This window comes from Oncorhynchus gorbuscha, linkage group LG14 (assembly GCF_021184085.1).
Source record: "Oncorhynchus gorbuscha isolate QuinsamMale2020 ecotype Even-year linkage group LG14, OgorEven_v1.0, whole genome shotgun sequence".
NCBI classification, from domain to species: Eukaryota; Metazoa; Chordata; class Actinopteri; order Salmoniformes; family Salmonidae; genus Oncorhynchus; species Oncorhynchus gorbuscha.
In genome coordinates, this window is record NC_060186.1 from 24,763,685 (window position 1) to 24,820,935 (window position 57,251).

Consider the following 57,251-nt stretch of genomic DNA (forward strand, 5'->3'; position numbering starts at 1 on the left):
ACTATGCTCTTGCACTTGTCCACAATCTCTGTCTTAAAATAGTAACCAATCATTACTTTCAATACAATACCATGATATATCAATTGATTATTCAAATGACATTGTAACCTAATTACTTATTTGTTCCTCTTTTGAGTCTAGCCTACGGTGTTTTATTTCATTTTAATGACGGTAGAGGGCCCTAGTGTCTTCCGCTTCCAGCTGCATCAGATGCAACGGTATGCAGCGCGCCAATATGCTATCAAACACAGAAGTTCAGCAGCTCCACTCCGTGTATTGCAGCTGACCCTCGTTTGGCGATACCTTGGCAGTGCGGGTGGTTGACCACAGTTCAGTCTGCTTGGATCAGAGGACAAGTAGATGTGTCCACCTTGCGCTCCTAAGACTCTTCAGGAACGCTGGGTCCGAATCTGTTGGATTCGAGTCAAGACATCGCCTCTCCTTGTCACAAGCTGTAGAAACATTGATTAACGTTTGTTCCTCCATCGCAGCTGTTTTCAGAACAAGGATTGTTTTACATTGACCAGTCGTTTGGTGAGTCAATCTTTTATTATGAGATTAAGATTTCTTGTTTCAGAATGGAATGACATTGGTCTCCAAAAGTAACCTAACCGAAGTCACTTGGTTGTTCATATGGCTACATTAAACGAGAGCTAAAACTGTCAAAACGACTTTAAGTCAGCGTACTTTTAGTTTCATATCTATTTCTCATTTTTTTAAAAAGTAATTATGCAATCTCCCGTTCTATTTCCACATACGCGTTGGTTCCACGTCAGTAGCATGTCAATGTCAACTGTAGACTAATGATGTGACACATCTCCTACCTACCTGTGGCCGACAACTATGATATGTTTTCTGCGGCTCATATTGGATAGGAACAAATAATTCAAGCACAATCTGTCACATGCAGCCTAGTGGTTAAAGTGTTGGGCAAATAACCAACCGAAAGGTCGCTGGTTCGAATGCCCGAGCTGACAAAGTGAAAATCTGTCGCTGTGCTCTTGAGCAATAGGCGCAGTGATTCAACTTAGGGTTATGTGACAATAAAACATCTATACACTAAAGAAATGGCCAAACGCATAAACAATGGATCAAATTCAGCCCATTATATTTTCACATTCAAAGAGAACGGTGTTTCTATTATATCTGTAGGCCAATTAAAATGCTCATGGAAAGACATTACTTGAAGCTATACTTTGTTTGTTCATAATATAAAACATGAGCAATGGAGTAAACTTCGTTTTTTTGTTTGGTAATAATAAGGGAAGACTGTTGTAGTAAGCCCAAAAAGGAATGTTTAAGTCATATTCTTCCAAAAACAATGGGCATGTCATTAATTGAAACAACTAGAAATGTTACATACTGTGGCTTTTAATGTAGAAGATGGTCTAATATGTCAGTCACCCCCATTCCCTGTGCAAGCCAAGCAGTGAGAATTATCACATTACTGCTGCTCATTTCGCATTCATGTCATCTATGACTTGAGCTGGCTGTGTGGAGTGTTGTGTAACAGATCTGATGTTCTCAGAGTACACACACACACACACACACACACACACACACACACACACACACACACACACACACACACACACACACACACACACACACACACACACACACACACACACACACACACACACACACACACACACACACCCTCAGACCAGGGTTCGCACAGGATTGGCGAGGGGACTGCCGAGAGGCAACCACTGCTTAATACCATAAGCTCAATGTGACAGAATGAAATAATGGAATTTTACATTGTGAGATCTTTCAATGTGATCTTTCAATGTGATGTGCCCTTCAACTTACCACCTGGAAAGATTGGAATGTTATTGTATTATATTATCCAGGCAGGGTGCAGCCTACTGAAATACACACAATTAGTGTTGAACCTTTTCAACAGCTTCTTCAACAAGTGAACATTGAAAATACATCTTTGCTAATGTCATTTGCCACATGGACTCTGATAAAACAGTGCACACATCAGGCAGGTTTTTAGTGTCCCTTTGAAAAAGCGGTGGTTTTTGGAGGTCTTTCTTTAGCGTGTGGTGCACTATGGCTCAAAGCACTGACTCAGGTCTCCACCCAGGGTTTGGAGGCATTCCGCCTGTAATTCCATCTACTGAAGTAACTACGACACCACCCACATTCACTGCTGACTCAACACTAAATGACATAAATGGCACTGGGGACTGGGCATGGGCACAGAGCTCTGGCTTTGGCGTGGAAAGAAAAATAAATGTGCTTATTTGGAGTGTTTAGACAAGGTCCCGAGTGTACAGCCCTCAGGTGAAACGCCAGCGCGTTGTATTTTCCTTGTCCTCGCTTTTAACAGGCTTTGATGGTATTTTCTTAAGCAATGAATCTTAAAGTTGTGTAGAGTATAGATTTACAGAGAGGCAATGCACCTATCGCCCATATATCTCCCCTCCCCTCCCCTCTCTCTCTCACACACATCACCATACAGTATGCTCAGATCTCACTATCGCCCCAAGGCTCTTTGCGGCAGGATTCGTTATTATTTTTAAAACTCCAGATGTGTTTAATTTGTCACCAAGTCTGCCCCGGCCTCATTCTCCCCTGACCACTTAGCAGCCACTTAACGCAATCCATCACAGGACTTATTGCGCCTATTCATCTGGCCTCCCCTTTATTACAGATAGTGTGGGCCAAGGGAAGTGGCAATGACGTTAGCAGGATGTGTGTGTGTGTGTGTGTGTGTGTGTGTGTGTGTGTGTGTGTGTGTGTGTGTGTGTGTGTGTGTGTGTGTGTGTGTGTGTGTGTGTGTGTGTGTGTGTGTGTGTGTGTGTGTGTGTGTGTCCCGCCTTGGTTCTACTTGACTTTACTTCTACTAGGTGGGTGCTCGGAAGAGCTGTAGCCTCACGGATGGGGAATATTGTTTAAATGTTGTTGCAACGTTGTGATACATGTGTCTCCAAAGCGAGACAGCCGTTGAAGCCAGACGGATAGACCGGGGTGTTCCAGTCTAGAACCTTCAGCTTCCCTTGGCAGGAGAGAAACGTTGTGAGATAGATGATGCTAATGTCTCACTCTGGAAAGAGAGAGAGAGAGACGGAGCTTGGCACTGCAGCCCCTGGTGCAGCAGCATAAGGCTGTATAAACCCAGAGTGGTGGTGTGGCCTCAGAAAGAGGTCTCCTGGGTCTCTCTGTTTATTGGGTCTGGATGGGGAAATGGGGGGATAGATGATGGGAGGGGAGCGATGGAGAGGATGACCTCAGCGATGTTGACTGAGACACTCGTTTGCCACTCAAGCCCCTTGGGGAGGCTAGGACAGGGCACAGACGGTGCACAATCATACCATATAAGGGCTCAATTTGAGAGGGAAGGCTAGGAGAGTGCTGTGTGACTGTACACAACAAGACAGTGAGGGGTGAGTGTTATTGAGGGATGGCTGTCGATGGCACCAGTGCCAGGGTCTAAGAGAGATTGTGATAATGGATAATGGGAGGTAATTCACCGCACTTCGTGATCTCAGCCAACCTGGTGTGAAATAAACTGTCTGTGTCTCAAATGACACTACTCTAGTCAAAAGTGGTTCTCTATGTATGGAATAGGGTTCCATTTGGAACGCAGACAATTTCCCTCAGTATATATGGTGTACTGAGCAGCACCCATTTTCTAAATGAGTGGGACAAAACGCAATTGGAGCTGCCAGCCCAGGACGTAGACATACATTTGTACGGTGTTAATTAAACAGTGTTCATTTCGTAGGTGAAGAGAAAATGTGCAGTCGTTTCCCGTCATTCCTTATAAAAAGGTGACGCATAGTACATCTATGCGTGATGTTTGGAGTTTTATTTCTGTCAGTTATCTTTAGCGTCAGCAGCAACACAGATCGGCTGGTTTCTAGCTAAACAGATTAGTGCTGAATTGACTGTTATTTAGAGCACGGAGTCATTGGCTTTATATCTGAATGAATAATTTCAGAAGACTGCCCTCCCACATATGCGCGCACTCTCTTTCTCTCTCTCTCTTTCTCTCTCTCTCTTTCTCTCTCTCTCTCTTTCTCTCTCTCTCTCTCTCTCTCTCTCTCTCTCTCTCTCTCTCTCTCTCTCTCTCTCTCTCGCTCTCGCTCTCTTTCTCTCTCTCTCTCTCTCTCTCTGTCTCCCAGATATTAATGCACCTGCTAACAGTCTGCCACGCAAAAAAGGAGTATGTGACACATATCAGTGGTGATGCTGTTGCTCGCGGTAACGCTCCTGCAGATGGGCCTCATCCATCCTTCAGTTGGCGTGAGCGTGTGTGTGTGTGTGTGTGTGTCAGGGCTAAGCCATTGATAAACAGGAGCCACAGCACCCTGACACATCCACAGCTTCACCGAGAGGTTCACATTGCCTCTCCCTCCCCAGTGATATGGAGCTCCTTTTATATAATAAGAGATTATCAGAATGATGAACTGCCTGTCAGCACGAGGATGGCCAGAAAGACCTGCAGCCACCTGTTCCCCTGAGCCAAAATGGCTTGCAGCGCATTGAGGGTCTTTAAATTAGCACAGCCATTTGACAGCCTCAAAGTACATTACACCTGATTTCTCATTACGAAGAGAACTACAGAGAATATAACACATACACCCATTATACATTTATTTCCTGCATTAGACATTAACATGCTTTTCTCGGATCCAGAGACCTCATCCCACATAAACCGGACAACCTCGAATCGCGTGCCTTTTCCATTTTTACGACTCACTGCCTTTGGGAATTGTATATTAAAGGCTTCTCGTCTGTCATTTCACATAGCTTCAGATCCCAGCAGGAAATAAACTACCGCTCCAAAGTTTTAGAACACCTACTCATCCAAGGTTTTTTTTTTCTTTTTACTATTTTCTACATTGTAGAATAATAGTGAAGACATCAACTATGAAATAACACATATGGAATCATGTAGTGGTTTCTTTGCAGCAATTCAACCACGAAGGCCTGATTCAGTCAGTCTCCTCTAAATGGTTGATGTTGAGATGTGTCTGTTACTTTAACTTTGTGAAGCATTTATTTGGGCTGCAATTTCTGAGGCTGGTAACTATTGACCTTATCCTCTGCAGCAGAGGTAACTGTGGCTCTTCCATTCCTGTGGCGGTCCGAATGAGAGCCAGTTTCATCATAGCGCTTGATGATTTTTGCGACTGCACTTGAAGAAACGTTAAAAGTTCTTGGAATGTTCAGTATTGACTGACCTTCATGTCTTAAAGTAATGATGGACTGTCGTTTCCCTTTGCTTATTTGAGCTGTTCTTGCCATAATATGGACATGGTCTTTTACCAAACAGGGCTATCTTCTGTATACCCCCTACTTTGTCACATCACAACTGATTGGCTCAAACGAATTAAGAAGGAAAGAAATTCCACAAATTAACTTTCAAGAAGGCACACCTGTTAATTGAAATTCCAGGTGACTACCTCATGAAGCTGGTTGAGAAAATGCCAAGAGTGTGCAAAGCTGTCATCAAGGCAATGGGTGGCTATTTGAAGAATCTCAAATATAAAATATATATATATTTTTTTGTTTAACACTTTTTTTGGTTACTGCATGATTCCATATGTGTTATTTCATAGTTGTGATGTCTTCACTGTTATTCTACAATGTAGAAAAGAAAAGCCCTTGAATGCTGTTCTAAAACCTTTGACCGGTAGTGTACATCTAAGTTGATTTGTGACAAGCTGTTTCATATTAAAGCCTTAAAGCCATATTTGATGGTTTGCTTTCCCAGACATCCCAGCTCCCGTTTCTTGAACTGAGGATGGGTCGCTGATCCCGGAACCCCCTGTGCAATCTATCAGCTCTGTGATTGGTCCGTTCTGGTTCCAGTCACTACCTGCTGCCATGGCGAAGAGCCCTGAGGTGAAGCTGGCCGTTTTCGGAAGAGCAGGAGTGGGTAAATCAGGTAGGAGGACCGCTATCTGTCTGCTTGCCCTGCCTCCCTGCCTGCCCGTTCGCTGTACAATACAGTATGTGTATGTGCCTAATGCCTATCTGTTGGACTGTCTACACGATTTTCTGTCTGTTTCTCTCTGTCTGTCTTCTGGCTGTCTGTCTTTCCATGTTTGTGTCTTTCTCTTTGTTCATCTATTGGAGTGCATCAGTGAGCTTTGGCTTATGGGCTTATTTTTTGTTAGAAGAGCAGTATTTGTTTTAGTTCCCATGTTTCACTGATGTTTACACTAGAAACAATCTACTAAAATAACCGATGATTGTTGTTCTGGTCTGAAAGTACCCTTACTTTACCCAAGCCAATTCAACACATTCTGAATCACCGTTGCAAACTGCCTTAACGCTCCTGTATAGACTAATGCACATGGCAAACGGGGCCCCATATTTAGTATGCTGTTTAGGACGATATCTGCAGTAGCTAACAAGATAATGAAGAGCATATGTCTCTTGCACGGCACAAATGAAGACCGATTGCTCTCCATGGCGTTTGAAAAGTATTTCTTTGAATGTTATCCATGTTTAATCATCCCATTATGTAACACTGCAGTCTGTGAAGGTCAAATCAGGGACTGTTTTCCATGATAACCCATATAGTATTGTAAGTATTGCACACTGTACAGGCAGGCAACAGGATGTACTTCGCAATGGACACGTGTTATTAACCACTAATAGGTCATGTGGAATAAGGAGTACCACTTCTATAAAAGGGAAGTATGAGTTTTACAGCCCAGCCCTGTACATTGCAAGACTTTACACACATCATCCAACTATGACAGCCAAATTCAACTGGCGGCGTGCGGTCGTGGTCCGGACCCAGAGAAGGGTCAATACGGGCCGAACAACATCTCATTTAGTTATATAAAAGTAAATACATCATTTTTAGACCGCTTTCAAAAATCAACCGGGTGCCGCGGCCTCTCTAACTCAGCAACCTATTTTTCTCTCTCGACGCAACACTCACCTCTACTAGTGCCCCGTCTATTCCAATCGCGAGGTTATATGCAAATACATGAGGCTATGGAACCTCGGGACAAGCAGGCAGACAGAAACAGAAGGATTTGACAGCGGTTTAACTGTTAATAACGCAAATAGGAGCTTAGTTACAAGTATCTTTAGTAATATGGCTTTTTATTTTTTTAAATACAAATTTTCGCCGAAAACAGTATTTCCAAAGACGTGTAGACGAAACGTAATTCTTCCCACAACCAGCACAAAACCAATGTGCCCGATATGCAGTGAGTCCGCAGCCCTCGTGAAAAGTGCCAATGTTGCATAGTAAGATCGATCCAGAGTATACCATAACCACGGAGGTGAGAACAGACAAGGTCAACCAACTCAAAGTCCTTGTCAATTCCCTGACAGCCCAACTACATTTATTGGGAGTGTTCCCTGAGGATAGCCTGGGTTTTTGGTAAAACACAACAACAACAAATTCTGACGCTCATTTTGGTTAAAGAATGCATGCGTGAAGTTGCTGACACCTGGCTTGAAGCTGAAACAAAAAGATGAGCAGAAAAGGAGAAAAGATCAAACAGATCCCCACCGACATTTTAGCTGAAGATTTATTAACTTCATACCTTGGATGAGGCCATTCAGAATGCATCATGCGTTTCATTAGCTGTGGATGAATCAAAAGATAACACGGATAATGCCCAGCTTCTGGTGTTGGTCAGACACACACACACACACACACACACACACACACACACACACACACACACACACACACACACACACACACACACACACACACACACACACACACACACACACACACACACACACACACACACACACACACACACACACACACACACACACACACACACACACACACACACACACACGGAGAGGATACCCCATAAGGGATGCTGACAAAAAGGGGGAGAGATCTGAAGGTCAGTGGTCTCCATCAGCACAGACGGAGCTCCCGCCTTGATAGGAAAAGAGAGGGGACTGGTTGCACGTTTGAAAAAGGACCACCCTAAACCTGACATCATACCACTGCATCACCCATCAATCTGTGCTGTGTGCCAGTCTGGGAAAAGAGTATTCTGAGGTCATGACAACTTATGATGAAACTTTTGAGAGCAACATCATCCCGATAACACCGCCTGCTACGAGGCTTTCTAACAGAGGCCAATGCCAGATTTGCACAACAATATCATATTGCTCAGCAAAGGCAGGGTTTTGGAATGCTTTTGGGCCATTCGGGAGGAAATCAAAGCCTTTCTTATCAGCGCAAAAGAGTGATAAGGCAACCCAGTTTCCTGAGTTTTTGGAAGATGAGGAAAAGATGGAAACAGTTGCATTTTGGACAGACATCACATCACACCTTAATCGACCATGTTAAGCTGCAGGGACAGAACAACACAGTGTGTGATATGATAACAGCAGTCCGGGATTTCCGGAAGAAATTGGAGCTTTGATGACTCACTGTTGGAAGAGAACTGCTGCTGCTCATCCAGAACCCCTTCCTGGTCACAAATGTGACAACGTTGTCAGATAAGCAAAACAGATCAGATGTTGCAAAACGACAAAATGGAGTTGATTGCGCTGCAATAAAATGTGTCTTTGAAGGAGCAGGCTGGTGGTTGTGACCCTGTTACTTTCTGGGGAAAGCTGATGTCCATTTTCTCAGGAATCTGGCACTGCACATCCTGACCATGTTTGGCTCCACATACAGCTGTGAATCTCCACAATGAACTTTATTTCTTTTAAACAAATACCACACCGGGCTCACCGATGAACACCTGCAACGTTATCTAAGTTGCTCGCACACCATTTGTGCCAAAGTTCAAAGCATTGGCAGGAAACAGAAAGCACAATTTATCTCATTGATGCAAGAGCAAGGCCCAGAGTGGCTTACACATGAATGTTGCATGGCCCACAGTGACTTTCTGATCACTCAGATGATTATCTTCAGTTCTCCAGAAAACGGGCAGTGTGTTTCATGTCAGTATTATTTAATCATTCAAGGCCCAATGTACAATGGTTCACAGTGCTTAGACAACTGTGCAACCACTTTTGTTCTTCAGCAATGATGCGCGTGTTTACATTCAAAATAAAGAAGTTGTAATTCATTTTATCGTCTCATGTAATATATTTAATGCACATTTTATATAGCAACATGTTTCGTAACGCTTTACATGACTCTGTTTGTTACTACGCTGTACCACAGCGCCAATAAAGAGCGATATCCATCCGGACCTTTGCCACCGAGGGAAATTTGTGTCACTGGACCTCCTGAAGTAGTCGTTGAGTAGCCCTGCCCTGTGACGTTCTTGTTGCCATTGCTAACCTGACGAATTAGACATGTGCATAAGAGATTTACATCTGATCATGGCTCGCAGAAACAAATGTTTCAAAACCACATGACTCACAACACAATACATGAGAGCGACGTACTGCTCTCCAGCACAGAGTGTACTGATAAAAGTCTGAGGAAATGGGGGCGAGGAGACATTTAGGCTAGCAGCTTTGTGGTGTATCAGGCACCAGTTTGTAAAACATTTTCATTTGAAGACTCGATCCAAACCTGAAAGAAGAGGTCAGACGGATCAGTGTGGTTCTCAGAAGTCCAGCCGTTGCAACTCTCAAACTGACGTCTTTGACCAAACAGTTTGCGGACGACAGCTTTGAATTGGTGACAGCCGCCTCCAACGTCAATTACAAGAGAAAGTCACCGCCTTTCTGAAAGGAATATGACGAAACATTGGCACTTGGCCAAAGCTAAGTGCTTTTGCTAATTTTCTGTACAATTCTACAGATTCCGATGTCAAATATACGTGTTATGTTTTTCAACCATATCGGCTTACTTACATTCAGAAAGACAGGGGTTATCAGTGGATAAGGAGACAGGGGTTATCAGTGGATAAGGAGAGAGTTTGAGTCAGAGAGAAGGTGGGTGTGATTGCTTTCTGAGAATTTATCGGTAGCCAGGTTAACCTGACAGAACCACTGCGGTGTTTTCCGGAAGCTAAAGACCCGGAGCTTAATTGCAAATTGACACTTGCATTAAGGATTTTAGGGTTAGAGTAGAACGTGCAGTAGGCCATTACTCTACCTTTTTATTTTTCATTTATTTATTTAACCTTTATTTAACTGGGCAAGTCAGTTAAGAACCAATTCTTATTTACAACGTTGGCCTACCCCGGCCAGACCCTAACACGGACGACGCTGGGCCAATTGTGCGCCACCCTATGGGACACCCAATCACGGCCGGTTGTGATACAGCCTAGTTACCAATGAAATTAGGGCAATAGAAATTGATGTTTTGTCATACCCGTGGTATACGGTCTGATATACCACAGCCGTCAGCCAATCAGCATTCAGTGCTCAAACCACTCAGTTAATAATACATGTAAATATGATAAATATTACCACACTTGCAAGGGGATGATTCATCTTGTCTCTTCAATAAGTAACATAGATTCTCGATGTGGTACATAACATCAGATTACTCAAACCTCGTTCAGGGCTCACAAATATTGCTGTTTATGATGACGATAATCAGGATGACATACACAGTTACACACATCCCACAGACTATATGGATATTTATTTTTTAAGCCGCAGTGCTTGTTGACACAATGCCCACTTAACCCGGAAGCCAGCCGCACCAATGTGTCAGAGGAAACACTGTGCGCCAGGCGACCATGTGAGCGTGCACTGCCCCCAGCCCACCACAGGAGTCGCTAGTGCGCGATGGGACAAGGGCATCCCTGCCGGCCAAACCAAATCCTAACCCGGTCGACGCTGGGCCAATTATGCGCCGCCCCATGGGTCTCCCGGTCGCGGCCGGCTGCGACAGAGCCTGGACTTGAACCCAGAATCTCTTGTGGCACAGCTAGCACTGTGATTTAGTGCATCACTCGAGAGGCCTTCATAAAAGGTACTTTATTAGAGTTATTGCAGTATGAGTTGGCACAAAAACATCCTGGCTTCAGTGCAAACTTATCGCCCCCTTCCTCAAAAGGAATCTCCTTACATTGGAGTGCACAGTACACCTTCTGCCTCTGTTTCCAATAGATTCATGTTTTCCGTGGTGACTTTCAGACTGTCAGCATCACCTCATTTTCCTTCTTGGTCTCCTGGAGACAGGATGATATTAATGGGCACTATTTCTGTAAGAGAATGGGAGCGTGACTGCATATTAAAGATACACATGCACAATCACTGGATTGTTGGCCAGCAGAAAACATTTACTATGATAAACAGAAGATTGGTTGGTTCAGGAAAGGGAAGTTTCTTGGCTTGAGGAGGACGGTGTGTGTGAGACTTGGCTGGTTTGGATTGGTTGGTAAGACCCGGGTTTAAGTATTGTCTATCCCTGATTGGTTGGTTCAGGGAATGGCAAGGGACATTTCTTGGCTTGAGAACTCTGTGTGTTCGTGAGACTTAGTTTTGATTGGTTGGAAAGATGTCTTGACTTCCTTAGACACACATAGACCAAGGTCTAATAAAGCAACAGAGTATATTGACAGACTGTGTGGATGGAGTCTGTTCCAGGGCTTCTCAGACTTTGGCATATTGACTCATTGGAGAGATGCTGGAGTCTGGAGATGCTATTTGTCAAACACACACACACTGGCAATCACACAAACTGTGACACACACACACACACGGCAGCGTGGTGTATTTTTTGGGGGAGTCCAAATAAAGTGGAAACAAGGTTTATTGAGTGCGAAATGTGGCCCCATAAAAGGGCCCGTCGGCTAGCTCCCCGAACATCCTGCCTCTCTCTCCCTCTGCTCCCTCCATCCCTGCCTAATGGAGAAGAAGAGATAACAATAATAACGTCTCCTGCTCGCTGCTCTCCTCTTCTCCTCTCAGCCCAGAAATATTGCTGTTTATGGTTTCCAACCCAACACCTCAAGGAGACCATGAATCAGCTTAATGCAAGTGTCTTGTATAAGAGATATATGTAAACAGTCTTTCACACCGAAAGGGCAAGGATGAGGAGTTGAGCCTTTGGAAAACAAAGAAACGGGCAGGTATTGCTGCCCCGAAGATGAACGTTCACCATAATTTAGGTGCTTATATTATAGACCACACAGTCAGTCTGTTGCTCAGCACTGAGTGTGTATTATTTTGTTGTAGTCAGGTTGTTTTTATGACATTCTGGGAACAGGACCCCCCACAGGTCTTCATGACATGCCCTTCTATCACACATACATACAGTACCAGTCAAAAGTTTGGACACACTTCAAGGTTTTTTCTTAATTTTTGACTATTTTATACATTGTAGAATAATAGTGAAGACATCAAAACTATGAAATAACACATATGAAATCATGTAATAATTATTATATTCAGCCCAAGGGCACAACGGCCACTTTGGCTGCAAAAGGACTGGATTTTTTTTTAGGGGGCATTATGGCCACACGAGGGATGCCGCCGGGAAATTTGAGGCCTGGTGAGAGTATTATCATGGGTTTAGTTGTCAAATTGTGAATGAGAGACTGATGAAGTGTGTGCAGCCTGCGCAAGAAACAAAGCAGAGCTCATTCCTTTCATGCAACTTTTTTCAAATCATCATTAGAGTCTCGTCATGCAGCCTTAGAATGTCATAAAAATCTAAACATATAGCCCGACATTTGTATAACAACTAAACTTGCATAACAACTAAACTTGCAACACAGAATAGCTGCATGTACACACTCCCTCTGAAACCATTTGGAGAAAATATCCTTTCTATTTTATTCAGCTATGTTCAATTGTATTCTTCAAACTATAAAATAACATAAAATAATGCCACAGAATTCTAAGCTAATCTTGTCTGCTAAATTAACTAGTGTAGCCCACAGCCATATGGCATAGCCAGATCAGGGACAACTCAGAGTAGGCTGAAATAGACTAAATTTTCTTTGTATCATGTTTCTTTAGACATGTCTAAAATAAATCATGGATTTATTGTGATGGTGTAGGCTATATTCAATAGATTTATTAGATTACTGGTTGCAGCACCGACTGGTATGGCAACTGCTCGGCCTCCGATCACATGGCACTACAGAGGGTAGTGCGAACGGCCCAGTACATCACTGGGGCCAAGCTTCCTGCCATCCAGGACCTCTATACCAGGCTGTGTCAGAAAATTGTCAAAGACTCAAGACACCCTAGTCATAGACTGTTCTCTCTGCTACCGCACGGCTCTCGCCCTACCGACTTCTTCAAGCGACACCGGAGTGCCAAGTCTAGGCCCAAGAGGCTTCTAAATAGCTTCTACCCCAAAGCCATAAGACTCCTGGACATCTAGTCAAATGGCTACCCAGAATATTCACATTGCCCCTCCCCTTCCCCCCTCTCTCCACACCACTGCCACTCTCTGTTGTCATCGATTCATAGTCACTTTAATTAACTCTCCCTACATGTACATACTACCTCAACTAACCGGTGCCCCCACACATTGACTCTGTACCGGCACCCCCCGTATATATTGTTATTTCTTACTGCTCCTCTTTAATTATGTGTTACTTTTATCTCTTATTCTTATCCATATTATTTGAAACTGCACTGTCGGTTAGGGGCTTGTAAGTAAGCATTTCACTATAAGGTAATGCCTGTTGTAATTCTGCGCATGTGACTAATAAAATTTGATTGGATTTTGATTTGACTCTTTAAAATGTAGATGTTCCTACGGTCTGCATCAGTGGAAGCCAGGAGATGCTAAATGTGTTTATGTTAGTTAATTAATGGTCAATTACCATGAGACCGGCAGTGATTTGCTTGACAATCTCTGGCTGACAAAATGTAATGACGGCCACAGCCCTACCAATAGCTCTTTGGTATGCACTGAACAGCCCTGTGCAAGAACCTACAAGAAAGTGTGGACCGGTTTGCATGCTGTTTGGAATACCCTCATTATATTTAGGATGGCACAGTGGCCCTGTGGGTATAAGCTGTGATTCATCATGGACATTATTCCACTGCACAGGTGCACTAATTACCAATCATTGCTGGAATTTCCATTCCTGAGATGAGAACCTCGGAGAGGCTTACAGGTGTCTCTTAGAAAGACAGGCGTGATTAGAAGTTTCGGGCATACTTCTAAAATCGAGAGGCGAGCCAAGTTCCTTCAAGGTTTTCAGTGATATGTACCCCATACGTGTTGGCACAGCTACAGTGCAATTTTTTAAATATATATTTTTTTAACCTTTATTTAACTAGGCAAGTCAGTTAAGAACAAATTCTTATTTTCAATGATGGCCTAGGAACAGTGGGTTAACTGCCTGTTCAGGGGCAGAACGACAGATTTGTACCTTGTCAGCTCGAGGGTTTGAACTTGCAACCTACCGGTTACTAGTCCAACGCTCTAACCACTAGGCTACGCTGCCGCCCGAAATGCTGATCCATGTAATGTGTTTATGCGACTTGTGCATCCAGTATGTTATCTAGGCATTTAGATTTAGGGGCTAAAAGAGATCAGAGGGTGGTTATGGGAAATGTGGGAAGTTGGTAAGCTGGTCTGTTTATTAAATTGTGTGTTTTCCAGAACCCTGAAAAACAAAGCAAATGAATGCATTATTTATGTTTGTTTTTAAATGTCCAACCATCGCTTCATCATTTGGTCAAGTGGTCTTTATCTCACTTGGAAAACCCCCTAAACCCTACACAGTTCATACAAACACAGAGTGCCCTAAGTACTGTAAGTAAATTGTATCTCAAGGAGTGTTGTTGCTAAAGGATTGAGATTTACAGTAGTCCTACAAATGTGATACACCGATTGACTCCACAGGTAACTTGAGTTCAGACAGACAATGCTACATAAGCTTTTAGAATGTGAAAAACATTTCATAGGAAGTTCTGGTATTTCGGACCCACTCACACCTCTCCTGTTCTGTTGATTTACAGCCATAGCGATTTGTAGCATAGACACATAACAGGGAGTAAATATTATACAGTAGCCTATTTTCCAGACTGAGGGAGTAATATTCAGGTTACATGCTGTAAGGCTAGATATACTTTGCAGGCGAATGAAGATGTTATTCGCATGCTATGGCTTTTTAAGGCCCTCCATGAATAACGTAAGACATTGCATTGTCAGTTATTAATTATGTAGCTACTTGTTTAGCTTCGCAGGTGTCGTGAGGGCTTGCAAATGGCCTTCCTGCTGGCGAGAGCTCAAAAGAAATGTATGTCTAAATCTTAGGAAACAGCATCCTGCTATTCCTTTGGTAAGCAAGTAAAACCAAAAGACTGTACTGTATGACTCGAACACAGACCGCCAGTGCCTCTTCTGTCACCTATTTCTCCTCGTTAAGTAAAGGGACTGAGCCGAGCCAGCTAACATTACCATCCGTCATTGGTCCTGGTAAGAGATTGATTTGGCGAGAGAAAATGGGCCAAAGAAAAGAAGCGTAAATGAGGAGTGATGGGAAATGATTTCGGGTTAGACAGGCGAAATGAGGGTAGTCAGCCTGTTGGGCGTTGTTTCTATACAGTGCTGGAGTGTTAAGAAACTGAGAGGGGAAAGATACAATAAGTGTGGCCAGGTGATACAGATGTGCGCGTGTGCGTGTGCGTGTGCGTGTGCGTGTGTGTGTAGGTGTGTCTGCCTGCTTAGGAAGATCTGATCACAACGTGTATTTTAATCGTCTACACCTGTCCAAAAAATGTGAGCACAATCAGAATGTGGACAAGATCAGGACTAATGGTTAGTAGCAGGTATAAACCAGGCTTACAGTATATGTATGCTTGCCACATATTGGCACACATGTTGCATCGACAATTCCAACAGCATCTCCTCTCCTCTTCCCTTCCTCCCTTTTGCTCTCTCTCTCTCTCCCTCTCTCTCTCTCTCTCTCTCTCTCTCTCTCTCTCTCTCTCTCCTCTCTCTCTCTCTCTCTCTCTCTCTCTCCCTCTCTCTCTCTCTCTCTCTCTCTCTCTCTCTCTCTCCCTCTCTCTGAACGTATTATCTACACCCCAGAGCATCATTTTGACCTCACAGTGGAACAGGATGTCCTCGACACTTACATCTATTTGAGCTGTCAAAAGACCTTGCTTTTCTTCCGTCTACCTCAGCATTCACACACACTTCCACTGAACCCACTCATCTCACTCCTATTCGTCTCTCTCTCTCTCTCTCTCTCTCTCTCTCTCTCTCTCTCTCTCTCTCTCTCTCTCTCTCTCTCTCTCTCTCTCTCTCTCTCTCTCTCTCTCTCTCTCTCTCTCTCTCTCTCTCGCTCTCTCTCTGGCGCAATTGCGTCGCAGGAAGATGGGCTTTTTGTACATGATTTATTTATTTATTAACCTATTTATGTATGTAATTTTAGGCCATGCACTAAAATGCTCTCCCAGACTATTTGTCCATACGTACGTAGGTCTACCCACTCCTTACTCCCTCGCCTTGCTTGCCTCCAGTTCGTCACGAGTTCTCTATGCCGCTGGTCTCCTTAGTGGCGAGTGAGTCATCATTAGCATTTCGCTCACTTTTAACAGCCTTCCCAGCTGTGTCTCGGGAGAGTAGGACGGCTTTTAAAATGTAATGGTGGATCTATTAAGCATTTTCTTGTTGCTTTCTTTTGCTTTTTAAAGACGCAGGGCTTGTGAGGAAATGCTTGAGTAAATGTATTTGTTTTCCTGTGGCACGCTTTTGGCAAATTGAGTGGCTGTGAATGGCTGAGTTCCTAAGTGGATCTGTACACCCTCTCAATAACACACTACACACACTCTAATACTTGTCTTCAGGTGGACACAACACACTCTAATGCTTGTCTTCAGGTGGGCACAACACACTCTAATGCTTGTCTTCAGGTGGGCACAACACACTCTAATGCTTGTCTTCAGGTGGGCACAACACACTCCAATGCTTGTCTTCAGGTGGGCACCACACACTCCAATGCTTGTCTTCAGGTGGGCCCAACACACTCTAATGCTTGTCTTCAGGTGGGCACAACACACTAATGCTTGTCTTCAGGTGGGCACAACACACTCTAATGCTTGTCTTCAGGTGGGCACAACACACTCTAATGCTTGTCTTCAGGTAGACAACACACTAATGCTTGTCTTCAGGTGAACACAACACACTCTAATGCTTGTCTTCAGGTGGGCACAACACACTCTAATGCTTGTATTCAGGTGGGCCCAACACACTCTAATGCTTGTCTTCAGGTGGACACAACACACTCTAATGCTTGTCTTCAGGTGGGCACAACACACTTTAATGCTTGTCTTCAGGTAGACAACACACTAATGCTTGTCTTCAGGTGGACACAACACACTCTAATGCTTGTCTTCAGGGGGGCACAACACACTCTAATGCTTCTCTTCAGGTGGGCACAACACACTCGAATGCTTGTCTTCAGGTGGGCACAACACACTCTAATGCTTGTATTCAGGTGGGCACAATACACTCTAATGCTTGTCTTCAGGTGGGCACAGCACACTCTAATGCTTGTCTTCAGGTGGGCACCACACACTCCAATGCTTGTCTTCAGGTGGGCACAACACACTCCAATGCTTGTCTTCAGGTGGGCACCACACACTCCAATGCTTGTCTTCAGGTGGGCCCAACACACTCTAATGCTTGTCTTCAGGTGGACACAACACACTCTAATGCTTGTCTTCAGGTGGGCACAACACACTTTAATGCTTGTCTTCAGGTAGACAACACACTAATGCTTGTCTTCAGGTGGACACAACACACTCTAATGCTTGTCTTCAGGTGGGCACAACACACTATAATGCTTGTATTCAGGTGGGCCCAACACACTCTAATGCTTCTCTTCAGGTGGGCACAACACACTCTAATGCTTGTCTTCAGGTAGGCACAACACACTCTAATGCTTGTCTTCAGGTGGGCACAACACACTTTAATGCTTGTCTTCAGGTAGACAACACACTAATGCTTGTCTTCAGGTGGGCACAACACACTCGAATGCTTGTCTTCAGGTGGGCATAACACACTTTAATGATTGTCTTCAGGTAGACAACACACTAATGCTTGTCTTCAGGTGGACACAACACACTCTAATGCTTGTCTTCAGGTGGGCACAACACACTCTAATGCTTTTATTCAGGTGGGCACAACACACTCTAATGCTTGTCTTCAGGTGGGCACAACACACTCTAATGCTTGTCTTCAGGTGGGCACAACACACTCTAATGCTTGTTTTCAGGTGGGCACAACACGCTCTAATGCTTGTCTTCAGGTGGGCACCACACACTCCAATGCTTGTCTTCAGGTGGGCACAACACACTCCAATGCTTGTCTTCAGTTGGGCACCACACACTCCAATGCTTGTCTTCAGGTGGGCCCAACACACTCTAATGCTTGTCTTCAGGTGGACACAACACACTCTAATGCTTGTCTTTAGGTGGGCACAACACACTTTAATGCTTGTCTTCAGGTAGACAACACACTAATGCTTGTCTTCAGGTGGACACAACACACTCTAATGCTTGTCTTCAGGTGGGCACAACACACTCTAATGCTTGTATTCAGGTGGGCACAACACACTCTAATGCTTGTCTTCAGGTGGGCACAACACACTCTAATGCTTGTCTTCAGGTGGGCACAACACACTCCAATGCTTGTCTTCAGGTGGGCACAACACACTCTAATGCTTGTCTTCAGGTGGGCACAACACACTCTAATGCTTGTATTCAGGTAGGCACAACACACTCTAATGCTTGTCTTCAGGTGGGCACAACACACTTTAATGCTTGTCTTCAGGTAGACAACACACTAATGCTTGTCTTCAGGTGGGCACAACACACTCGAATGCTTGTCTTCAGGTGGGCATAACACACTTTAATGCTTGTCTTCAGGTAGACAACACACTAATGCTTGTCTTCAGGTGGACACAACACACTCTAATGCTTGTCTTCAGGTGGGCACAACACACTATAATGCTTGTATTCAGGTGGGCCCAACACACTCTAATGCTTCTCTTCAGGTGGGCACAACACACTCTAATGCTTGTCTTCAGGTAGGCACAACACACTCTAATGCTTGTCTTCAGGTGGGCACAACACACTTTAATGCTTGTCTTCAGGTAGACAACACACTAATGCTTGTCTTCAGGTGGGCACAACACACTCGAATGCTTGTCTTCATGTGGGCATAACACACTTTAATGATTGTCTTCAGGTAGACAACACACTAATGCTTGTCTTCAGGTGGACACAACACACTCTAATGCTTGTCACACTCTAATGCTTGTCTTCAGGTGGGCACAACACACTCTAATGCTTGTATTCAGGTGGGCACAACACACTATAATGCTTGTATTCAGGTGGGCCCAACACACTCTAATGCTTGTCTTCAGGTGGGCACAACACACTCGAATGCTTGTCTTCAGGTGGGCATAACACACTTTAATGCTTGTCTTCAGGTAGACAACACACTAATGCTTGTCTTCAGGTGGACACAACACACTCTAATGCTTGTCTTCAGGTGGGCACAACACACTCTAATGCTTGTATTCAGGTGGGCACAACACACTCTAATGCTTGTCTTCAGGTGGGCCCAACACACTCTAATGCTTGTCTTCAGGTGGGCACAACACACTCCAATGCTTGTCTTCAGGTGGGCACAACACACTCTAATGCTTGTCTTCAGGTAGACAACACACTAATGCTTGTCTTCAGGTGGACACAACACACTCTAATGCTTGTCTTCAGGTGGGCACAACACACTCTAATGCTTGTCTTCAGGTGGGCACAACACACTCTAATGCTTGTCTTCAGGTGGGCACAACACACTCTAATGCTTGTCTTCAGGTGGGCACAACACACTCTAATGCTTGTCTTCAGGTGGGCACAACACACTCTAATGCTTGTCTTCAGGTGGGCACAACACACTCTAATGCTTGTCTTCAGGTGGGCACAACACACTCTAATGCTTGTCTTCAGGTGGGCACAACACACTTTAATGCTTGTCTTCAGGTGGGCACAACACACTCTAATGCTTGTCTTCAGGTGGGCATAACACACTTTAATGCTTGTCTTCAGGTAGACAACACACTAATGCTTGTCTTCAGGTGGACACAACACACTCTAATGCTTGTCTTCAGGTGGGCACAACACACTCTAATGCTTGTATTCAGGTGGGCACAACACACTAATGCTTGTCTTCAGGTGGGCACAACACAGTTTAATGCTTGTCTTCAGGTGGGCACAACACACTCTAATGCTTGTATTCAGGTGGGCACAACACACTCTAATGCTTGTCTTCAGGTGGGCACAACACACTCTAATGCTTGTCTTCACACTCTAATGCTTGTCTTCAGGTGGGCACAACACACTCTAATGCTTGTCTTCAGGTGGGCACAACACACTCTAATGCTTGTCTTCAATGCTTGTCTTCAGGTGGGCACAACACACTCTAATGCTTGTCTTCAGGTGGGCACAACACACTCTAATGCTTGTCTTCAGGTGGGCACAACACACTTTAATGCTTGTCTTCAGGTGGGCACAACACACTTTAATGCTTGTCTTCAGGTAGACAACACACTAATGCTTGTCTTCAGGTGGACACAACACACTCTAATGCTTGTCTTCAGGTGGGCACAACACACTCTAATGCTTGTATTCAGGTGGGCACAACACACTCTAATGCTTGTCTTCAGGTGGGCACAACACAGTTTAATGCTTGTCTTCAGGTGGGCACAACACACTCTAATGCTTGTATTCAGGTGGGCACAACACACTCTAATGCTTGTCTTCAGGTGGGCACAACACACTTTAATGCTTGTCTTCAGGTGGGCACAACACACTCGAATGCTTGTCTTCAGGTGGGCACAACACACTCTAATGCTTGTCTTCAGGTGGGCATAACACACTTTAATGCTTGTCTTCAGGTAAACAACACACTAATGCTTGTCTTCAGGTGGACACAACACACTCTAATGCTTGTCTTCAGGTGGGCACAACACACTCTAATGCTTGTATTCAGGTGGGCACAACACACTCTAATGCTTGTCTTCAGGTGGGCCCAACACACTCTAATGCTTGTCTTCAGGTGGGCACAACTTCACACTCCACTCTAATGCTTGTCTTCAGGTGGGCACAACACACTCTAATGCTTGTCTTCAGGTAGACAACACACTAATGCTTGTCTTCAGGTGGACACAACACACTCTAATGCTTGTCTTCAGGTGGGCACAACACACTCTAATGCTTGTCTTCAGGTGGGCACAACACACTCTAATGCTTGTCTTCAGGTGGGCACAACACACTCTAATGCTTGTCTTCAGGTGGGCACAACACACTCTAATGCTTGTCTTCAGGTGGGCACAACACACTCTAATGCTTGTCTTCAGGTGGGCACAACACACTCTAATGCTTGTATTCAGGTGGGCACAACACACTCTAATGCTTGTCTTCAGGTGGGCACAACACACTTTAATGCTTGTCTTCAGGTGGGCACAACACACTCTAATGCTTGTCTTCAGGTGGGCATAACACACTTTAATGCTTGTCTTCAGGTAGACAACACACTAATGCTTGTCTTCAGGTGGACACAACACACTCTAATGCTTGTCTTCAGGTGGGCACAACACACTCTAATGCTTGTATTCAGGTGGGCACAACACACTCTAATGCTTGTCTTCAGGTGGGCACAACACACTTTAATGCTTGTCTTCAGGTGGGCACAACACACTCTAATGCTTGTATTCAGGTGGGCACAACACACTCTAATGCTTGTCTTCAGGTGGGCACAACACACTTTAATGCTTGTCTTCAGGTGGGCACAACACACTTTAATGCTTGTCTTCAGGTGGGCACAACACACTCTAATGCTTGTATTCAGGTGGGCACAACACACTCTAATGCTTGTCTTCAGGTGGGCACAACACACTTTAATGCTTGTCTTCAGGTGGGCACAACACACTCTAATGCTTGTATTCAGGTGGGCACAACACACTCTAATGCTTGTCTTCAGGTGGGCACAACACACTTTAATGCTTGTCTTCAGGTGGGCACAACACACTCCAATGCTTGTCTTCAGGTGGGCACAACACACTCTAATGCTTGACTTCAGGTGGGCACAACACACTCTAATGCTTGTCTTCAGGTGGGCACAACACACTCCAATGCTTGTCTTCAGGTGGGCACAACACACTCTAATGCTTGTCTTCAGGTGGGCACCACACACTCCAATGCTTGTCTTCAGGTGGGCACAACACACTCTAATGCTTGTCTTCAGGTGGGCACAACACACTCTAATGCTTGTCTTCAGGTGGGCACAACCCACTTTAATGCTTGTCTTCAGGTGGGCACAACACACTCTAATGCTTGTATTCAGGTGGGCACAACACACTCTAATGCTTGTCTTCAGGTGGGCACAACACACTCTAATGCTTGTCTTCAGGTGGGCACAACACACTCCAATGCTTGTCTTCAGGTGGGCACAACACACTCTAATGCTTGTCTTCAGGTGGGCACAACACACTCTAATGCTTGTCTTCAGGTGGGCACAACACACTCTAATGCTTGTCTTCAGGTGGGCACAACACACTCTAATGCTTGTCTTCAGGTGGGCACAACACACTCTAATGCTTGTCTTCAGGTGGGCACAACACACTCTAATGCTTGTCTTCAGGTGGGCACAACACACTCTAATGCTTGTCTTCAGGTGGGCACAACACACTCTAATGCTTGTCTTCAGGTGGGCACAACACACTTTAATGCTTGTCTTCAGGTGGGCACAACACACTAATGCTTGTCTTCAAGTGGGCACAACACACTCGAATGCTTGTCTTCAGGTGGGCACAACACACTCTAATGCTTGTCTTCACGTAGACAACACACTAATGCTTGTCTTCAGGTAGACAACACACTAATGCTTGTCTTCAGGTGGACACAACACACTCTAATGCTTGTCTTCAGGTGGGCACAACACACTCTAATGCTTGTCTTCAGGTGGGCACAACACACTCTAATGCTTTTCTTCAGGTGGGCACAACACACTCTAATGCTTGTCTTCAGGTGGGCACAACACACTCTAATGCTTGTCTTCAGGTGGGCACAACACACTCTAATGCTTGTCTTCAGGTGGGCACAACACACTCTAATGCTTGTCTTCAGGTGGGCACAACACACTCTAATGCTTGTCTTCAGGTGGGCACAACACACTCTAATGCTTGTCTTCAGGTGGGCACAACACACTCTAATGCTTGTCTTCAGGTGGGCACAACACACTCTAATGCTTGTATTCAGGTGGGCACAACACACTCTAATGCTTGTCTTCAGGTGGGCACAACACACTCTAATGCTTGTCTTCAGGTGGGCACAACACACTCCAATGCTTGTCTTCAGGTGGGCACAACACACTCTAATGCTTGTCTTCAGGTGGGCACAACACACTCTAATGCTTGTATTCAGGTAGGCACAACACACTCTAATGCTTGTCTTCAGGTGGGCACAGCACACTTTAATGCTTGTCTTCAGGTAGACAACACACTAATGCTTGTCTTCAGGTGGGCACAACACACTCGAATGCTTGTCTTCAGGTGGGCATAACACACTTTAATGCTTGTCTTCAGGTAGACAACACACTAATGCTTGTCTTCAGGTGGACACAACACACTCTAATGCTTGTCTTCAGGTGGGCACAACACACTTTAATGCTTGTCTTCAGGTGGGCACAACACACTCCAATGCTTGTCTTCAGGTGGGCACAACACACTCTAATGCTTGTCTTCAGGTGGGCACAACACACTCTAATGCTTGTCTTCAGGTGGGCACAACACACTCCAATGCTTGTCTTCAGGTGGGCTCAACACACTCTAATGCTTGTCTTCAGGTGGGCACAACACACTCTAATGCTTGTCTTCAGGTGGGCTCAACACACTCTAATGCTTGTCTTCAGGTAGGCACAACACACTCTAATGCTTGTCTTCAGGTGGGCACAACACACTTTAATGCTTGTCTTCAGGTAGACAACACACTAATGCTTGTCTTCAAGTGGGCACAACACACTCTAATGCTTGTCTTCAGGTGGGCACAACACACTCTAATGCTTGTCTTCACGTAGACAACACACTAATGCTTGTCTTCAGGTAGACAACACACTAATGCTTGTCTTCAGGTGGACACAACACACTCTAATGCTTGTCTTCAGGTGGGCACAACACACTCTAATGCTTGTCTTCAGGTGGGCACAACACACTCTAATGCTTTTCTTCAGGTGGGCACAACACACTCTAATGCTTGTCTTCAGGTGGGCACAACACACTCTAATGCTTGTCTTCAGGTGGGCACAACACACTCTAATGCTTGTCTTCAGGTGGGCACAACACACTCTAATGCTTGTCTTCAGGTGGGCACAACACACTCTAATACTTGTCTTCAGGTGGGCACAACACACTCCAATGATACACTCTAAAAACAAAAAGGGTTCCAAAAGGTTCCTTCGGCTATCCCCATAAGTAGAACCCTTTTTGCTTCCAGGTAGAACTCTTTTGGGTACCTCGATCCAAAAGGGTTCTTCTATCTCAAACCAAAATTTGTATTTATTTAAAGGGTTCTCCTATGGGGACAGCCATAGAACCCTTTTAGGTTATAGATTACACTCTGTCATTAGATGCTGTCATTTCGTAGACAGAAAGGTCTGTTCAGATCTCTCCTCTGGATAAATGTTTTAAGCTGATTTAATACATCACTAAATGTTTCCAGGTGTTGTCCGTAACACAATGCAGAACTTAAGTATTTTAAATCCAGTGTAACACAAGACAAAATCATAGGATTATGCAATTATGTATCATCCGTAGTAGGGTTATTTTTGGCTAAACATCTGGTTAAAGTTAGGAATAATTGAGCAGTAGAACACCCACTTTCTTTTTCGGTCTTTTCTCTTTAAGTGTTCAAAAATTTATATCTAAGCTCAAGTATTTTTTTAAATAAATAAACAATTGCATTCCTAGCCATCCATTTCCTGTGAAGTCGTCTGTTTAGTAACCTCCGTGTCGCAGGTAATATTCAAACTCCGATCAACTCATGCGTCTCAAATATTTCACACAATGTCAAATCATGTGTACTTTAATCACCTGGGACAAACGTTAGCCAGGGTGAATACGAGTAGAACCCAATTGTGCATTGGCCAGATTAGAGATTCAATGGAGTATCAGAAACCTTGCTCCTTTTGCGCCCTTAGAAAAGGGAGAAATCGTACTCTCCCAAGTGTCCTACTTTACGTTGCCGTAGGGGCCAGGAGTGAAAGGCTCTTTTTCTCATGCCCCCATTGTTTGTATGGTAATAAAGAGCTGGAACACGTACAAAGTTGAGCGACACTGGTCAGACCCTCCTTCAGGGGATCTCCCAGTCATTCAAAGTAAACGTGAGAGCTTTCCTATACAGCGACCTGTTTTAATAAAATCAAAAGCAATCTCCATTGACCTCCATGGTCCTTTAGGCCCATGAAGGTGTATTGAAAGGATCTGAGTTCTATTTGACTGAACAAGTGAGTAATTACACACCCATTTAAGGATATACAGTATATACTACAATAAGGGATGCCGTGTATCAGGTTGAATAGAGTGCATGGTTATTTTTCATGTCCCGTGGCTACATTAACATCATTCTGTGCATTAAGCACTTCTTTAATAGGTCTACATGCTGTGATCAAACAGGAATGATTTAGCCTGAGGCCTAATCACCAGCTATTGCAGCGATAGCACGATTTATCTTTGCCTCTTCTCTGACCTCAGACTGTATACGGAAAAGTACAGAGGTAGTGTAAATCTATCTATAGTGTACGCCTGCTCTATTACAGTACACACAGTATAAGCTATATTTTCTAGACTGGTCAGGTTCTGGTTGCAGTTGATAGAGAGCCAAACTTTCGTCATTGACTATCCTCCCATTGAAGAGCATGTCCAAAAAAGTTACAAAATGATCTGGCTTTCATTTGAACACTGTTGTCCAAAATGTTGTAAAACATTCCTCTCCTCTGTGATCGACTGCCTGCTCCGGGTTGCCGTGTCTGTCAGGCCGAGTGTGGTGCGTTCGATTGGAGGATTTTTCTGTCCCTTCCTCCGATGAAGGTCAGGAAGCGTAGGTGTTGGTCTCCGTCTCCGAAATATATATAGTTTTCCTTAGAAATCCAACTTGGCAAATAGTTTGAGGTGCAAAATAGTGTCCATTTGTCAGGTGTTTTTTTTGCTAGCTATCTAGCTTTGTTCAGTTCAAGGGATGCGAGTGGTAAAGTATGTAGGCACTGCCAAAGCTTACCCACACACCATGTTTAGGCAATACGCACGTGCAGAATATGTCAGGAACGGCCGCACGCGTCAATGATTTGAATGGATGGGAAGGAAGGCATGAATACCCTGGCGCCTTGGATGGAGAAGGAAGGCATGAATACCCTGGGAAGGAAGGCATGAATACCCTGGCGCCTTGGATGGGGAAGGAAGGCATGAATACCCTGGCGCCTTGGATGGGGAAGGAAGGCATGAATACCCTGGCGCCTTGGATGGGGAAGGAAGGCATGAATACCCTGGGAAGGAAGGCATGAATACCCTGGCGCCTTGGATGGGGAAGGAAGGCATGAATACCCTGGGAAGGAAGGCATGAATACCCTGGCGCCTTGGATGGGGAAGGAAGGCATGAATACCCTGGCGCCTTGGATGGGGAAGGAAGGCATGAATACCCTGGCGCCTTGGATGGGGAAGGAAGGCATGAATACCCTGGGAAGGAAGGCATGAATACCCTGGCACCTTGGATGGGAAGGAAGGCATGAATACCCTGGGAAGGAAGGCATGAATACCCTGGCGCCTTGGATGGGGAAGGAAGGCATGAATACCCTGGCGCCTTGGATGGGGAAGGAAGGCATGAATACCCTGGCGCCTTGGATGGGGAAGGAAGGCATGAATACCCTGGGAAGGAAGGCATGAATACCCTGGCGCCTTGGATGGGAAGGAAGGCATGAATACCCTGGGAAGGAAGGCATGAATACCCTGGCGCCTTGGATGGGAAGGAAGGCATGAATACCCTGGCGCCTTGGATGGGAAGGAAGGCATGAATACCCTGGCGCCTTGGATGGGAAGGAAGGCATGAATACCCTGGCGCCTTGGATGGGAAGGAAGGCATGAATACCCTGGCCCCTTTATGAGGTTTTGATGTAGTTTTAGCACATTTTGGGATTTGAAGCATACAGAACATCATTAGATAACAAAAAAGGATGTCTTTTAAAAAATATATATAATTTCCTTTTTAGTTGGCTTTTCATAACAGCTTTTTGTTTTAGATTGTACACACACATTGACTACACATCACTGGTGTGTGTTCACAAACACGGCATTTACATGATGTGCCAGTTTTGGAGGCAGGCTGCTCACACAGGTATTTAATGGGTAGTATTCATTTTCCCCAGCTGCAGCTTTCAGGGGGGACATTCTGTGATTCACGATGGTTTTAAATGAAAGGGAGGATTTGCTTATCTTAGTGTTGTGAGATTGTGCAGCGCTTTGGAGTAACAGAGGTCATTTATTAGCTCTGTTTTTGGAAGATGATTGGTTTCAGAGTCTGGGGAAATGGCAGAGAAGGCAGTGCGTCACTCAGTGAGACATACTGTAGCTCAAATTAGTAATGAACAAATGTGTGTTGTTTGCACTTGATAGGATTGGCACTTCTTCTGTAAATATTAAGCCTACTAATTTAGCATGGTATGAAATGAGAGATTAATCAAATATCAATCACCTACCTTAATTTCTCATCTCTTTGGAGTTTGACTGTTTGGGGATTAGCACATCGTCATTATATTTGTTTGGGCTCCTATTAGTTATAGTGTACACGTTCTTATCACAAAACCAGGGACATGATACCCACTGATGAGCAGAGAGGTCCTGGAAAAGAGATGTGTTGACTCATGCAAATACAACTCTAGCTAGGGCCACTGCAGTTAATTGGCAATAATGATTTACAATATAATCCAAACCAGGATCTTCTTACTAGGGCTACAAACCATCAACGATATTTGGCGAAGATGTGAAGATGTAGACTATCGTGGAAGTCAGCCATGTCTCTGTCCGATGAGACTCTCGACTTTATAAGTTCCCTTGGCGTATCAATTTCCGTTTATCTAGCAACGCTGTAGTTGATGTCCCTACAAATCTTGTTTATCAATGTCTCTGGAGAGCCTTGTTACCCAGGAAACACAAACATGCCCAAGAGAGCGTCTGGCGGTGAAAGGGGCTCTGGGAAAGCTTCCGCTGGACGCTGAGACTGACACAGAGCGATGACCTCGTGTTCACAGGAAGTGACCAGGGTATTTTTGCAGCAGCAGCAGCATGGCTCGAGCCGGTCCCGACTCCTGCAGTCTATGATGTCGGAAAAGGCTTGCTAACTCGAGCTGTCACTGTATCGCTGTGCGTATCTCTGTGTGTTGCCCATTTACCCACAATTACAGTATCATTTGTCTATTGAATGAAGAAACAAGCCTTGAGTGCCACTAATGGATTTCCAACTGCTCTTTACAATATAAAGGTCAGTCCAGTTCACTATATCCACCTTGTTAAAATGCCTGCTACATTTAACTCAAGCTGCATATGAAGAGGCAGACAACACAAAGTGTTATAAATAGAAGCATAAACATGCAGCGCTTAATGGTAGTGTACAGGTTTGTGTCATTCAAAGGATAAATGAACTTGAGACCGCATATTGAAATATTTCTACAGTATCCTGTACAGTTGAATTCTACCTTCACATTGCATACCATATATTTTCTGCAAAGCTGGTGACACGCCTGCTCGCATACTGTAGTTGTAATCATCATCCGCACAGTGGGCATTAGGTTTGTAAGTTCTTAGAGGATCAAATTGAATGAGCCCAGTCTATATTTGACAGAACACACTTAAGATAAATCTTATTTTTTTGCTCTTTTTCTCTGAAATATATAATTGTAGCTACAGGCAGTTTCTCAAGAGTAAGAGAGCACTTTCTTCAGATCATATTTGATTTAACGGGCTATTCCAACTCAAACAGACTTTTGGCACTGCCCGTACTGTCAAAGACAGATGACTGGTGCGATGGGATTGGACAATGGGAGAACAAGTGTGTATGAAAAAGCACACCTCCCCTGTTACACCTCGTACTAAATCGACAGTTATTTGATTTCCACCAGCCCTGGTTCCTCTGTAGGGCAGATCTGCTGGACAACAGCAATCAATCGTCATGGGGATCGCTGTAAGATCTACGGGGCCCGGCCTACATGCAACCCTAGCCATAATTGATCTAGAAATCCATTTGTCACATGAAAGGCGGATGGAATGTCACGGGGCGGCAACATGAAGTGCATGACGCATTGGACCTGCACTGTAACCAGTGAGTTTTCTTTTTCACATTCCATACAGTCGGCAGTAGTGCTAAAGAATACATTTGTTTCCATGGTGATGACCGCATACATTTTGAAATTGCTTTTCTGAACACATTTGATGTGGGTTTTATATAGCTGAATTGAGGAACATCGTTTATTTTGTGGAGGAGTTCATTATAAGATGTATATATATTGGATGCTGGGTAGAGGGATGCTATTAAAACTACCCAGACAGTCACTCCAGTTAATGACTTACTTCAACTTTGATTGGATCTCAGCGCCAGGCCAGTCAATGTAAACCCTGACAAAGCAGTGTCCCATGTGGACCTGCAACAAGCATGACAGCTCTGTAGTCCTAAAACATCAAGAACTGAATGAAAGATTCATCTCAAACACAGAGGGGCGAAATTAATTGTAAATACTTATACTGTGGCGGCTTAGCCTGGTAAAACCAAGCTAGTGTAGACTACCCACCAGACAAGGCAGTTAACCCACTGTTCCTAGGCCGTCATTGTAAATAAGAATTTGTTCTTAACTGACTTGCCTAGTTAAATAAAGGTTATATATATATATGTGTGTGTGTGTGTGTGTGTGTGTGTGTGTGTGTGTGTGTGTGTGTGTGTGTGTGTGTGTGTGTGTGTGTGTGTGTGTGTGTGTGTGTGTGTGTGTGTGTGTGTGTGTGTGTGTGTGTGTGTGTGTGTGTGTGTGTGTGTGTGTGTGTGTGTGTGTGTGTATTTTGAACGGAGCTGGAACCCTGGGGCTGTGGGGTGTCTGTTTGGTGGCTGTGGTGGAATCAATAGGGACCTGTTCAATAAGTAACACTGACACTGGTCTAGAACAAAGTCTTGGGAGCTGCTAATTGCTTCTGCTTTGTTTGTTATCAGATGGACATTCTCCCTCTGATGTTACAAAGGCAATTAGTTCAACCCGAGACAAAAGGAACCTGTTGCTAATCACTTCCCATGGTTGCTATGTTGACACGGGACAGCAAACTTAAACTTAGAGGTCCTCCTCTCTCTGTTTGTCTTGGGCCCGTGGAGTAGGAGTGCTGATCTACGATCAGTTTAGCCCTTTAGATGATAATGAATAAGATTACATGGGACAGAGGGGACCTTTATCCTAGCACTCCTACTCTGACGCTTTGGCCCATGTTATAAAAACTGGTCATTTCTTTTTTGATCACTGCCCGAGACGACATGTTGGGTGAATTCTCAAACAAGTCTGGGCTTGTTTTGTTTTTCAGTTTTATTGTGAAATCTGCCGTGATCATCTTCTTTCCCAAGGCTCAGCCATTGATCTTAACGACAGCCCAGATGTAACAGTCCACAGTCCTCGCTCCTCAGCGGCTATTGATCTAGTAGTCAGTGTGTCGGACGAATAGTGACTAGATATTGTGTAGCAGCCGCCGCAACATTCAGATGGGGAGGATTAAGCTCTTTTCCCCATGGCCTGTGCTAATAAAATGCCGGTTTATAAGAGCTTTATCATCTACTGAATCACAGCCTGGCAGGAAAAGAGCGAAGTAGCCATTATTGTGTTTTTGAGCCCTGCACCATGTTTTTCATTAAGCTTGTGGTTTTAGACTAGGACTTGATGAGAGACATTTACAGTGACACACTCTTGCTTTGAAAGGCGCTCTAATGGAAGCACATTGTCTGTAAAAGCTCGACTTTTCTAGGAATTCATCCGAAGCCTTTTGAGCATTTTGAGTCTGGTTCAATTTGAACAGTACGGACTTCAGATATGGTATCTTACCTCGAACAAGTCTTCACACTCCATTGCTTGTTCTTTCTACCTGGAATCCCAAGTGCTAAAAGGCACAATTACTTTGACCTAGACGCTCCCCGGGGGAATTTCAGGCGAACAAGAGAAGAAGAATGTGTCTGTAGCCTAGTTGGACATCTCTGGCTACCTGCTGTTTTAAAATGACAAATGATCTTGTGCTCTGCGTTGATTGCTAGCTGCATGACTCTAGCTGCTGTCTGAGTTTACCTTAACCACATCAGTGGCAAAATGTGTTGCTTCCAAGCAGAGCCTGAAGTAAGTTGAACAAGGTATTGAAAAGCCCAATTTAGTGAAGAACCACTCAATTACGTGACCGTTGAGAGTTTTTGTGAAACATACAGTAGATGTATTACATCGTGGCACAATGTGGCTGCGCTTTCACTAATGAAGGAAGGCTTTGTCGGAAGCTTCAGTATTGCTTTCTGTAACACAATCGCCACCAACTGATAATGTGTTGATTGTTTACTGTCTTCAACATGATGAAACTAATGAGAGGACAATTTAGTTTGGAATGGAGTGAAAATATGGGAATAAAAATAAATGGTCAGTCAAAAGTGTCCCACAATTCATGCCCGTGAAATGACAAATAGTGAAACCTAATATTCAAGTAACTAACCATCTACAAATATCAAATAATCATTCGTAGGTCAAAATAACTGACTCCTAGTTTAGTTATAGGGGCTAAAAGAAGCGTGTCGGCGACACTCAACCTCAACATAATAGCCTTTCTATTATCCCCCTTTCAAAAGCAGGGGCTCTGTCGCTTGACAGGAAGAAAACCGATACCCTCTGAGACTCAAGTAGGCCATCTGGGCCCATTTGAAGTCACTCAGGCACAAGACAGCCACAGAGAGAAGAGCAGTGCCACTTACGCAATAAATCACAACCTGGTAGGGAGGCAAGTGATGCAAGGCATGCATATACATACAGAACAAACAACCCTTTAATGCCTCAGCAACATCATGCTAGCAACAATGCAACCTGTTGGCTGTGGATGGGAGTGCCTGAGTAGCTGTACATATCCAAGCAATATTTCAAGACTTTGCTTCATCACTATGCAACTGAGGGCATTGGGTTCTGATTGAGTGCCTGGTAGGGGTGAGATCAGATCCTGAATAATGCAGGGCTTTGTAACCTTTCTCCATGTACAGTACATTATGAGATCCTGTGGCTCTGTGCTGGCGGGACCACGGGTGGGTGCCCTGGATTACAAGTTAGGCTTTTTGGGGGCTAATGGAAAAGCAAGGGGAAAAGCCTGTTTGTACCTGTCGTTTGGTCTGAAACGCTAATGAGGGCGCGAGTGAGGCCCAGGCAAGGGAAAGGAAAGGAGAGGAGAAAGGAAACCATGGGCCCACCCACCGCAGAGTTCCAGGGGGTATGGCTACCGGCAGACAGACCACACGTTGGTGTGTGACGCTAAATTAACGGTTATAGATAACGGTATCACCGAGGAAGCACAGTGGGAGCGTGTGGCCTGTTTAATGCAAATCAGACTGCAGTAAGCCAGGTTTGCGGTTCTGCACAGTGAGGGTGGCGTCATGAGTCTGAAGGCACTTAGACGGCCCGCAGTAAACGGCAATTGAACCACGAGAAAATGCACCTACCGCATGGAGAGACCAGTAGTCCCGGTTGTTATCACCTCGAATGTTGTCGTTAAAACATTGTTTGACAAGATTAACTCTGCACATTGGTCAACAATGTGTGGCAGCCACTCAAGATTACAGCTAATTTAATATTTTGGCGCCTCAAGCACGGAGCCAGCGGGGCCACTCACTGGAGTGAGCATCACGAACCGTGGCACTTGCAAAAACACTTGCATTTTACTGCCTGCCGCCATTCTCCCATTGAACCCTTGAGACCTTCGCCTTACAGTGGGTTTTCAACACCAACAAATTTGTCAGGAGAATTTCTGCCCCCATTAATTTTCAACAAGGGCACGCAGAGAAATGTGCAGGGGATTGTGGGAAGGTGGGCGGCGAGAGCCCTGCTGGTGGTGTGGTAGAAAAAGAATAAATAAATGAGGGACAGTTGAAGGTGTCGTAAAAAATAAATGCCCCCCCCCCTCCCCAACATGAAACATATTTTCACCCTCCCCTTGTACTGTAAAAAAACATTGAACACCCTCCCTCCTCATAGAATTAAGTCATAATAATGTTTACGACCACAAATAACAACAACTGTAGCAACGTTTAGAAATGTGGATATCGACTTTGCAACTTCAGCATGCTTTTGTGGCACAGTCGATGCCTCACAGGGATACGAGCCAGAAGGTTGAGGGTTTGCCGACCACTACAGACAAGCTCACTCTCCCTGTGTAACGGCTTTCTTCTGTGGACGAAGGATCGGACCAAAGCGCAGCGTGGTTAGAGTTCAACATGTTTAATAAAGACCATAAACGTGAACACTACAAAATACCAAAACAACAAATGTGCAAAAACAAAACAGTCCTATCTGGTACATAGACACAAAGACAGAAGACAACCACCCACAAAACCCAACACAAAACAGGCTACCTGAATATGGTTCCCAATCAGAGACAATGACTAACACCTGCCTCTGATTGAGAACCATATCAGGCCAAACATAGAAAAGGGAAAACTAGACACCCAACATAGAATGCCCACTCAGCTCACGTCCTGACCAACACTAAAACAAAGAAAACACAAAAGAACTATGGTCAGAACGTGACACCCTGTCTGTTTCATTAGGCATACACTACGATCAGAGCAGGCTGCAGACAATGATCAGCTAGAGGGAAATTATATTTGTCAGTTAAAATAACACACACATATATATATATATATATATATATATATATATATATATATATATATATATATATATATATATATATATATATATATATATATATATATATATATATATATATACACACACAGTATACAACGTTTTAAAAGTGACTGGGATTGCACAATGAAGTTGGGGACTAATTTCCACATTGATACATATTCAATTACATAGACACATTACAGAGATACAGACAAATTAAAAGGTTATACTGTTCACACATTAGCTTTTGACATGCTTCTTAAAGGGGGTTATGGTTGGTATGGTTTTGATTTTCTGTGGTAGTTTGTTCCACTCAACAGTACCCGTGTATACAAATGTGTTTTTACCAGATACTCTTACATTTAAAATAGTGAAAATTAGAGTCTCTGGCTCCGGTATTGTGCTGGTGGACATCCCTAACAAATAAGGTACCTGGAGGCTGAGTCTGTGATAATTACGTGGACCAGAACAAGTTGAAGTAATACTTCTCTTTTTGTCCCACAGATAGCCAGGCTAGCTGCTTAAAATGGTCAGCCTCCAGATGAGTATGCTGGGGGGAGTTTAAGTACAATTCCATACAAGCTTGTTTTGGCTGGTCTGTAGCTTATTCTTTAGACATTTGGGGCTGCTGGTGAATCATGATGGGCAGGTATAATTAAAGTGACACTGGGGTAGCGCACTTGCGAGAGTGTTTAGGGTGCCTGTGGCAAGGCTTCCATCCAATTGGCGACAGATTTTTACGTGAGAATTGTAAAATATACATAAAAACAATATGCACATATTCCCCCATCAGAGTGGCATTTCCAAATTGAAGTCTGTGTGCGTAAATACGTAGTGCACATAAGAAAAACTTTTGCGGTTAATTTCCATTTTCATTTTCTGTATTCAAACGGCTGCCAAGCATCGATCATCATCAAATCAAATGTTGTGTTATACATGCCAAATACAACAGGAGCAGACCTCACAGTGAAATGCTTACTTAAAAGCCCTTGACCAACAATGCCTTAAAAATAAGTGTTAAGTAAAAAAAATAGAAAATAAAAGTAACAAATAATTAAAGAGCAGCTGTAAAATAACAATAGCAAGGCTATATATACCTACCATTGACTCTGTACCGGGGGTACCGATACAGAGTCCATGTGTGGGGGCACCGGTTAGTTGAGGTAATTGAGGTAATATGTACATGTAGGTATCGTTAAAGTGACTATGCATAGATAATAAACAGAGAGTAGTAGCAGCGTAAAAGAGGGGTCTGGGTAGCCTTTTGATTAGCTGTTCAGGAGTCTTATGGCTTGGGGGTAGAGGCTGTTAAAAAACCTTTTGGACCTAGACTTGGTGCTCCGGTACCGCTTGCCGTGCGGTAGCAGAGAGAACAGTCTATGACTAGGGTGGCTTTAGGTCCTTCCTCTGACACCGCCTGGTATAGAGATCCTGGATGGCAGGAAGTTTGGCCCCAGTGAAGTCCTGGGCCGTACGCACTACCCTCTGTAGTGACTTGCGGTCGGAGGCCGAGCAGTTTCCATACCAGGCAGTGATGCAACCAGTCAGGGTGCTCTCGATGGTCCAGGCTTTTCAGTCTCCTGAGGGGGAATAGGCTTTGTCGTGCCCTCTTCACGGCTGTCTTAGTTAGTGTGTTTGGGCCAGGATAGTTTGTTGGTGATGTGGACAACAAGGAACTTGAAGCTCTCAACCTGCTCCACTACAGCCCTGTCGATGAGAATGTGGGTGTGCTCCATCCTCTTTTTCCTGTAGTCCACAATCATCTCCTTTGTCTTAATCACGTTGAGGTAGAGGTTGTTGTCCTAGCACCACACGGCCAGGTCTCTGACCTCCTCCCAATAGGCTGTCTCATCGTTGTCTGTGATCAGGCCTACCACTGTTGTGGTGTCATTGGCCATCTTGATGAATGTGTTGTAGTCGTGCCTGGCCATGCAGTCATGAGTGAACAGGAAGTACAGGCGGGGACTGAGCACGCACCCCTGAGTGGCACCTGTGTTGAGGATCTGCATGGTGGATGTGTTGTTACCTACCCTTACCACCTGGGAGTGGCCCGTCAGGAAGTCCAGGATCCAGTTGCAGAGGGAGGTGTTTAGTCCCATGGTCCTTAGCTTAGTGATGAGCTTTGAGGGCACTATGGTGTTGAATGCTGAGCTGTAGTCAATGAATAGCATTCTCACATAGGTGTTCCTTTTGTCCAGGTGGAAAGGGCAGTGTGGAGTGCAATAGAGATTGCATCATCTGTGGATCTGTTGGACCAGTATACAAATTGGAGTGGGTCTAGGATTTCTGGGATAATGGTGTTGATGTGAGCTATGACCAGCCTTTCAAAGCACTTCATGGCCACAGCCGTGAGTCCTGCGGGTCGGTAGTCATTTAGGCAGGTTACCTTAGTTTTCTTGGGCACAGGGACTATGGTGGTCTGCTTGAAACATGTTGGTATTACAGACTCCGTCAGGGAGAGATTGAAAATGTCAGCGAAGACACTTGCCAGTTGGTCAGCGCATGCTCGGAGTACACGCCCTGGCAATCCGTCTGGCCCTGCAGCCTTGTGAATGTCCTGTTTTAAAGGTCTCGCTCATCACATTGGCTACGGAAATCGTGATCACGATCCCCACCCTGTGACATCCATCATAGTGTATTTCATCTAGCCTAATAAAATGCGTTCTTTCCCATGATATGAGAAAAAAAGTGCAAAATACTTTACTTGCATAAAAAGGTTGAATGGAAACACGGTTAATGTCAAGCCATTTTGAGGATGCTGGAATTATAATTTGGACGGACGTGCGCATGGCTGGCCTACAGGAGATTTTTTTAAGTAGCCTAATTACATTATAACATTGTGACTGGTTGTGTTTATGTCCCATAAAAGCTAACACAGTTTAAAGGTTCAATGACAAATATTTATGATATATTGAAGTGTTAGATTGTAGATGTGCGAGGAATAGCCTTTCGAATTGGAGAGGAGGCAAAAGCGCTTTTCTGAACAACTGGGCCTGACAGGAGCATATGTGGCCACAGACAGCGCATCTCAGTAACAGACAGACTGTCCAGACGAGACCCACAACTGATCCAAATAGAATGACACGTTCAAATCACAGGGCTTTTGTGCATTCGTTCAAATGACAATTGTCACTGCTGCCTAGAGTAGAATTTTGTACTCACTTGAGAACAATAATGCAATTATTCATTGTATTGTGGTGTTGTAGGCTAGTCTAGGTATGATAATTATATTGTCCCTAAACAAGATCAATAGGGGAGCTGTTTGAGCTGCGTGTCTCATGTCTTCACTGTTCTTCATGCGCAATGATGCACCTGGCATCTCCGCTGCCTATCAGCTATACCTATTTGTTGTTGTGGATTCATATTGAAAATTGGTTAAATACTTTTACGTGGGGTGTGATGGCTAGTTAGCCTATTGCAGATCTGTACAAATGATCCACCTACCAATATCACTGTGAATGGTGGATAGGAGGCAGGATAGACAGACTAGTGGGCAATATTGATCTGTGGTATAGTAAAAGTTAGCGTGCGGAAAAGCATAGTGCATAAAGGGAAATACCAGAACACCTTGATATCGGGGAGGAGCAAATGAGGAAATGTGGCTTGGATGGAATAAAGTGATATAGTAAAGCCTGCAAAAGAGCTCATGTAAACCAGGGGGGGAAAAACATACTAGCCTCCCCTGTGCACAATATTTAAAAAAAAAACACACAACCCTCCACAAAGCTTGGCAATTTAAGATGCATGAAATGTGTTGTTTTACAGGGTCAGCCATCGTAGTACAGTGCCCCTGGAGCAAATTAGGGTTAAGTGCCGGGCTCAAGGACACAGACAGATTTTTCACCTTGACGGGTCGGGTACTCAAACCAACAACCGTTCAGTTGCTGGCCCACCGCTCTAACCGCTAGGCTACCTGCCACCCTCCCCTATTTTGGACCACTCCAGTAAATTTAGAACTGTCCCTAACTGTTTTGACTAAGTGGACATCAAGTTGACAGATTTGAAAGCTTGCTGTGATTTGGAGCAGTGTTTTCCATTAGCGGCTGTCATTGGCTAATCAGCTGGGTAGTGTATACAGACTCAAGGCATTAGAATGTACCAGAGGCTACCAAAATAGAGCTCCTTCGGAAAAACATTTTGAACCCTGGTCGGGGGCCGCCTGGCTACTTTTTATTTGGATGGGTACTCGTACTCGTGGAAAACACTTTTCTTTAATTCTTTGAATACCTATTACATAGATAACATATTAGATGGAATTACCAAGTTCTTATTATATATTATGTACTGCCCAATACATCACTGGGGCCAAGCTTCCTGACATCCAGGACCTCTACACCAGGCAGTGTCAGAGGAAGGCCCTAAAGCCACCCTAGTCATAGACTGTTGTCTCTGCTACCACACAGCAAGCATTAACAGAGAGCCAAGTCTAGGACCAAAATGCTCTCAACAGCTTCTACCTCCAAGCCATAAGACTCCTGAACAGCTAATCAAATGGCTACCCAGAATATTTGCATTGACCCCCACCCTGCCCTTTTACGCTGCTACTACTATCTGTTTATTATCTATGCATAGTCACTTTCACTCTACCTACATGTACATATTACCTAAATTACCTCGACTAACCGGTGCCCCCCCCACATTGACTATGTACCGGTACCCCCTGTATATAGCTTCACCATTGTTATTTTACTGCTGCTCTTTAATTATTTGTTACTTTTATTTCATATTTTTTACTTAACACGTATTTTTCTTAAAACGACATTGTTGGTTACGGGCTTATAAGTCAGCATTTCACTGTAAAGGTCTACACCGGTTGTATTTGGCGAATGTGACAAAGTTTGATTTGATTTTGATTTGATCGTCACATCTCAACCTAATTGAATGGCAATTAGGTCTGCAGTGTCCCCGGTTATTGTATTTACTTGGAGTTACTCGACTATCAACTGACAAATGGTAACACTATAAATAACACACTTCTACAACATGTATTTTATCTCCCTTCATGTCAAATAAAGGCCCTACATGCACTTAAAGTATCAGATCACAATCAACAGCCCTTCAGTAGCCTAATAAAGAGAGGAATGGCGTTGCTGAACTTTTATGACGATCATTTATTGCGCAGCCATAACACATCAATCATTTAAAGTATTTTCCAACTGAAGTGAGGAGCGGGATTAATCATAGGTAGAAACCTAATCGTCCTCTGAAGCGGTTTTTACCTTTGTAAGACAACACTCTTCTAAACCACAGGGAAGTGGCTACAGCGACTACAGCCAATGGGCTTATCATTCTACAATAAGGACAGGAGGTCAGTGTTCCAAACCCGTGGCACATAAGGTTATTTCATCATTTGAACTGGGACTCTACCTTCCGATAGCGCTACCGTTCTACACGCTAAAAAAGGCTGGGTTATTTGGTAGCCCGGCGCTGGGTAAATATTGGACAGACACGCTGGGTTAGCAGCTAGGGATTTTTTTATGTAGTCCATAGGTTATATTCAGGAGGCATGGCCTATTAGGGGCGTGGCTTTCAGATAGTTAGTTATTTTTGGACACACGTGAGAGCAAATGTAATTCCTTTTCATGTTAAATTTGTACACTGAAAATACAAAAAAATCGTGAATATTTTTGCACATTACATATTCTAATATACATTTCACAACATTGTTATTTACATATCACAACATTGAGATGCAACATTAGGATATGTGTTATCCCAACATTGGGAAATGCATAGGCTCTTTAGGAACTCAAACACTTGTAATCCTCATTTAAGCCACAAAGGTATCAGTGTTCAACCTTAACATGTGATAACAATACAACAGAACAGATTCACATTTACTCTCACGGGTGGCCAAAAATAATTATCTGAAAAACACACCCCTACTAAGCCACCCCTCCAGTCTTCTGATCTGACCCACTGGGTCATATCTCAATAACCCAGCATCAATAACCCAGCACCCAGCATCAATAACAGTTATTAAAGAAAACAACCCAACTAAGTGTCCTAATGCCTGCAACCCAGCAATTGAGTCATCCAAACAACCCAGCATTTTTTAGAGTGTAGTGTTCTATTCCATTTCTATGGGAATGACTATCATTGGATAAAATGGCTTTTCACAATTATGACAACAAAGACACAAAGTGACTCTATATGGTAAAGATAGGGGTGAATGGTCATTAGATATTTGGGGAAGAGATGTTTGGTCTAGCAGGCTGAGTCTCTGAAACACACGGCATTTGAGGATGTAAAACAATTCAGACAACTAATACATATTTGCATTCAGATGACATGCTGCTGTATCTGTATGCACATGGTCCCTTTCAGGCCTACAATCATCTCTCTAATATATTCCTGCTTGTAAGTGGCTCTGATTAGATGTGCATATCAGAGCGAGGTTGTTGTTCCTCTGAACTGAAGAAATTGTTGCGTAATCAGATGAGCACTCTGTGCATCTGATACTGAGTGGGGAGAGTGTTCCATCCCACCCAAACTGATTATCTCTGTCTGTCAAGACATAATCCTATCTTCATGTTTTTGCTTGCTCTATATTTAAGTTAATTGAACGAATTTGATTACAGCGCAGTATGTTAATCTCTCTCTCTCTCTCTCTCTCTCTCTCTCTCTCTCTCTCTCTCTCTCTCTCTCTCTCTCTCTCTCTCTCTCTCTCTCTCTCTCTCTCTCTCTCTCTCTCTCTCTCTCTCTTCCTCCCTCCCATCTATCCCTCTCTCTACAGCTCTAGTGGTGAGGTTTCTGACCAGACGTTTCATCTGGGAGTATGACCCAACGCTTGGTAAGACACCCAAACTACTCATCCTGCTATCCTAGGCAGCATTGAAAAGAACCTGCACAACACTAGTCTCAGTGTGTTTTGTGCAGCAAGTAAAGCACTCTCCCTATGATTTTGGGTATCAAAGGCTTTATCTGACCTCAAAGGCTGTTTTGATCCAGAGATGGCTGTGCTGCGTTGGTCAAAGCCTTCTATCTCTGCGATTTATCATATCAAGATAGCAACCAAAATAATAATAATAATAATCACTCCCCGTGGGGTAATATATTTCCCCCCATAGCTCCTCCACACATCATACAGATTAATTTCCTGACAATATGCCTTTTAAGTCAGGCCTGACCTCTCTGGTTTTTGTTTAAAGCAAAACTACATCACAACCCTAGCCTGGGTCGGGGATTTAAAATGCTACGAATGCTATGTGATGATGAGACAGGTAGAGAGGCGATGCCTTAAGTTTAAGGTTGAAGGGCGAAGCACCATTCATTCACGCCAGTCGTCGGTTTTACACTTTTCCAGAGAAATGTGTTTGACTATGACTAAGTCAAGGTGTGCCCATTGCAGTGTGTGGAAATTAAGCGCTTAATCTAAGGGAATTCACTCACTGCAGGAAGGCTACAGAAGACTTACAATCTAGATCTGTAGACGGTAGCATTTGATAGTAGCCACAGGCTAATCAGGTTCATATTTAGGCTAACTGACCACAGCGACCGTGCAAGGGGAGGGTCATGTAGTAGGCCTACATCCTGTCATTGGCAGGAAAAGCCTATTGTGGCATGTTTTGCTTGAAGCTAGAACAATATTGGGGTTGTCCGGTTCATGGTTCGATGGCATGCTATGTGCAGAGTCAGCCTCATTAGAAGTGGCACAGACCCAACTGTTGGCATGGGAAGCAATAACATGATATCGGCATCAAGCCTCATTGCATGCAGACATTTCAATGTTATAGATGCTATATATACATACAGTATACTCCTACCAATACCAATGGTCTAAGATATGCTCATAGCATGCTGTCAAACAATTAGCTGGAAAAAGAATTGGATCCTGCAGATATTTCATATATTTTTTTCTCACTGCAAGCCAAGTCTCTGATTCTCGTTGACAGTTTCCCCCATTTTCCCTCTGAATGTGGTGTTCTTTTTGGTGCGGGCTCAAGTGCTTGTTATTCGAACAGCATTCAGGAGAGTATAAACCTAGTACCCACCACAGCTTATTTCCTGACATCACACAAGGGTTGAATGAAAGATGAAGGCTTTGGGCTGAGAGAGAGAGAGAGAGAGAGAGAGAGAGAGAGAGAGAGAGAGAGAGAGAGAGAGAGCTCTGTAAGAAACATGGACGTTGAGGAGAATATTGAATTACCACGCCGACAGATTAATTTCATGAAGTTTCAGAACAGGGTCTGGAAGCAATTTAATCATGTTTTTGCGAACAGTACCCAGTGTGTGTGTTTTGTAGGTTACACATATCCTTTGGTGGTTTATGTGAGTCCAGAAATGTAACGTGATTTTAATAACGTGCCTTGTAGTCTGCTAAATTGGTCATTTCATAATATGATGATACAGTATGACCCTTACAATGATTAAATCAACACCATGCGGCCATCTCAAAATGCCTGTCATGAAGTGAACAGCAATCTGTTTCGATTGACATTCAAGAAGCACTTCGTTTGCGTACAGTAGGCGCAGTCTGCATACACAAACGGATTTGATGAAGCTATGATAGTAAGAGGAAATCTGGAGGAAATCTCGACCACATCTTTCTCTTGACTTCTAAGAGACGCCATCTGCTTTTTGTTTTATCAGCCGTGTAAAATGGTTTTTAACGACAGAGCGCTTTCCATTTCATTATCATGTTGGAAAATAATTCAACTGTAGGAATATGATGATCACTGTTGAAACCTTGCGTTCTTTTTTGGTGTTTCCTCAATTGTGATCTGTATTGTCAGAGGTTAGGAGTTAGGATTAGGATTTAACCTGCACAAGGGGATCAATGAAATATGAATCAGGAAAAGCATTTTTGGGATGGAATTTACACAATTGAATATACAAATACACGAACACACAGTATAAGCATACCCCTCTCCCATAATCATAGAATCTATGTGGGTGTATGCATTTTCCTGGCTCTGAAGCATTGTCATGCTTGTTGCCATGACACCGATATTTTGACAATGGCGGCATACCCTGCTCATTGCGGCAGTCTCGTCAGGAGACTCCCCCCCCCCAAAATAAAAATTCAGAGTAATGCATTTCTATGGGTTTTCATATTTGATGGTCCTCTGCTATTGTTGAATTGTAAGCTATTTAGTTCTCTGACTCCACTCTGCCCACCTAACACACGCAACCGCTAATATTATCTCCTCTCTACTGTAGAAAAGGAATGAGAGAATTCCATTTATTGTCACTCACTGGGAAACATGTGAGCAGTGTAATTATGTAAATTGGCTTGTCATTAACACAAGAGGATACCTTTAGGTTCATGCATATTCCAAAAGTAGCTGTGAACAACAATGCTGATCTAATCTTATTTACCTCATGGAATGAACTCTTACCAATGGCACTCCTCAATAGAAACGGGCAGAGGAATCTACTATATCACTACGACCTCCTGGAAATCTCCTATTAATCTCATTTATTGAGGTCATATGACATTGCACAATTAGGGGAATAAATAGCACTGATAGAAACAAATAGGAAAGCAGCTGCTTGGCCGAATCATAATCATGGATGTTTGTCAATCCAGTGAGTTAAGTGAGCGGAACAAGAGAACCATTTCTACGAGTCGTAGCAGTTAACAAGTACAAACAGCTTGAGACGGAGGCCGATAGAAGTTGCTATTGACAGATCTGTTGATGTTCCCACTTAATATTCTGGTACGAGACGTTCTCTTTCGGCATTCTGAAATAACAACAGCAGCAGCTAGAGGCTCCAGGTTCTCGCTAGGAAATGAGTTATTCGCTGCCAGGAAAATTACTGTGGTGTTGGCCCTCCTTAAGATCTTCAGATATGTCGGTTGGACCATTAAATCATCCACAAGCCCTCCTGTCCATGCTGTCAACACACAAAAACACATAGTAGGTGTGTGTACTTACGTGTGTGTGTGTGCACAGGTGTGCGCTTGCACGTGTGTGGATGTGTGGCTGCTGAAATTGGACGTCCCGTGAGACTGAGTGTGAGACCCAGGCTTTGCCCCTCGGAAAGGTGCTACCCTCCGACTATAGAAGGCAGTAAATCAACACCCTCACTCGGTTCTCGGTGACCAGCGGTCACTCGGTTCGGTGACATTTCACACGGACACAGCGTTTTGCGTCCCAGAGGACGCCTGGGTAGAGGCAGGGATGATGACATGCACAGCTAGCTAATACCCCAACAGCACGTTCTGGTGTTACTGACTGTCATACTCCAGACCCCCGCCATCTTGAATAGTAGCCACCCACCATGCTTGAAGAAGTTTTGAGCAAACACTGAGTAACAATCTGAAACTGAGCAAAAGATGAGATTTACAAACACAACAGGCTTGCTAAATAATGCCGTGTTCTCCGGTGGAGACAGCAGTGAAATCTCTCTCTACAGGGAGATCTAAAGTGCCTTTTTAGGGTTTTCGTGAGTTTACAAAGATGTTCTTTTTTTTTACAAGAGGCAATTCAGGTGAATGACTCCTCATGGAGGTAAAAACAAAGAGGGTCATAGCCAGCATTCACACCTCTATCTTTCAGCCAGGTGTGTAAGACCTAACCACCTCTCGTCCTCTTGGTAAGGCTGCCCTGAAGCAAACCAGAGGTAATTCAACTTAATGGGGTTCATTGACCACCTAAACAACCAGGTGGGCTCAACGGTGCATGATAGTCATAAACATGTTACCCATCTTGTAAATTGGGTTTCCCTTTTCTTTTTTGTTCTTTCCAGAATCAACATATCGCCATCAAGCAACCATAGACGATGAGGTTGTGACCATGGAGATCCTTGACACAGCCGGACAGGTAGGAGCTTCAGCAACTTTGCACAGGAAACAGCAACGTTTGTGTAGAGAAATGTTTATACTGTGACTGGCAATAGAATAAGAATAATTCATAGCCAATTGAGAATCCCAATTCCACCCTACTGTATAATGATGACACGAGGGGATTATTCTCAGTAGAGGTCCTAGCTAGACTCGCTAGCGTTGCTCTGTGCTGTTCTCATCAGCCGTTGGGGTAAACACATTATACTTTCCATCTGGGAGAGAACCCAGCAGCATAGGCCTTCCATCCCAAGATAAATGTGCTGCCGCTGCTGCTAGTTTGAGTACGTAGGTGTTCTGCCTGCTGCTAATTTCCCCGAGACACGTCCAGTCTAGTCATCCTTCTCTCATTACATTGTATTCTATTTTGAGAGTGCAGGGAGTGGGAGTTTAGGTGAGGGCCTAACCGAGCGTTGCTAGTCCTGTCTTTCTTCAAGTTCAAAAGTCGGTCAGTTATATAGATGTCAAGTATCACTGTGTTTCATGTGAGTTATGCAACAGTTATTGTAACAGGGTTATTATTGGCAATAACTGTTGGAGGTTAAGAATATCTCGGGCTCCTGCTTGCGCAAGTTTAATACTTTTGTCCCTCACATGACCAGTAAGTTTTGTTACAGGACTGGCTGTTCCGACTCAGGAGCAGCTGCTGAAATTTGCACCCAGTTCAGAAGGGTAGCCAATTGTTCAAATCTGGGGGATTTAACAAGTATTATGTTGAGAAAGGAGAAATAAAGCATTTGAATTCATTAGAAACATCATGTCAATTATTTGCAGCTCAAAACTTAGCGGAAGTTTTTTTTAAATAAAAAGCTCTGTTCTGTTCAGATGCCTCAATTGTCCATCACTTGTTCAATGAAGGCCCGCATAGAGCTATTGTTTCTTTGCCTTGTGGATATGCCAGACAACAAGTGGGCCTATTGGTCAACATCAAATGTCAACAGTATTCTAATTAGCTAGCTAGTTGCCAAAAGATTGTTTCTAAAAAAGATCCTTCCCTCCTGTATCTTTACCTCAGGAGGACACGCAGCAGAAGGAGAGCCACATGCGCTGGGGCGACGGCTTCGTCATCGTATATGACATCACTGACAGGGGCAGCTTCAACGAGGTGGCTCCTTTGCGGGGCCTCCTAGAGGAAGTCAAGAAACCCAAGAATGTCCCGTTGGTTTTGGTGGGCAACAAGGCCGACCTAAACCATGCCCGGCAGGTGGGCACAGAGGAGGGCGAGCGGCTGGCCGCCGAGATGGCGTGCGCCTTCTACGAGTGCTCGGCATGCGCCGACGAAGGCGGCATGGTGGCAGAAGCATTCCATGAGCTGTGTCGCGAGTTGAGGCGCCGCAAGGCGGTCCAGGGCAAGGCCAGGCGTCGTAGCTCCACCACCCACGTCAAGCAGGCCATCAATAAGATGCTGACCAAGATCAGCAGCTAGGGGGAGCCTGTGAGCACACTTCACAAAGAGGATAAACTCAAGATGAACTAAAAAACAAAGTGACTGATTTCAAGGGTTTAGATGTGTGGAAATATATCCTACAGCCATCCAAGCTGCTAAGGAGCAGGAATATTACATTATGAATGAACAGCGAACCTCTTCATACTTAGTATCAATGCACAATCAATGAAGATTTGCATTGATACGGAGTGTGTCGAAAATCGCTCTTCATTCAATATTGATTCTAAAGGGGAATGCTGTTGGCTATTATTACTTGCTCTTTGACCATGCTCCACAATTAAGGCCAGAAGCACAAAGGGGAACATAATAATCACATGATGGGAACTACTTTGTCCCTGAGGGAGGTGAAGATGCTTTTGTTTCATAGCCAACTAGGACATTTCTGTATGCTTTCAAGGAAGAAGGTAGAGTCCATTATTCAGAAGTCCCAATTCTCTGAAATTCACTCTTCCTTCTTGAGTGGTGGTGAATACCCCAGTTTTGTGTCCAACAACTTTAAACAAAATATACAAAATAATGTCCGTCATGAACCCACCCTTTGTTTATCAGAAATGATGAACAAACGAGTTGTAGTTTCCTCTCCCTGTAGCTTGTTTGTGGGATAATGTTTTGATATGCTCTAGGCCAGTGTTTCCCAACCTTGGTCCCCCAGTACCCCCAATAGTACACATGTTTATTGTAGACCTAGACAACCACATCTGATTCAACTTGTCAACTAATCATCAAGCTCTCAATAAGTTGAATAAGGTGATTTAGTCCAAGGCTACAAGGAAAACGTGTACTGTACACGAAGACCAGTGTTGGGGAAAATGTACCTTTAAATTGTAAACTATGTATAATATTGCCTTTATCATTGGTCTCAAAGGAGTGCACAGTACATAACCCAGAGGCAGACAAAATGGTGGACATGTCTCCTGTATTTTAACCAAATGCTGTTTCTTTCTTCTCCAATGTACCCAACCTGTCTCTGAGTTTTGAGAATGGGGATGAAATGGACAAATTTGCTGTGCAATTTTAATAAACGTTCGATACATGCATATCCAAAACGAGTTTGAAAATGTATCTTTTCTGATTCATCTTCAACAGTATTGTTGTCGTGCAATAACAAATGTCATTGTTTGTTATTTTGACAGTATAACAAAGAGCAGGTATTTTAGAGCAGGTACGCCAAATACAAATGTGATTCACATGTACCTCAGTGTTTTTTTCCTTCACATTTTCAAACAGTCCATCTATGTTTTCCAATGGAGCTGTACATTTGGGTGAGGTTTTTTTCTCGACCTGAGTAGCCTCGTTTCACTGCCAAAAATCTAATTAAACCTTCAAGTGTAAATAACACAATGTCAAATACAGGTAGCCTAGTCAAATAATTAACATCCAATCACATCAATCAAATGTAATTATAAAGCCTTTTTACATCAGCCGATGTCACAAAGTGCTGTACAGAAACCCAGCCTAAAACCCCAAACCGCAAGCAATGCAGATGTAGAAGCACGGTGGCTAGGAAAAACTCCCTAGAAAGGTAGGAACCTAGGAAGAAACCTAGAGAGGAACCAGGCTCTGAGGGGTGGCCAGTCCTCTTCTGGCAGTGCCGGGTGGCGATTATAACAGTACATGGTCAAGATGTTCAAACATTCATAGATGACCAGCAGGGTCAAATAATAATAAAAATCACAGTGGTTGTAGAGAGTGCAACAGGTCAGCACCTCAGGAGTAAATATCGTTTGTCTTTTCATAGCCGATCATTCAGAGTTAGACAGCAGGTGCAGTAGAGAGAGAGAGAGAGAGAGAGTCGGAAACAGCAGGTCCTGGACAAGGTAGCACGTCCGGTGAACAGGTCAGGGTTCCATAGCCACAGGCAGAACTGGGGACAGCAAGGCGTCAACAGGCCAGGTAATTCTGAGGCATGGTCCTAGGGCTCAGGTCCTCCGAGAGAAGAGAAAGAGAGAGAGAGAAAGAGAGAAAGAATAGTTAAATTCACACAGGACACCAGATAAGACAGGAAAAATACTCCAGATATAACAAACTCAAGCTAGCCCCCGACACATAAACTATTGCAACATAATTACTAGAGGCTGAGACAGGAGGGGTTGGGAGACACTGTGGCCAACCAGGCAGGATATAACCTCACCCACTTTGCCAAAGCACAGCCCCCACACCACTAGAGGGATATTTTCAACCACCAACGTACTACCCTGACGCAAGGCCAAGTATAGCCCACAAAGATCTTCCCAATGGCACGAACCCAAGGGGGCGCCAACCCAGACAGGAAGATCACATCAGAGACTCATTAAAATGCAAATCAATTCATAACATTTTTGACAGGCGTTTTTCTGGATTTTTTTGTTGTTGTTATTCTGTCTCTCACTGTTAAAATAAACCTACCATTAAAATTATAGACTGATCATTTCTTTGTCAGTGGGCAAACGTACAAAATCAGCAGGGGATCAAATACTTTTTCCCCTCACTGTAGATAGGAGCAAGCCCATGTAATGCTTTGTAGGTTTGCAGTAAAACCTTGAAATCAGCCTTAACAGGAAGCCAGTGTAGGGTGGCTAGCACTGGAGTAATATGATCAAATTTTATAGCAGCCGTGCTTATCACTAACTGAAGTTTATTTAGTGCTTTATCTGGGTAGCCGTAAAGTAGAGCATTGCAGTAGTCTAATCTAGAAGTGACAAAAGCATGGGTACATTTTTCTCCATTTTTTGACAGAAAGTTTCAGATTTTTGCAATGTTACGTAGATGGAAAAAAGCTGTCCTTGAAACAGTCTTGATATGTTCGTCAAAAGAGAGTTCAGGGTCCAGAGTAACGCCGAGGTCCTTCACAGTTTCTTTTGAGACGACTGTACAACCATCAAGATTGTCAGATCCAACAGAAGATCTCTTTGTTTCTTGTTTCTTCTTCTCTTTTTTTCTGTTTTGTCCGAGTTTAAAAGTAAAACATTTGCATCCATCCACTTCCTTATGTCTGAAACACAGGCCTCCGGTGAGGGCAATTTTGGGTTTTCACCATGTTTCATCGCAATGTACAGCTGTGTATCGTCCGCATAGCAGTTACTCTCTCGCAGGAATCCACTAACGGTCCATATGTAGCCAAACGAAGCTGCTGCTCATTCCATTTGCTCAAAAATGTATAAATAGTTAAAAAAGTAAGACCCGCGTCCATAGAGACACATACCAGCTCTCCGGGCAGCACTGCTACTACCAGCAGTACTACACCTGCACCTGTCGACGATACAAGTTGTTCTGCTTCCACGATCACATCCAATGCTATCATCAGTAATTCTTCAGTTGGTGTTAGCCCAGCTAGCATGGACACTGACAGTTGTGAATCTGATGCAGCCGAAGAGCTACTGCCCCCTTACCCGGGAAAGCACCGATCAACAGACAGGACATTGGACCATGGAAGAGGTGCAAATATGATGAGAACTACATTGATTTGTGGTTCACTCATATTGGGAGTAGTGCCTTTCCTCAGCCACAGTGTGTTATATGTGCAAAGTGCTATCTCACAACTCAATGAAACAAAACATGCCAATTTGAAAAATAAAGCACATGAGTTTTTTGAGCGAGAATTAAGATGGCTTTCGAGTAGTAAGACATGCATAAAAGGGCTAGAAGCATCTTATATGGTTGGTTACCGAGTGGCTAGGACAGGCAAGCCCCATACTATTGTGGAGGACTTAATTAGTCCTGCTGCCCCGGATATGGCTGGGACAATGCTGGGGGGAAAGGCCAAAAACCATACAGCCTTCATCAAACAACACTGTTTCACGATGCATCAGTGACATGACAGGATATGTTTTGAAACAATTACTGCTTTGCATACAAGCCAGTGAATTCTAAGCGTTACAGCTGGATGAGTCAACAGACGTGGCAGGCCTGACACAGCTCCTGGTAATATGTCTGTTATGTTTATGGGGGGTCAATTAAGGAAGGCATCCTCTTCTGCAAACCACTGGAAACCAGAACAAAATGAGAGAATATTTTTTAAAGTACTGGACAGCTTTGTGACATCAAATTGACTTTGGTGGTCTAGATGTGTTGGTATCTGTACTGATGGAGCAAATGCCATGACAGGGAGACATAGTGGAGTGGGAATGTGCGCGCAAGCAGTTGCTCCGGACACCGGAGTATACTGCAGCATCCACCGAGAGGCTCTTGCTGCCAAGGGAATGCCTGACAGCTTGAAAGACGTTTTGGACACTACAGTGACAATGGTTAACTTTGTTAAAGCAAGTTTTCTGCACTATGCAATGATATGGGCAGCGACCATGTAACGCTTTTACAACATACAGAAGTGTGCTGGTTATCAAGGGGCAAAGTATTGACAGTTTTTTTTTATTGAGAGACGAGTTTAAAGTTTTCTTTACTGACCATCATTTTCACTCGTCTGACCGCTTGCATGATGGCGAGTTTCTCACACGACTGGCCTATCTGGGTGGTGTTTTTTCTTGCCTGAATGATCTGAATCTAGGATAACAGGGACTCTCCGTAACTATATTCAATGTGCGAGACAAAATTGAGGCTATGATTAAGAAGTTGGAGCTCTTCTCTGTCTGCATTAACAATGACAACACACAGGTCTTTCCATCATTGTATGATTTGTTTGTGAGCAAATGAACTCAAGCTTACGGACTATGTCAAATGTGATATAGCAAAGCACCTGAATGAGTTGGATGCTTAATTACACAGGTACTTTCCAGAAACAGATGACACAAACAACTGGATTCGTTATCCCTTTCATGCTCTGCCTCCAGTCCACTTACCGATATCTTAACAAGAGAGCCTCATCGAAATTGCAACAAGCTGTTCTGTGAAAATATAATTTAATCAGAAGCCAATGCCAGATTTCTGGATTGGGTTGCGCTCAGAGTATACTGCATTGGCAAATCGCGCTGTTAAGACACTGATCCCCTTTGCAACCACGATTCTCGGCCCTCCCTAGCATGGAAACTAAATATAGGCACAGACTGAGACTCTCTCCAATACAACCCAACATTGCAGAGTTATGTGCATCCTTTCAAGTACACCCTTCTCATTAACCTGTGGTGAGTTATTCACAATTTTTCATGAACAAATAAGGTTTTATACGTAAGAAGACTAAACAAAGACAAAATGATTGATTATTATTATATTATTATTTGTGCCCTGGTCCTATAAAGCTCTTTGTCACTTCCCACCAGCTGGGTAGTGACAAAAACTCACACTCATTCTTATGTTTAATAAATGTATCGTATAGTATGTGTGTGTGGCAGGCTTACGGTGATGGCAAAAAACAACATTTGAGAGTGGTGCCAGAGGGGTTCACTCATGCTGACCCTGGTGCTAGAGGGGTTCACTCATGCTGACCCTGGTGCCAGAGGGGTTCACTCATGCTGACCCTGGTGCTAGAGGGGTTCACTCATGCTGACCCTGGTGCTAGAGGGGTTCACTCATGCTGACCCTGGTGCTAGAGGGGATACGCAGCTGGATGGGGAATGTTTGAAGGGGTACGGGACTATAAAAAGTCCTGGGAAATGTGAAGGGAAATGGTACATTTGCATAATACTTGTCAATCATAATGAAAGGTGCCCTCCATGAATGGAACCACAAGGGAGCCACTCTTGAAAGCTACAGGGCAAAGGGCTATTTATGTTAATGTTACTTCAATCACTGCAATCCATTTCCCAATACGTTAAATATGTCAAAAACATGGCCACTTTTACCACAAAGTAATGTGTAATTCAAGTGACCCAAACTAAATTTTATTGCTTGGGCAGTTAAGGAAACACAATACAAAATGCAAACCCTGTAGTCCTCAGAGAGAATAGTCTTGGAGAGTTTGGGTGGTGTTTAGTCTCAGGGCGGACAGGCCTAATTACAACGTAGTGAATCTCTCAAAATAACTACACCAGAGGACCACAACAACCCCAGTGCTCCTCTCTCTGGAGTGCCTAACAAGTAGCACACATCTGGAGACAGTTAGCTTCCCATCACGTGACAGGTATAGGCCTAAAGAAAGATTTATAGTTCGCAGACATATGTACATTCGTCCATCCAATGACTGGTTGAATACTGCAGGCCTGTAGAGAGATTCATAGCTTGCAGATCAGATCAAATCAAACTTTATTTGCCACATGTGCTGAATACAACAAGTGTAGACTTTACCGTGAAATGCTTACTTACAAGCCCTTAACCAACAGTGCAGTTCATGAAGAAGAAAATATTTACCAAGGAGGCTAAAATAAAAAGTAATTATAAAAAGTAATACAATAAGAATAACAATAACGAGGCTATATACAGGGGGCACCGGTGCCGAGTCAGTGTGCAGGGGTACAGGCTGGTTGAGGTAATCTGTACATATAGGTGAGGGCGAATTGACTATACATAAGTAACAAACAAACAGCAAGTAGCAGCGGGGTACAAGAGGGGGGATCAATGTTAATTGTCCGGTGGTGATTTTTATGAATTGTTCAACCTTCTAAGGGCTTGGGGGTAGAAGCTGTTGAGGAGCCTTTTGGTCCGAGACTTGGCGCTCCGGTACCAGTTGCCGTACGGTAGCAGAGAAAACAGTCTATAACTTGGACTGGAGTCTCTGACAATTTTATGGACTTTCCTCTGACAACGGCTATTATATAGGCCCTGGATGGCAGGGCCTGTGGAAGGCCTCCCGGGTGGTGCAGTGGTCTAGGGCATTGCATTGCATTGCAGTGCTAGCTGTGCCACCAGAGACTCTGGGTTCGTGCCCAGGCTCTGTCGCAGCCGGCTCCGACAGGGAGGTCTGTGGGGCGACACACAATTGGCCTAGCGTCGTTTGGCCCGTTTGGCCGGTAGGGATATTTGTGCACCTTGCCGGTAGGGATTTCCTTATCTCATTGCGCACCAGCAACTCCTGTGTTGCACTAACCAGGTTGCCAGGTGCACATCTGACACATTGGTGCGGCTGGTTTCCGGGTTGGATGCGCGCAGCGCGGCTTGGTTGGGTTGTGTTTCGGAGAACACATAACCTTCGTCTCTCCCGAGCCCGTACGGGAGTTGTAGTGATGAGACAAGATAGTAACTACTAAACAATTGGATACCACGAAATTGGGGAGATAAGGGTGTAAAAAAAATGTTTTAATAAAAAGTCAAGCATTCGTACATTACATTACATTTACATTTAGGTCATTTAGCAGACACTCTTATCCAGAGCGACTGCATGAGCAATCAATTAGCCGCCGCGAAATGCAACTTTTCAGGGAAGTTAGGAACCAATCAGTTAGGAAAGCAAAGGCTAGCTTTTTCAAACAGAAATTTGGATCCTGTAGCACAAACTCCAAAATGTTCTGGGACACACTGACCTCATCCCGTCAGTAGAGGATGCCTGTTTTTTTAAATGCCTTCCTCACCATCTTAAATAACCAGGAACAGATATAGCCCTTGGAGCTCTCTCCAGACCTGACTGCCCTTAACCACCACAAAAACATCCTATGGCGTTCTGCATTAGCATCGAACAGCCCCCGTGATATGCAACTTTTCAGGGAAGCTAGAAACCAACATACAAACACAGGCAGTTAGAAAAGCCAAGGCTAGCTTTTTCAAGCAGAAATTTGCTTCCTGCAACACAACCCTAAAAAAGTTCTGGGGCACTGTAAAGTCCATGGAGAATAAGAACACCTCCTCCCAGCTTCCCACTACACTGAGGATAGGAAACACTGTCACCACCGATAAATCCACTATAATTGATCATTTCAATAAGCATTTTTCTACGGCTGGCCATGCTTTCCTCCTGGCTACCCCTACCACGGTCAACAGCACTGCACCTCCCCACATCAACTCGCCCAAGCATTCCCCATTTCTCCTTCTCCCAAATCAAGTCAGCTGATGTTCTGAAAGAGCTGCAAAATCTGGACCCCTACAAATCAGCCGGGCTAGACAATCTGGTGTCATGTATTGTCATGTCTTGTCCCTGTGCTTTCTCTTCTCTTCGTTTCCCCCTGCTGTCGTATTAGGTTTCTTTCTCTCTCTCTATCCCTCTCTCTCTATCGTTCCGTTCCTGCTCCCAGCTGTTCCTCATTCTCCTAACGACCTCGTTTACTCTCTCACACCTGTCCCCTATTTTGCCCTCTGATTAGGTCCCTATTTCTCTCTCGGTTTCTGCCTCTGTCCTTGTCGGATTCTTGTTTGCTGTTTGCTGTGTCCTTGTTCCGTCCTGTCGTGTTTTGCCTTTTCATCAGATGCTGCGTGTGAGCAGGTGTCTCTGTCCGCTACGGCCCGCGCCTACCCGAAGGGACCTGCAGTCTGTTGCCGCTTATCCTACAATTCTCCTCAACAACTAAGAGGATTTATGTTTTCCCTGTTTGGACATTTCATGTAAAGGATTGAGGATTATGTTTTCTCTGTTTGGACTTTAATAAACTCAGTTTCTGTTAAGTCGCTTTTGGGTCCTCACTCACCTGCATAACATCTGGACCCTTTCTTTCTAAAATGATCTGCCTAAATTGTTGCAACCCCTATTACTAGCCTGTTCAATCTCTCTTTCGTGTCGTCTGAGATTCCCAAAGATTAGAAAGCAGCTGCGGTCATCTCTCTCTTCAAAGGGGGGGACACTCTTGACCCAAACTGTTACAGACCTATATCTATCCTACCCTGCCTTTCTAAGGTCTTCAAAAGCCAAGTCAACAAACAGATTACCGACCATTTAGAATCCCATCGCACCTTCTCCGCTATGCAATCTGGTTTCAGAGCTGGTCATGGGTGCACCTCAGCCATGCTCAAGGTCCTAAACAATATCTTAACCGCCATCGATAAGAAACAATACTGTGCAGCCATATTCATTGACCTGGCCAAGGATTTCGACGCTGTCAATCCCCACATCCTTATCGGCAGACTCGATAGTCTTGGTTTCTCAAATGATTGCCAAGCCTGGTTCAGTTCAGTGTGTCAAATCGGAGGGCCTGTTGTCCGGACCTCTGGCAGTCACCATGGGGGTGCCACAGGGTTCAATTCTTGGACCGACTCTCTTCTCTGTATACATCAATGATGTCGCTCTTGCTGCTGGTGTGTCTCTGATCCACCTCTACGCAGACGACACCATTCTGTATACTTCTCGCCCTTCTTTGGACACTGTGTTAAAAACCTCCAGACGAGTTTCACTGCCATACAAGTCTCCTTCCGTGGCCTTCAATTGCTCTTAAATACAAGTAAAACTAAATGCATGCTTTTCAAACGATCGCTGCCTGCACCTGCCTGCCCGTCCAACATCACTACTCTGGACGGTTCTGACTGAGAATATGTGGACAACTACAAATACCTAGGTGTCTGGTTAGACTGTAAACTCTCCTTCCAGACTCACATCAAACATCTCCAATCCAAAGTTAAATCTAGAATTGGCTTCCTATTTCGCAACAAATCATCCTTCACTCATGCTGCCAAACATACCCTTGTAAAACTGACCATCCTACCGATCCTCGACTGTGGCGATGTCATTCACAAAATAGCCTCCAATACCCTACTCAATAAATTGGATGCAGTCTATCACAGTGCCATCCATTCTGTCACCAAAGCCCCATATACTACCCACCACTGCGACCTGTACACTCTCGTTGGCTGGCCCTCGCTTCATACTCGCCAAACCCACTGGCTCCAGGTCATCTACAAGACCCTGCTAGGTAAAGTCCCCCCTTATCTCAGCTCGCTGGTCACCATAACAGCACCCACCTGTAGCACATGCTCCAGCAGGTATATCTCTCTGGTCACCCCCAAAACCAATTCTTCCTTTGGCCCCCTCTCCAAAAATCTCTGAAACTGGAAACACTTATCTCCCTCACTAGCTTTAAGCACCAGCTGTCAGAGCAGCTCACAGATTACTGCACCTGTACATAGCCCATCTATAATTTAGCCCAAACAACTACCTCTCCCCCTACTGTATTTATTTATTTTTCTCCTTTGCACCCCATGATTTCTATCTCTACTTTGCACATTTTTCCATTGCTAATCTACCATTCCAGTGTTTGACTTGCTATATTGTATTTACTTCGCCACCATGGCCTTTTTTGCCATTACCTCCCTTATCTCACCTCATTTGCTCACATTGTATATAGACTTATTTTTCTACTGTATTATTGCCTGTGTTTGTTTTACTCCATGTGTAACTCTGTGTTGTTGTATGTGTCGAACTGCTTTGCTTTATCTTGGCCAGGTCGCAATTGTAAATGAGAACTTGTTCTCAACTTGCCTACCTGGTTAAATAAAGGTGAAATAAAAAATAAATACAAAATTCTCACTGGCACCAAAAGTGTTGATAGGGAACAGAATGCGGTTGGACCATCAAATAATTGGCATAAACATTACTCTTACAGAATTTCCACGTGGGCGAGGATATTGGAAATGTAATCAAAGCCTACTGGATGACAACTTGTTTTTAACCAGGACAGAATAATGTATGTGATTTTGTTATACTCTAGGTACAGCAGATCCCCTTATTTTATGGAATACTTTTAAATGTGCCTTTAGAGGCCCTGCAATTCAATAGCAACTCATCTTTAAAACAATAGCAGTTTAGGTCAAAATAATTACCGTTAACAAAGGAAATAGAGGGACTAACAGTACAGATAGATAGCAATATTGCATCACAGTGCTTGAGGCATCACTACAGTCCCGGGTTCGTCCCCAGGTTGTGTTAAAACCCGCCGTGACCGGAAGTCCCATAGGGCGGCACACAATTGGCCCAAGTTAGAAAAGGGTTTGGCCGCAGAAGCTTTACTTGGCCCATTGCACTCGAGCGACTCCTTGTGGTGGGCTGGGTGCCTGCAGGCTGACTCAGTCGTCAGTTGAACGGTGTTTCGACACATTGGTATGGCTGGCTTCCAGGTTAAAGCATTAGACCTCTCACTAAAGGCTTCAATCATACAAAAGTTATACTTATATCCAAACGGGTTCTCTAGCAGATTAGTAAGAATGACTCACCCCATGTTACATTTACATTACATTTAAGTCATTTAGCAGATGCTCTTATCCAGAGCGACTTACAAATTGGTGCATTCACCTTATGACATCCAGTGGAACAGCCACTTTACAATAGTGCATCTACATATTTTAAGGGGGGGTGAGAAGGATTACTTTATCCTATCCTAGGTATTCCTTAAAGAGGTGGGGTTTCAGGTGTCTCCGGAAGGTGGTGATTGACTCCGCTGTCCTGGCGTCGTGAGGGAGTTTGTTCCACCATTGGGGAGCCAGAGCAGCGAACAGTTTTGACTGGG

The 57,251-nt window shown here is 44.1% G+C and overlaps 1 protein-coding gene across 1 annotated transcript; it reads left to right on the forward strand.

The window, feature by feature from the left end:
• Positions 1 to 278: 278 nt before the first annotated feature.
• Positions 279 to 47,063, forward strand: LOC123995652 (ras-related and estrogen-regulated growth inhibitor-like). The gene is made up of 5 exons (XM_046299301.1): positions 279 to 534; positions 5,735 to 5,908; positions 40,527 to 40,583; positions 44,486 to 44,559; positions 45,595 to 47,063. The coding sequence occupies exons 2-5, from the start codon at positions 5,848 to 5,850 to the stop codon at positions 46,003 to 46,005; spliced, it is 603 nt and encodes a 200-aa protein (XP_046155257.1). The 5' UTR covers positions 279 to 534; positions 5,735 to 5,847; the 3' UTR covers positions 46,006 to 47,063.
• Positions 47,064 to 57,251: the final 10,188 nt, after the last annotated feature.

Coding starts and splice junctions, on each gene's coding strand:
- LOC123995652 (XM_046299301.1), top strand. CDS start 5,848: ATGGCGAAGAGCCCTGAGGTGAAGCTGGCCGTTTTCGGAAGAGCAGGA. Junction 5,909..40,526: donor AGCAGGAGTGGGTAAATCAG/GTAGGAGGACCG, acceptor CTCTCTCTACAG/CTCTAGTGGTGAGGTTTCTG. Junction 44,560..45,594: donor TCCTTGACACAGCCGGACAG/GTAGGAGCTTCA, acceptor TCTTTACCTCAG/GAGGACACGCAGCAGAAGGA.